A 72,089-nucleotide genomic window follows, 5' to 3' on the forward strand; every position below is an offset into this window, starting at 1 on the left:
CAAAAATAACTACTTAAGGAAAGATTAGCACAAAATTTCCAAGGTCATTACAGTTGCACTTGAGATCATTCAGACATTTCTACAAACACTTAGAATACATAATACAACATACATGACGTATGTTAAAATACACGCATTTGGACAATTCCTTTTGCCAAGGAGTTGACACACATACATCTAGCATCAATACACGACAAATTATCATGGCAATCACATGTTCATATTTTATACACATACAGTACTTTATACATACACATAGAATACACAAATCTCAATGTAACACATGCATATCAGGAACGCAAAATAAACATAACATTTGGCATGTGAAATCTCATCCATAGTAAGAATAAACCATTCACTGTCATTGAAAGCCTTGAAAACCATAACTTATACGATTAAAGTCCACACCTTAAACCAGAAATAGAGCACCGAACTGATTCAGACGATATGTCTTCGTCAACGGCGACAAGATAACCTAAGGCAAGAATAGAAATGAGCTACAACACACATAAACTATTCTAAGCTCTAAAACAGATTAGGGTTAGGTTAACTTACCCAAAGAAGGAACTTAGAATCGCCGGAATAACGATTCAAAAGTGAAGGTTTAAGGATAAAGAAGAACAGAAAAGAATCTAAGATGATTCACCAACTTCTCTCTCACTTTCTCTCTCTTTTCCTTTCTCTTTCCAAGCTAGGGTTAGGAAATTCGTATGGAAAAGAGAGCTAGGGTTTAAGGACTATAAATAGGCCTAATATTGATGAAAATAACCCCAGGGCCAAGGTATACTTAGGGTATAACCAAAACCAGCCTCTCACGATCCAACGAAGCACTTCTTGTGGGCCTATTACCACGAAAGGTCAGACTTAAGCTCACTGACCATGGATCTAGGTCAAGCTGAGTTTTCGTACCGACCGGCTCTTCAGATCAGTTGTGACGGACCACACATAATTCAACGGTCACTGAATCTCGATCAGGTCCACAAGCACAAGGACATACCTAGGCCACCTTCCCTGATCAGAGGGTGAAATTGGGTCAGAATCCAACGGTCAGATTGCTTAAAATCATCGCGCAAGCGACACGACTCAGATTTCATAAAATTACATTTACTTTCCAACCGTTCTCACACTCTTCACTCCGAACTCAATCAAATCGACCCAAAACATCACCTGGACTTGATTTTTGAGGTGATGACCAAGTCCAATATGGTGACCGCAACAGCCTAAGATCATCGCTATCGGACTTCCGACGTGTGGTCCAGGTCCGATCCAAAACTTCCAAAAATTTCCAAGAACAACTGGATATAGCGATGGATCCCAGATTTCAGAGTAACATAGCGCTAACTAATCTACAAGTTTTGAGTCATGTAGATACAATTTAAAGTGATTGATGCAGATTTCACAAGCAATCGAGTATAGCGCTAATTACCCCAAAAATAACTACTTAAGGAAAGATTAGTACAAAATTTCCAAGGTCATTACAGTTGCACTTGAGATCATTCAGACATTTCTACAAACACTTAGAATACATAATACAACATACATGACGTATGTTGAAATACACGCATTTGGACAATTTCTTTTGCCAAGGAGTTGACACACATACATCTAGCATCAATACACGACAAATTATCATGGCAATCACATGTTCATATTTTATACACATACGGTACTTTATACATACACATAGAATACACAAATCTCAATGTAACACATGCATATCAGGAACGCAAAATAAACATAACATTTGGCATGTGAAATCTCATCCATAGTAAGAATAAACCATTCACTGGCATTGAAAGCCTTGAAAACCATAACCTATACGATTAAAGTCCGCACCTTAAACCAGAAATAGAGCACCGAACTGATTCAGACGATATGTCTTCGTCAACGGCGACAAGATAACCTAAGGCAAGAATAGAAATGAGCTACAACACACATAAACTATTCTAAGCTCTAAAACAGATTAGGGTTAGGTTAACTTACCCAAAGAAGGAACTTAGAATCGCCGGAATAACGATTCAAAAGTGAAGGTTTAAGGATAAAGAAGAACAAGAAAGAATCTAAGATGACTCACCAACTTCTCTCTCACTTTCTCTCTCTTTTCCTCTCTCTTTCTTAGCGAGGGTTACGAAATTCATATGGAAAAGAGAGTTAGGGTTTTAAGGTCTATATATAGGCCTAACATTGATGAAAATAACCCCAAGGCCAAGGTATACTTAGGTTATAACCAAAACAGGCTTCTCTCGATCCAACGGAGCACTTTCGGTGGGCCTTTTTCCACGAGAGGTCGGACTTAAGCTCACTGACCATGGATCTAGGTCAAGCTGAGTTTTCGTACCGATCGGATCTTCAGATCAGCCGTGGTGGACCACACTCAATTCAACGGTCACCGAAACTCGATCAAGACCTCAAGCACAAGGACATGCCTGGGCCATCTTTCCTGATCAGAGGGTGAAATTGGGTCAGAATCCAATGGTCAGATTGCTTAAAATCGTCGCGTAAGTGACACGACTCAGATTTCATAAAATCTTATTTAATTTCTCACCGTTCTCACACTCTTCACTCTGGACTCAATAAATCGACCCAGAACATCATCTGGATTTGATTTTTGAGGTGATGGCCAAGTTCAACATGGTGACCAAAACAGCCTAAGATCATCGCTATCGGACTTACGACGCGCGGTCCATGTCTGATCCAAAGTTTCTAAAAATTCCCAAGAGCAACTGGATTTAGCGATGAATCCCAGATTTCAGAGTAACATAACGCTAACTATTCTACAGATTTTAAGTCATGCAGATCCAATTTAAAGTGATTGATGCAAATTTCACAAACAACCGAGTTTAGCGCTATTTACCCCAATAAGCTTCTAAGGAAAATAGAGGTAGTACTCGGGTTTTGGCACAAAATTTTTCGGGTCATTACAGAAGCCGTCAGGGATGTTACAGCCACTACCGATTTCTGAGGGGAAGTGGGAGCACATATCCATAGATTTCATTATGGGATTGCCACGGATACGTAATAATCATGATGCAGTTTGGGTCATCATCGACCGGTTAACTAAGTCCGCACATTTTCTTCCTGTATGTGCTACCTATCCCCTAAAAGAATTATGTAAATTATATATTAAAGAAATAGTTAGACTACACAAAGTGCCTGTATCTATCGTATCTGATCGGGATTCCAGGTTTACGTCTCATTTTTGGAGAAGTTTACAGAAGGCACTGGGAACCACTCTTGATTTCAGCACCGCTTTTCATTCTCAGACTGACGGGCAGACTGAATGAGTGAATCAGATCCTTGAAGACATGCTCCGATCTTGCGTGCTTAATTTCAAAGGGAGTTGGGATGATCATTTACCATTGATTGAGTTTTGCTTATAATAATAGCTACCAGACAAGTATCGGCATGGCGCCATATGAGGCTTTGTACGGGAGGCCTTGTAGATCTCCAAATTGTTGGACAGAAGTTGGAGAATGTAGTTTGCTTGGACCAGAGATTGTGCAAGAGACAATGGAGAAGATTTTTATCATTAGAAACCGTTTGCGCGCAGCCCAAAGTCATCAAAAGAGTTATGCAGAAAATCGTAGAAGAGATCTAATGTTTGCAGTTGGAGATCACATCTTCTTAAAGATTTCTCCTATGATGGGCGTCATGAGTTTCAATAAAAAGGGAAAGTTGCCTCCAAGGCATATAGGTCCGTTTGAGATTCTAGAGAGGGTTGGTGTTATCGCATATAGGCTTGCTTTATTGCCTCAGTTGTCTGGTATTCATGATGTCTTCCATGTATCGATGTTAAGGAAATATGAGCGGGACGTTTCTCATGTTATAGACTGCCAACCATTAGAGATCCGAGAAGACGCTTCATACATCGAATACCCAGTACGTATTCTTGACCGGAAAGACCAAGTGCTTCGATCCAGAGTTATACTGTTAGTCAAGGTTCAGTGGAGTCACCATACTGAGGAAGAGGCTTCTTGGGAATGAGAGGCCGAGATCTAAGAGAAATACCCTCACTAATTCGCATTATAGGTATGTAAATTTCGAGGACAAAAATTCTTTTAAGGAGCGTAGAATGTAATAACCCAAATAAATCTTGACCATCAAATTTTAAACATTAATCAACGTACCCAATTTGTCCAATATAACCGTCAATCTACAAGATCAACTAGTTCAATCTCAACCATTGATTTGGACATATCCGATTCAACTGTTCATTAACTAAAAAATCCATCCAACAATACAACCATCAAACCATCCATATGCTAAAATCATTAGAATACTTGTCCATCCATCTACCATCCATCTAAACTGACCGTCCATCTCACCACTAATCCATAGGTACATAATGAAGTCCATTCCCCGTTCTCATATAGCCATACATTTATCCATCCATCTACCCATACATCCATCCGTCCATCTATTATACCTTGATCCATCCATCCATCTACATCATCCATATACCATCAAATACATCACAGCCACACACATGCACCAAACACATCATGCACATCCATCCATCTATCCATACATCCATCTGTCCATCTATTATACATTGATCCATCCATCCATGTACATCAACCATTTATGCACCATTGAGTACATCATAACCACACACATGCATTAAACACATCACATACATAATTCTCATGCACACACAAGTGGCCCATGCATGCATCATAAACTATACACTATGCACACTCATTGTAACCACACCTCACATATATGGACTAAACACATGTGGCACATGCATGTGCCACACACGTGACATGCATGCAATGCATGGCACCTTACACTACATTAATGGTGCACGTTGTTTAAATCTAAAGAAAAAAAAAACGTGACCAGATGAGATGAAAACCGAAGCAACAACCGTTGCTTTCTCCCCACGTGTGTAATAGCTAGTGAAATGAATCACTATAAATAGGATAAGAGGAATTGTTATGGGAGGTGGTAGGTTGTGAAACGTTAGGTGAGGTGAGGAAGTAAGGAGAGAGAGAGAGAGAGAGAGAGAGAGAGAGAGAGAGAGAGAGAGAGAGAGAGAGAGAGAGTATTGCTAGACATTCACGTTGAAAAGAGAGGGAGAGAGAGAAGAGAGAAAAAGGAAGAAAGAAAAGAGGAGAGAAAAAGGAAGAGAGAGGAAGAAAAGAAAAGAAAAAGAAAAAGAAAGAAAATACTTTTTAAGAAAGAGGTGAGTTTCTCTCACTTGATATTTTTTCTTTATTTATTTTTCTTATAATAAATTCCACTTGGTTTCCTTTTGTTTTTTATTATTATGCAAATAATTCAATAATTGTGCATTTTTTTCTTATTGATTTATTTATTTGATTCAAAGTTTGTTGTGTTTATTTAACATTATTTTTTTGTAGTTCTCTTTATTTTAATTAGAAAGCTATGAATCAACTTTAAATTTAGATTATTGTTTACCCATGCATTAATAATTCTTTTATTATTATTTTTATTTTTGTAATTTTAAGAAAATCAGAATTTAGAGCATCTTTTTAAAAACTTCATGTTCAATATACTTTTCCAGACTATTGGATCGGATTTGATGGACTGCATTGCATAAATATATTTTCACATAGAACTTTAAATCATGTACGAACAATCTACAACGATTAGAAACAATTTGCCCTTAGAAATATTTTGCTCATGAAATATTAAAATTATAAATCCTTCTAACAGTTTTTGGAACATCAGAAAATAGGTGGGGCGATCAAGTCCCATGGGTTGAAAATCCCTAAAGTGTAAATAGGTGGGGCAATCAAGACCCTTGGGTTTAAAGTCCCAGAAACCCAACTGGTACCTTTTGGAACCTCTACTGTACCCTTTGAGTGGGTAAGCATGTCAGGATTGCAAAAGGTTCCCACTGCCAGTTTCGGTAGGGTAGTAGTTTGACTAGCTAACGTACAAATGGGTCCCTCATCGAGTGCCCTTTAAATGAGTGAGCATGTCATGCAAGAGGTTCTCATTGCCAGGCTAGGTGTTGTATCGGCGCGGGTGTTAGCCAACCGGTGTAAACTGGCCCTGGTGTTAAAAAGAATAAACCGCACATATTATTATGGGGTATAATATATGTTGATTTCATTCATTCATTTTTCTTTAAATTGACACTGAAACATTTTATTTATTAAATCTCCTCATTTGTTGTTTTGCCCAACTATGTATTGTATTTTTATACAATTTTATTCATATTACATGAGATTATTTTAAAACTTGTGTTGAGATTACTCACTAGGCTTCGCAACTTACCCTGTTGGGATTTTAAAATTTCAGGATCGAGATCTCATGGCGGAGCTTAAAGAGATTTTCTTTTATTTATTTTTATTTCTTTACCATTTCTAGATAAGTGTAATGAACATTTATTATGACAACATTACAATGACATGTGTTTGATGGTAATCTTGAATAGTCAGAACATGGACATGGACATTTTATTCTTCTTTAAATAAATGTTCGATTATTAAAATTTTGAATTGTTATATTTTATCAATGAGATCATTTTATCAATATACATGTGGATTATGAAGTGTAAACAAACAAAACATAAGTCATGCTTTCGGGTACGGAATCGGGGTCGGATATACCCAGGTGCCGGATTTCAGGGCGTGACAAGGTTCTTCCGCACTCTAAGAGAGGGGAACTCACCGACGAACTACCTGGTAAGGCTAGGAAGTGGTGGGATCTCAAACTAGATATAGTACCGTAGGCCCGAATTCCCATGGGTAGTTTATGGGATGATTACGCTGGACAACGCGAGGATGGTGTAATGACCATATTTTATTTAAAATCAAAATTTAAATTTTATTTTTTGTAATTTGAATGAAGGAGAAGAGAGATAGGTGGGGTTGGTTGCAAATTGCAACCTCTCTCCCTATCTCTCGTGGGGTCCTCTTTTTAAGACAAGGAGTTTGGATTAATCAAAATCTCTTCTTAAGATGGTCATTTCCTCAAGGCCTCTATCAAGAGAGAACTAGAGGAAATCCTAGAGAAAAATCTATGAGAACGAGAATGAGAGAGAGGAGGAAACCCTAAAGCTTGATCTATTGAGGTTGGTACTTATTGCTTACTTATTTTATTGTGTTAATTATTGTTAAATATTATAACATTAATGTCACGCCTCAAATTCGTAACATGGGAAGTACCACTTCCCAAGTCCCGAACTCAGGTCGGAGAACTTCCTCGCCACTTACCGAACTTGGTGAATGATTAGCGAACTTACCGAACACGAAACCCAGCTCATGATAAAGATTTTTATTTTTTTTTTGAATGGTTAATCTGTTTAGGCTGTTACATATTTTTTTCATGGTATCAACACATATCAAAGAGACAAACCTATTCGACATGTCACACATAATATGGTGCACTAGCTCAACAGTAATGAAGGAAACAATAACAAACTCCAACAGCTCTTGTATGCATCAAGAAAAAGTATAAGTCATACCTATGAACAAACCACAACTCGTGAGTCTACTGCGTGCCGGGAGTAAAATACGTTTTATCAGGGCGCTCTTGTAAAGACATCCAAAACAAACATAGACATGTTATCAACCAGTCATGTTATCATTGGTGAGTAGGTTATCAATTAATCATGTCGTATAACTACACAAGTTATCATAACATAACATCAATAATAGTCATGTCACTCAACAAGCGACCATGAATCATTAAAATAGCTAATCATCATGAACAAGATAATCAAATTTCATTTTCTACTATATAGCATTGATGGAAGGGCAAGGGTAGAACTGGCATGTGGAGTCGAGATGATAGTACGGGTTATCACAAGCTATAGTGTCCATCACAAGGGACTTCTATCCAAACCAGTCCCATACCTAAATTTGCATAGCAAGACTCAATGTGGAAAACTCCTGATCTCAGCTTGGTCGCGTATCCAACTAAAATCATGGCCATAGCGAAGGTTCACATAATGATTTAGTTGTGCACCACTAGCCCAAGCGGATAGTGAATGAATGTATGAATAAGTCAGATGCTGAGTACGTAACTCCTACTCAGTAAGTGCACATATAACCACCACAATGCTTTTGATGTGGGACAAGGTTCTGTCCCATTGTATGCATAGTAGCCTGCCAACCATTGGTAGCTCACCCGGGCCCTTAAGCCCCGCCCACCCACGTGTGCAATAGTGACGGGGCGTCACAATATCAGTATCGTACATCTTTGAGATATCATTGAGATTTAGTTCAATGATGTCAGCCATAATAAGGCTATGCAGTGCAAGGCCTACGTCGCCGATGCCATATGCAAGATGCAACGTAAGCATGCCAGTCCTTATCAAGATCCACATATCAGTACAGTTCCTCTCTAGATATCACCAGGGTCCAGTACACTTTACACCAGATTGCCACCCCAACTGGATGCGCAACTATGAAAGTGGAAAAAACCTCACTACCCGCCTGCCCAGTAGTCTACCAATATCTACCTGGCTCGTCGATAGCGAACTCATTTCTGAGCTGGTCAAATTTAGCCTAGCTTTACCCCCTACCCTCGGGCGGATAAGGCAACACCCTCTTCCAATCGACCATGACACAGTGGGAGATGTGACCTACTGGTATTTGGCACTCGGGCGCTTATGTATCCACTTGGTCTCGATGTTGGAGCATCCTCCTGGTACCATAAGTGTTTAGGGACTTTCATCCAGGGACATCTATGGCACCCCATGTCTAGAACCAAAATATTTTCAGCGTCCAATCCTGCCATCCATGATATGCCTATTGAGGCTACGCCCCTAATGTCGATAGAGCATGCAGTAATCATAACACAAATACGAGATGCATGAGTCACACTATCTAGTCATGCAGCAATCCTGCATGTACTACGTGCTCAAGTGGGGCAACTCCATTTCTCAGGTAGTCCCAAAATTAACTAGCCCAATGGCACATGCTATGATTAATCACTCCTCATAACAAGCATGCAAATGATGCATACGGGCATGCATCATGATGTTATACTAAACATATTCTCAGTGTGTCCTACTAGACTAGGTACACTAGCATGACTATCAGATATAAACAATAATCAGCCTAAACATAAGAATAGCCAATATGACGTGAGGGTCCATATATTAAAGTGTCTTCAATAGCACACTGAAGCCCTATACCTCTTGTGAATGCTTAATAAATGGCCACTAGGGCTCCTATAACACGCACATACATAAGGTGCATAGGTTATAGTGGTACACAAGTTCTAGCATGTATCATCATTATCATAGACATCATTCCACATCAAATTTATCCTCATAACATGTGTCATGCAATCATGTGCATAGACTACATAGCATATAGGGATTCACATACATCATCAATATCATGGCCATTGTCTAATACTATCATTATACATGCCCTAGGCATTAGTTGTCTATCATGCATAAGGTTATCCTTACGTCCACCAACATTATTTATTTATCATTATCCATGCATCAAGTAAAATATGGCTTTTTTATCCACATTATCATCATGACAATCAATATGTGCATTATTATCACATTGATATCAAGCATGGTGGTCAACTAGCATGTTTTGTCATCATGCATGTATATATATATATAAAATATCATCATCATTACCATGAGGATCATTTTCACTTCATGATTAACATAAACAATGTCATAAGTGTTATAAATAATTACTTATCCATCATTAATGTATATGCTCTAATTCACCATCTATTAAATCATATCGATCATTTCAACCAACAACTCACAATCATCATTATCATGTTACCATACATGTATCATCATCTCACGCATCACTAGGTTTCTCCTACCTGCTGTGACTTCTACACTGGACTTGAACTACATGTAAGGCATGGGGTCGTATAGGTCAAGTGTGAGTCCCACTTGGTAAATCCATAGGCTAACCCAATGGCATAAATGTCCAACCACAATGCTTTCAATGGTGTGGATCTAGTTCCACAACTAAGTGGGCCCCACATATTCCACCAACTAGAAACAATGCACAATCTCAAACATAAAGGATAACATGCTAACATCTTTCATGTCATATATCATATTGGGCCTACTAGCCACATACATAAAAAACCAAGAAAAAGTCCAATTATCCAGTTTATGCATTGTAAAATAGGTTTCTCTAAGCGTGATCCACTTGACTAAAGGTAGTATGAAAGACATGCCACCCCAGTAGGCAATGTGCCTACCCAATAGGCTCAAGGAAGGTTACCATTGTGGGTTTCTCTTAGTGCTGGGCCCGCTTGGGCCTTAGTACTGCATCATTTAGATAGGCCCAAGGCCACCTATGTCTTAAGAGAACATTTAGACAACAAGATCTGTCCACTTAATATTTTACAAGTTGTACAACACCCATTTACAAAACATGCCAGGTGGACCTCATTACATAAAAGGTAAGGCCCATACAAGATAACTCATACTAAATGGCCCACTTAAGGTTTTTAAGCCCAACAATATCGAAGAGTTATTTTTTAAAGTTTAGATACTATATTAAATGCTTTAGGAAGGTCGTGGACTCCACTGACGTGCCCCCATCAAACAGATTTTTGTGCAATGTTGGTTTCTGGCCATATTCAATTTAGATTTATGATCATATGGGACCCATATCTAGTGAAAGGAAAGATCCATCTGGTAGCTCTATGTATGGGCTTTAAATGGTATAAGGCAATCCTCATTGGTTTAGTGTATACAATTTACGGTGATGTCCCAAATGTGGGTACTTGGAGGAAATGTACAGGAAACACAATGCAGAATTAGTTTTGTCCCGACTTTGAGTATGTCCCAAGATTACAAGGGACCACCTTTCAATGTTCTATCAAGTGCCCTTCGTAGTACTATATATATGCCTTAAAAAGTATAAGTTGTGACCAAGTGGTTGTGTACACATAATATTTAGTATAAGGCCAAACATAGGTACTTTAATTTTCTGGACATAATTTTCTGCGCAACCATGCCTGACCACATTTTGGGATCCACTCCCTGATCATGTGGGGTCTGATTTAGCCTGAGTAAAATATTATTTATATATTCATTGGTATAGGTTAAAGGTTCCAAGTGGTGGCCTACTCATATCTCCAATGTGTGGTCCACTACAGAGGCCCAAAGTTGGTACAAGACAAATAATCAGATGATATTTTTAACAATGGGGTCTATCACAACTTAGGGCTTAATTTTCAAACACTTGGGATCATTCCTAACAAAAAGGTGAGACCTCCCAACTCATTTATATAAGGATTAAACATCCCCTAAAGTGGGACTCCTAACTACAGAGTGTGAGGCCCACTACAAGGTGTCAAAGAGACCTACATGTAATACAGTCAAGTACTTGGAAAATTTCAGCAAACAGAAAATGCAAAGAAAATAAAATAGATCCAATGGCAAGTGGGGCCCGCATGCTAGCAAACCATAAATAAGAGACATACAAAAATATACATCGATTTTCAAATTGGATAAACTAATAAAATGCATAAATCACAAGTGATCCCACACCCAAGTGGGTCAATAAGGGGATGAGTGTTATGTACAACATATATCCAACATACACATCTAGTAGCACATGAAATATATTGATCAAATCTCTATGATAAGATTCTTTGTTAGAAAATCCAAACCAATGGATGGTTTAGTAATACATTATTTAGGCTGTATATAGGTTTTCAACCATACAGAGCCTTGGATCCATCTGGACCATATAAAACAATTTAAGATTTATCTTTACTGAAGTATCTGTCAGTTCAGAATTTTTTAAATTTTATCATGAAAGAATCTGATCATAGGGAACGTACATATGATTATTTACTATCTTAAGTAAGTTAAGAACAAATATCAAATGCATTTGACTATTGGAATTACGGATATCGACCACACAAGAATGGTCATAACAAGCCCCAAAATACATTTTTCGTATAAGGCCAAGATCTCAGCTATTCGAACTCCGATTGAGGCTTATTATATACCATTAGAAAACTGGTTAGATTTTCTATGAATCCAATGGGACGTATATTTTTAATACATTCATTAAAAGAGTTAAAAATGGGTCCGTTTTAGGCTCAGAATCCTGCATGTGCTACTGGATAGCATGCAAGTAAACTTGATGTTACGGATGATTGGACCGTTAAATAGCTACGAAATTTGGTCCAAAGTTAGTTCATACTATGTTTCATATTATTACCAAGTTTCAACTCTGGTCTTATCGTGGTCGATTTTATATGATTTTTAGAACTTGCTGTCCAAATACAAAAAAAAGGATTACATGTGAAGGTGTGAATATGATGTTCATCATGGTGGACCATACTGAGATCGACTACTTTGCTGACCACCATAGCCATAAATACATGCACCCGAGAACTCCACACTACTGGGGCCCACACATATCAAGAAAATAAAAAGAAGAAGAAAGAGGAGGATGAGGATGATGGGAGGAGGGGTGTAGACTCACCTCAATGGATGGATGGTTGGATGATGATGTGTGGTCCACTCCCTCTTTCATTAATGGTGTGCCACACCTTAGCCCCACTCTCTCTCACTCTCTCTCAAAATCTTAGAATATTTCTAAGTATAGGAAAAGAATAAATGCAAGAGAGCTTCTACTCTTATATAGGGAATTGGGGATTGAGGTGGTAAGATGATGTGGCAAGTTTATGAGATCTTATTGGTGCTAAAAGTGAGGTGGAAGGTGATGTATGGTATGGGTAGTGGATGGATGAGGTGGATGGTGCTAAGCATGCATTGGCTAAGGTGGAAGAAATCTAGACACACATTGGCTAATGGATGGATAAAGGTTATGGGTTGTAGGTGATACATGGTGGATGATGAAGTAGAGTGTTGTAATTGGTTGTTTGAAGTGATGTGGCACAAAATAAGATATGCATTGGATGCATGTATAGGATGAGGTGGACATGAGCCATAATTAGTTTCTAAGGCATGGGGAGAGAACTAATGATGAGTTTTGGGATAGAATCCAATTTTGTCTTATAGTGCTTGTCTTACATGTGCTAGCTTCTTATTTTGTCATATAGCAATTGTCCTATTTGTTGGTAATTTTCATATTATAAAAGTGGGCTTTAGGCCCACATGGGCTTAAGTCCAATGGGCCTAGCATAATAAAGGTTGCTTGTGTTACTATATATATAATTTGGGCCTTACATTCAATGGGTCATATCTCACTAATGGAACATCGGATTGATACATGGTTTTCACCATTGTAATCGCAATGACGACGCAGTCCACATGATAGAGGTCTTAAGATCATTTAGAACAAATCACTTGGGTGAGTTTTCTAGGTGTACTAGGGTGCAGTGTATGGTCTATCAACAGTGCGAGTTGGGACACATGTGCACACGAGCGATATTGTAAAATACCGGTGCGGGATCCCACTTGTGCATGATGTGGAATTATTATGTGATTGTTTTGAATTAGTATGATCTAAAGCCTGAGGTCTTGCATATCATATTTAATTTTCATGTCCTACATCATCTCTAGTTTAGAAGACTCATTGTGCTTGAATTGGATTGACTCGATATGTACTAGCTTTGACTGATCCTTAGATTCGAGGTCGTGTTTTACTAAATGGTCCTAGTGTCTTGAGCTTTAACTCACCCTGTAAGGTTACATTAGTGTTTGACATACAAGTGTGATTGGATGTATGGGAACCCCACATGCTCCAATAAGTGTTAACTATTGATTTTTTATTTCTAACCATTAAAATGTTTTGATCGTGCTTGATGGGACATCCAATGGTTGAGATTTGTTGATCCATCTCTTAAACTAGCATGGGATTATGTCAAGGGTGGTAGCCACAAAGAGTGGAGGGATTGGGTCAATTTAGGCATGTTGATAAGGCGTGTTTACTAACTTTTATTTATGTATTTTCATTTTATATGTAGTGGGGCATATACTGAAGTCCACCCCCCCCCCCCCCCCCCCTCCTCCTCTTCATCACATGTGTGGGTCCACCTAGTGGATGGTTCTTAGGCATCCATTCCTCAGCCCTACTTTGGGCTTGTGCTCGCTTCTCCACTCTCTACTCATTGGGATAGAATAGGGAGAGACCAACGTTGGAGGATTGACGATGACAGAAACATCACATGATCAAAGGGACAACTTAGAGCTAAGATCTCCACCATTGGTTTGTTTATATCTTAAAGATTTAATTGGATCTACATGGGGATACTAGAAAAGTTAAAATGTGGAGTTTTTTTTAGAAGTTTGCACTTGTGTCTTTCCAAAATTGTTGTAAAGTAGCGTCCATCCTTGCTTCAAATGGGTGTTATATAACATGTAAAATATTTAGTGGAGAGATCTTGCGGTCCAAATATTCTCTTAACACAAAGGTGGCCTTGGGCCCATCTAAATGATGCAACGTAAAGGCCCAAGCGAGCCTAACACTAAGAGAAACCGTTGGAGGAATGAGAAACCCACAATGGTAATGTAATGACCCTGAAAATTTTGTGTTAATCTTTCCTTAGCAGTTGTTTTGGGGGTAATTAGCGCTATACTTGATTGCTTGTGAAATTTGCATCAATCACTTTAAATTGTATCTGCATGACTCAAAACCTGTAGAATAGTTAGCGCTATGTTACTTTGAAATCTGGGATCCATCACTAAATCCAGTTGTTCTTGGGAATTTTTGGAAGATCTGGATCGGACCTGGACCGCGCATCGAAAGTCCGATAGCGATGATCTTATGCTGTTGTGGTCACCATGTTGGGCTTGACCATCACCTCAAAAATCAAGTCCATGTGATGTTCTGGGTCGATTTGATTGAGTCTGGAGTGAAGAGTGTGAGAACGGTTGGAAATTTATTAAGCTTTTATGAAATCTAAGTCGTGTTGCTTGCGGAATGATTGTAAGCAATCTGACCGTTGGATTCTGACCCAATTTCACCCTCTAATCAAGGAAGGTGGCCCAGGCATGTCCTTATGGTTGTGGACCTGATCGAGATTCTATGACCATTGAATTGAGTGTGGTCCGCCACGGCTGATCTGAAGATCCGGTCGGTACGAAAACTCAGCTTGACTTAGATCCATGGTCAGTGAGCTTAAGTCCGACCTTTCGTGGTTATAGGCCCACCGGAAGTGCTTTGTTGGATCGCGAGAGGCCGGTTTTGGTCATACCCTAAGTATACCTTGGCCCTGGGGTTATTTTCATCAATGTTAGGCCTATTTATAGACCTTAAAACCCTAGCACTCTTTTCCATACGAATTTCCTAACCCTAGCTAAGAAAGAGAGTGGAAGAGAGAGAGAAAGTGAGAGAGAAGTTAGTGAATCATCTTAGATTCTTTCCTGTTCTTCTTCATCCTTGAACCTTCACTTTTAAATCGTTATTCCGGCGATTCTGAGTTCATCTTTGGGTAAGTTAACCTAACCCTAATCTGTGTTAGAGTTTAGAATAGTATTTGTGTGGTTGTAGCTCATTCCTATTCTTGTCTTAGGTTATCCTGTCGCCGTTGACGAAGACATATCGTCTGAAATCAGTTCGGTGTTCTTTTCTGGATTAAGGTGCGGACTTTAATCATATAGGTTATGGTTTTCAAGGCTTTCAATGCCAGTGAATGGTTTATTCTTGCTATGGATGAGTTTTCACATGCCAAATGTTATGTTTATTCTGCGTTCCTGATATGCATGTGTTATATTGAGATTTGTGTATTCCATGTGTATGTATAAAGTACCGTATGCGTATAAAATATGAACATGTGATTGCCATGATTATTTGTCGTGTACTTATGCTAATTATATGTGCGGCAACTCCTTGGCAAAAGGAATTGTCTAAATGTGTGTATTTCAACATATGTCATGTATGTTGTATTGTGTATTCTAAGTGTTTGTAGAAATGCCTGAATGAACTAAAGTGTGATATATTAACCTAATTGCGGGTGTCGAGAAGCGATTCTCAACACTCCTTCCTACTGTTGTGTATGATTTCCTACATGTAAGCCTTATTCCTTGTTGTTTAAGTTCAAGCTTTACTTATGCTTACATTAATGTTAAGTTGATATTCTTCAAATGCTTGTGTACTACATGATTTGAGTTGTTGTTCCATTACTATTCTATATTGTAGATACAAATATCTGTTGTAGTGTAATGTGTGTGGGACTATGCATTAGTCCAGGAAATCGGTAATCGGCCTTAAGTTCATGGCTGAGATTGCTTTCGCCACGAAGGACGTGATTAGACGAACCTGAGTCGTATTAGAGTTGTCGGCAATGGTTTGGCCACGCAGAGTGTTTACGCACTCTATGTCGTTCAACCCAACGTGCGCTCGTGCTAGTAGAGTTCGTCAAGTAACCCAATTGTCCGATGTATGTTCACCATGTATGGACGCTCCTGTTTGAATCTAGGGTACCAAACTTACCAATGAAATCCTATTAACCATGGTACCTTGATCCGCTAAGACTCATGAGCCGGACATGGTGGTATGGGACATCGTGGTCGAGCTGTCGGCCTACGCTGGGGTGACGAGCCTCCCCGTAGTGACCAGTGAGCATCCAAACTCGTGAGCCGATTATGGTGGTATGGGACACTATATTCATGCTGTCAGCCTACATTGATTGGTGACGAGCCCTTTGTAGTGACCTCGAGCATACCTGGATACCGCATTGAGGTGACGAGCCTTAGTGTCATAACGAAGGTATGATGGGCGTGCATTGATTGGTGACGAGCCCTTTGCTATGACCTACAACCATATGATCGTATGAGATGTTTAGGACTGACGACCCTAGAATGGATCACTGTTTGGATGGTGATATGAGGAAGGTACCTTAGCTTCCCAATTCTGCTGTATGAAAAGGACTAATAACAACTTGGCAATCATGTTCATGCACCGCATTTGCATGTGCTTTGTAGACGTGGCGCACTTTGAGGCGATGTCATGCGTAACGTCATCCTTACATTAACAAGAGTACTTAGGACATGTTTAATTGTTCTGCTTTATCATTACTGCTTGATTGAACTGATAACATGTTAACATTTGCTTTATTATTCCACTGAGTTGATCACTCACTCCCACGTTCTAGGGCGGTGTTAAACACCCACCAGACTCTGTCTTAGATGTTGATGTTGCAGATGTTGATGCGACTTCTGAGGCAGATCGGGAGATGGATGACGATGAGGCTGCTTTCTCTTTTATACGGTTTTCAGACGGGTTCTAGTGGGCCTTGTTCTGATGCGCGGGATGCTGGGATTTCTTTTGGGGAACTAAATGATGTAATTTGATACTTATAATTTTGATAGCAACACTTGTATTACGACCTGGTATGTGTATGTATTTCAAGGATTCGCACATGTACACCTATATTTCTTTAAGTCTTCCGCTTGCTTTCTTCACTTATCCCCGAATTATATTTGCACTTTGGCTTAATCTATTCCATGTTTTACGTACTAATATAGACAACATACATCCATCATCAAATATGTTGCATAAGTGATGTTTTGGAACTCGGGAGCTGAGTTATGCTCGACCCCCGAATTTTAGGGCGTTACAAGTTGGTATCAGAGCATGTTTGGATTAAACCGGACCTGGGTTATGGTCACACACCGCACGCTGTCGCCACTTTAGTGTATTTCGGTGCGAGTTTATCGTAGATTGTGTGTTGTTTTCCGTAGCTTCTATCGGCGAACGTTTATTGAAATCGATCGCCAAGATCGAGTCTGTGCTCTCTCCTGATCACACACAGCGACCCGAAACCTTTCCTAGACCACCTATTAATGAGTCTAGATGGTCTATCTTCCCATTTCAACCCTTTATTTGTCAAGAAATCTCTGTTTGTATCAGATTTCTGCCCGAATGGCCTGATAGGCGTCGAACCAAGCAAAGGGGCCAATCGGGGCATTTCCAGTGGGGCCCAGGGGGGGACCCACATCATTTGGAGCATGGGGGACCAGGAGGACCTCGCCCAAATGGTGAGGCATCACGGATGGTCCAGAGACCGGCGATGCCATAGCCGGCTCGGTGAGGCATCGCCGATCAGCGGGCCAGGCCGGGCGGGCCGGCTCGGGCCGACATTTGTTTGGCCTAGTGTGGCCAACCCTTCCACGATTCGTTGGTTAAAACACCTTCTAAGCCCTACTTCCTTCACAATCCTCCCTCCCAAGCTCTCCTTTTCTTGAAATCCTTCTCAAAACTTCTCCAAATCCCTTCTAAATCTTCTTCTTCCTCCATTTTCGTGCAAACCCTATCCACCCATCTCAAAACCTCACCTCCCTTTGCTGTTTATCTTTTCTTTCCTTCTCATTTGGGCTCTTACATCCTCTTTTGGGATCTCAAGTGTGTAGGAGCTTCCCATCTATCCTATTTCTCTCTTTCTCTCATTTCTCATGGCCCTCTTTGAGTTTATCACATCCATCTTTTTCATTTCCTCCCTTCTTTCTTTGATGGGGAAGAAGAGAGCGCCCGTGGATGAAGCCGGGCCTAGTGGCCCAACCCGTGCACGGAGGCCGAGAGTTGCCACCGCTAGCACGTCCGCCACTCGTGAATTCCAGACCAAGCGGGACCTCGATCCTCGAGCTCCCATTGGTAGAACTTTATTGGCGAAGCTATCGCATGGAGTCTATGAAGGCCGTAGAGTCCTTTTTGAGGCTCATGTTGATCCGCGGCTGTATGGCAAGTTTCTGTTGTTGGAGCGCCTGGAAGGGGCTGGTTGGTGCCCCTTATTTGAGGGTGAGTATCGCACGAATGCAAGTACTGTTCGAGCTTTTTATGTCAATATTCGTGATCCTTCGCTGGAGCCTCTACAGTTCAAGATTCCATGTGGTAGTGGTCGGAAAGCTACGGTCAACGTCGCTTTGATATCCCGACTCCTGAATGTGCCACTTGGTGAGGTGCATGCCAGCGAGAAGAATTTGAACAGTATGCGTGAGAGGGATCATCGCACCCGATTCCTGTGTGGTCGTCTGGTCGAATGGCAGCCGAATAGGAGTTTTCTGGCTACCAACATGACGGATGACTTCCGTTTGCTTCACCACATGTGTACGTTCAATGTATATCCAAGGTGAAGCAACCGCAGCGAGTGTACGCGCCTGATGGTAGATTTCCTGTATCAGGTGGGGCAAAGAGCGAAGTTGTGTGTACCGACGTACATCTTACGCCAGATTATTCTCATCGCTCGTTCGACTAGGAGGACCGAATCGCTTCCTTTCGGCCACCTCATTTGTAAGCTTGCACATGAGTTTGGCTATAGGCTTGGAGCAAAGAAGTCGGTTCCTGTTCGTCATCTTAACCTGATGACCCTTAAGCAGATGGAGGTTGGTCCTCGTCGGCAGGCCTCAGAGAGTGAGGATGAGTCAGAGAGCGATGATGAAGAGAGTTATGCTGAAGGTGGTGTTGAGATTGAGGAAGAAACAGAGCAGGACGAGGAAGAGGTTGAGGCACAGGATACGAGTGAGAGCTCTCCTCCTGTGGCACCAGAGCAGAGCACAGACCAGACTGTCAGGGATGCCCGTATTGCTTGGCTTGAAGAAGGGCAGGTTGTTCTACGCTAGGATATTATGAATCTTCGAGGCCTTGTGAAGCATAAGTTTAAGAAGGTGACTCGAACTTTGAAGTCTATCCTGTGTTGCTTGCAGGATAACGGTGCCCCGCCTCCATCTCCTGATTCCGATGAGTAGTTATCATTGTGGTCATCCTTTGCTTTGTTTGTTGTTTCTTTCTGTGTGTAGCCATTGTTGGCTTTGTAGTTGGAGTTGTTTGTAGTTGTTTGTTGTTGTTTGAAGTGTTAGATGTTGTAGTTCACATGCTTTCCTAGTCGTGATTCATGTAATGCTGCACTACTTGTATTGCGACAATTTTAATTAATGGAATGCATGTTGTTTATCTTTGAAGTTGTGCTGTGAATGTTGTGTAGATGGATTATGTGGTCGTAGAATCTGACAGGTTACATTCTCTGTTGAATGTAGGGATGCCTCTTAAGGGTTCGAAGACTTCTGCCCGTCTCTCCTTGGTTGAGTCGCTTGATGGGGTTCCTCCCTTGAGCGATAGTCAGACGGATCCACAGGCGGGCCCGTCTCATGCCGGTGTTGGGCCGACACCTATGCCTCCTCCAGTCACGCCTTCGGTTCCTGAGCCGAGCTGTGCATCTTCGTCTGCTTCGCATACTGATAGGTTTGAGCAGATGATGCTGTTGATGCAGCAGCGGCACCAGCAGCAGGAGTTCCTCTCTTCCATGGCTGGCATCTTTGCTCAGTCAGTGAGGGCGACTCCACCTGCTTCACCTATGCCTCCATCTGGGAGCGCCAGTGCCAGCGGTACTTTTGAGCGATTCTAGCGCTTACGACCTCCTACTTTTGAGGGTTCTCATAGACCCGAGGAGGTCGAGTATTGGATCGATCGCATCTCTAAGATGCTGAAACCGTTGTACTGCTCTGAGGTTGAGTAGGTTGAGCTTGCCTCCTTCATGTTTGAGAAGGAGGCCAGTCTATGGTGGGACTGTTCTTCGCACTGTCGAGGAAGGATTTGAGTGGTCGTGGCAGGCGTTTGAGGCACGCTTCTACGAGAAATATTTTTCGGTTACGTACTGACATGAGAAGGAGAGTGAGTTCCTTCGCCTCCGCCAGGGAGGGCTGTCAGTGATGGAGTATGAGAACCGATTCACTGAGCTAGGTCGGTATGTGCCTTTCATTCTGGGCAATCAGCCGATGAGGAAGCGGTGCTTTTCTGAGGGATTGAGACCTAAGATCCGATCGAAGATTTACTGTACCAGCATTTCTTCTTATGCGGAGTTGGTGAGCATGTCCTTGCGAGCAGAGCAGGACGAGGATAGGTCATCCCGTATGCGAGCACTGATGGTTTCTAGGCCGCGACCGGACTTTCAGGGTGCACCTTTTCTCGGTAAGAGGCCGCGAGCAGATTCTCCTCCTAGGCATTCAGAGCCGCCCGCTCAGCAGATGCGAGTTGATCTTCGCTGCTCCTATTGTGAGAAGATAGGGCATTTGGACCATTTTTGCTTTTCACGTATGCGGGCTAGTGGATTTACTCTACCGTAGAGGATTAGTCGTCCGATGCCTTAGGTTATTTCTCCTCCACCTCTTCATTCAGCGCCAGCTCATCCATCTTTCAGACCCGCAGTACCTAGCTTCAGGCCACCTCAGCGGCCCATAGTTCCTCCGCCAAATCGTCAACAGCAGGCTCGAGTTCATGTGCTCTCAGCTGAAGCGCCTATGTCTGACTTGGTGCCGAGATCCTTCGAGGTGACAACGCACATTGAAGGTATTCCCGTTTCTATGTTGGGGGATACAGGGTCCACTACTTCTCTTATATCTTATGCGGCAGTTAGGTGTTTAGGTTTGAGAACTGTTCCTATGCAAGGAGTGACACTTACTACCGCTACGGGGATTTCCTCTGTTATGAGCAAGCGTTGTATGGATTGTTTGGTCGATCTAGGAAGTGGATCGATCCATGTTGATTTCTTTGTCACACCTCTTTATCATTACGATGTTATTATGGGTATGGATTGGCTCACGAGGATGCGAGCTGAGATTGATTGTGAAGCAAGATCAGTGACGATCCATGGACCTGAGGGTGAGACAGTTACTTTCCCAGTTCAGGTCAGTTACCCTCTTCATCTTGATTATTATACTCTCGGTTGGAGAGTATGGCCGAATCGGCATTAGTTAGCATGCCGATAGTTCTGGAGTTTGAAGATGTGTTTGAGGCGATTCCTAGATTACCTCCTCAGCGTGAGATTGATTTTGCTATCGATCTCATGCCTAGTGCGGCGCCCATTTCTTTACCCACCTATCGTATGCCTCCGAGTGAAATGGAGGAGTTGAGGAAGTAGATAGATGGTTTGCTGAATTTGGGTTTTATTCAGCCTAGTGTGTCTCCTTGGAGAGCACCTGTTTTGTTTGTGAAGAAGAAGGATGGTTCCTTGCGATTATGTATTGATTATCGCAGGTTGAATTTGGTAACTGTGAAGAATAAGTACCATTTGCCTAGGATTGATGATCCGTTTGATCAATTGAAGGGGGCACGGTACTTTTCAAAGGTTGATCTGCAGTCAGGGTATCATCAGTTACGTGTCAAGGATGGGGACGTGCAGAAGACCGCTTTTAGGACTAGCTTAGGTCACTATGAGTTCCTTGTGATGTCGTTCGGTCTGACGAACGCACCGGCCGGGTTCATGGATCTGATGAACAGGGTGTTTCAGCCATTCTTGTTCCGATTCGTCATTGTTTTTATTGATGACATCTTGATATATTCGGTGAGCCGGGAAGAGCACAAGGAGCACTTAAGAGCGGTTTTTGATACTCTTAGGAAGAATCAGCTTTTTGCGCAGTTCAAGAAGTGTGATTTCTGGAAAGAGGAAGTCAAGTTCCTAGGACATGTGGTATCTAAGGAAGGGATAGCTGTCGATCTTGCCAAGGTAGCTGCAGTGCAGGACTGGAAGCAGCCTGGTTCAGTTACTGAGGTAAGGAGTTTTCTGGGTCTTGCAGGCTATTATCGACGCTTCATTCAAGACTTCTCAAAGATTGCCAGACCGTTGTCGCAGCTGACATAGAAGGATTTGAAGTTTGCTTCGAATGAGAAGGCGGAGTTAGCTTTTCAAGAGCTGAAGGACAAGTTGACGTCCGCCCCTGTGCTAGTATTGCCAGAGCAAGGGGTTAAGTATATTATATATACTGACGCCTCTCGCGTTGGTCTGGGTTGTGTCCTTATGCAGAAGGACGGGATGATTGCTTATGCTTCGCTGCAGTTGAGGAAATACGAAGAGAATTACCCTATGCACGACCTGGAGTTAGCAGCTGTCATTTTCGCATTAAAGCTCTGGAGACATTACCTCTATGGTGAGGAGTTCGAGCTCTTTTACGACCACAAGAGCCTTAAGTATATTTTCACGCAGCGTGATTTGATTATGAGGCAACGCCGATGGATGGAAACATTGAAGGACTTTAAGTTCGATGTTTCTTACCATCCGGGCAAGGCGAACCTTATAGCAGATGCGTTGAGTCGCAAGAAGGCTATTGAGTTTGTGACTCCGCTGATGATAGCAGAGTGGGATATGTTGGAGTTTGTGTGAGATTTTGAGCAGAAGCTTACTGTGGTTGAGCCGTATGAGGTTATCGCACACATTCGTGTACAGCCCCTTATCGACGAGAAGATCGTTGCAGCTCAGGCAGATGATGAGCTTTTGGTGAAGATGAGGAAGCGGGTTGGTACAGATGAGAACTCCGACTGGAGTATTAGTTCTGATGGGGGCATACGATTTCGTGGCCGGTTATGTGTTCCTGACATCCCTGACTTGAGACGGGAGGTTCTCGAGTTAGCCCATAGTTCTAAGCTTGCGATGCATCCAGGTAGCACGAAGATGTATCAGGATATGAGAAGATCTTATTGGTGGGACAATATGAAGGTTCATATTGCTAAGTTTGTATCTCGTTGTCTCACGTGCCAGCAGGTCAAGGCAGAGCAGCGCCGACCTCCAGGGTTGCTGCAGCCCATGCCCATAGTAGAATGGAAGTGGGACTTCATCTCTATGGATTTTATTTCTGGGTTGTCGAGAACGAGGAAGGGATGTGACTCTATTTGGGTGATAGTCGACCGATTGACGAAGTCGGCTCACTTTTTACCTATCAGAGTCACTAACTCTGCAGACAAGTTGGCTAGGTTGTATATCAAGGAGATAGTACGTTTGCATGGAGTTCCCTTGGAGATTGTGTCTAATAGAGACGCGTTTCACATCTTTCTTCTGGACTCGTATTCAGGAAGCGATGGGTATGAAACTGAAGTTCAGCCCCGCATTTCATCCGCAAACAGATGGGCAGACGGAACGCGTGAATCAGGTCCTGGAAGACATGTTGCGAGCTTGTGTTTTGGATTTCAAGGACAGTTGGGATAATTGTCTTCAGTATACAGAGTTCGCCGATAATAACAGTTTCCAGGCGAGTATCGGCATGGCTCCCTATGAGGCGTTGTATGGTCACTCGTGCAGAGCACCACATTGCTGGGCAGAAGTTGGAGAGCGTAGTTTGCTTGGCCTGGAATTGGTGCAGGTGACTTCAGAGAAAGTTGACATCATTCGACGTCGACTCCTGACAGCCCAGAGTAGGCAAAAGAGTTATGCTGATATGAGGCGTCGACCGCTTGAGTTTGAGGTTAGAGACCATGTTTTTCTGAAGGTCTCTCCTATGAAGGGAGTTCTACGGTTCAGTAAGAAGGGGAAGCTGACGCCGAGATTTATTAGTCCATTTCAAGTTCTGGATCGAGTGGGAGCGGTAGCATACCGCCTTGCTTTGCCCACGCCTCTTGCGGGCGTGTATAACGTATTTCATGTTTCTATGCTGAAGAAATACGTTCCTGATCTTTCGCATATTATCAGTTGGGAGCAGGTGCAGTTGAGTGAAGATGCCACTTATGTACTGCGACCGACGCGTATTCTCGACAGGAAGGAGCAGGTATTGCGTAGAAAAGTTATCCCTCTTGTGAAGGTGCTATGGACGCATCATAGTGAGGAAGAGGCTACTTGGGAATCTAAAGCTGAGGTCAGAAAGAGCTACCCTCAGATCCTTGAGGAATATGAGAAGGTATGAATTTCGAGGGCGAAATTTTCTTCAAGGGGGGTAGATTGTAATGACCCTGAAAATTTTGTGCTAATCTTTCCTTAGTAGTTATTTTTGGGATAATTAGCGTTATACTTGATTGCTTGTGAAATTTACATCAATCACTTTAAATTGTATCTGCATGACTCAAAACCTGTAGAATAGTTAGTGCTATGTTACTCTAAAATCTGGGATCCATCGCTAAATCCAGTTGTTCTTGGAAATTTTTGGAAGATCTGGATCGGACCTGGACCGCGCGTCGAAAGTCCGATAGCGATGATCTTAGGTTGTTGCGGTCACCATGTTGGGCTTGACCATCACCTCGAAAATCAAGTCCATGTGATGTTCTGGGTCGATTTGATTGAGTCTGGAGTGAAGAGTGTGAGAACGGTTGGAAATTTATTAAGCTTTTATGAAATCTGAGTCGTGTCGCTTACGCAACGATTTTAAGCAATCTGACCGTTGGATTCTGACACAATTTCACCCTCTGATCAGGGAAGGTAGCCCAGGCATGTCCTTGTGCTTGTGGACCTGACCGAGATTCTGTGACTGTTGAATTGAGTGTGGTCCGCCACGGCTGATCTGAAGATTTGGTCGGTACGAAAACTTAGCTTGACCTAGATCCATAGTCAGTGAGCTTAAGTCCGACCTTTCGTAATTATAGGCCCACCGGAAGTGCTTCGTTGGATCGCGAGAAGCCGGTTTTGGTTATACCCTAAGTATACCTTGGCCCTGGGGTTATTTTCATCAATGTTAGGCCTATTTATAGACCTTAAAACCCTAGCTCTCTTTTCCATACGAATTTCCTAACCCTAGCTAAGAAAGAGAGTGGAAGAGAGAGAGAAAGTGAGAGAGAAGTTAGTGAATCATCTTAGATTCTTTCCTGTTCTTCTTCATCCTTGAACCTTCACTTTTGAATCGTTATTCCGGTGATTCTGAGTTCATCTTTGGGTAAGTTAACCTAACCCTAATCTGTGTTAGAGCTTAGAATAGTATTTGTGTGGTTGTAGCTCATTCCTATTCTTGTCTTAGGTTATCCTGCCGCTGTTGATGAAGACATATCGTCTGAAATCAGTTCGGTGTTCTTTTCTGGATTAAGGTGTGGACTTTAATCGTATAGGTTATGGTTTTCAAGGCTTTCAATGCCAGTGAATGGTTTATTCCTACTATGGATGAGTTTTCACATGCCAAATGTTATGTTTATTCTGCGTTCCTGATATGCATGTGTCATATTGAGATTTGTGTATTCCATGTGTATATATAAAGTACCGTATGCGTATAAAATATGAACATGTGATTGCCATAATTATTTGTCGTGTACTTATGCTAATTATATGTGCGGTAACTCCTTGGCAAAAGGGAATTGTCCAAATGTGTGTATTTCAACATTCGTCATGTATGTTGTATTATGTATTCTAAGTGTTTGTAGAAATGCCTGAATGAACTATAGTGTGATATATTAACCTAATTGCGGGTGTCGAGGAGCGATTCTCAACACTCCTACTGTTGTGTATGATTTCTTACATGTAAGCCTTATTCCTTGTTGTTTAAGTTCAAGCTTTACTTATGCTTACATTAATGTTAAGTTGATATTCTTCAAATGCTTGTGTACTACATGATTTGAGTTATTGTTCCATTACTATTCTAAATTGTAGATACGAATATCTGTTATAATTGAATGTGTTTGGGACTATAAAATAGTCCAGGAAATCGGTAATCAGCCTTAAGTTCGTGGCTGAGATTGCTTTCGCCACAAAGGACGTGATTAGACGAACCCGAGTCGTATTAGAGTTGTCGGCAGTGGTTTGGCCATGCGGAGTGTGTGCGCACTCTATGTCGTTCAACCCAACGTGCGCTCATGCTAGTCGAGTTCGTCAAGTAACCCAATTGTCTAATGTATGTTCACCATGTATGGACATTACTGCTTAAATCTAGGGTACTGAACTTACCAATGAAATCCTATTAACCATGGTACCTTGATCCGCTAAAACTCATGAGCTGGACATGGTGGTATGGGACACCATGGTCGAGCTGTCGGCCTACGCTGGGGTGACGAGCCTCCCCGTAGTGACCAGTGAGCAACCAAACTCGTGAGCCGATTATGGTGGTATGGGACACTATATTCATGCTGTCGGCCTACATTGATTGGTGACGAGCCCTTTGTAGTGACCTCGAGCATACCTGGATACCGCATTGAGGTGACGAGCCTTAGTGTCGTAACGAAGGTATGATGGGCGTGCATTGATTGGTGACGAGCCCTTTGCTACGACCTACAACCATATGATCGTATGAGATGTCTAGGACCAACGATCCTACAATGGATCACTGTTTGGATGGTGATATGAGGAAGGTATCTTAGCTTCTCAATCCTACTGTATGAAAAGGACTAATAACAACTTGGTAATCATCTTCATGCACCGCATTTGCATGTGCTTTGTAGACGTGGCGCACTTTGAGACGATGTCATGCGTAACGTAAGATGAAGACGCTGAGGGTGTACGTGTGAGGGCATGCATCATTTTGCATACATCCTTGCATTAACAAGAGTACTTAGGATATAATTACTTATCCTGCTTTATCATTACTGCTTGATTGAATTGATAACATGTTAACCTTTGCTTTATTATTCCACCGAGTTGATCACTCACTCCCACGTTCGGGTGGTGTTAAACACCCACCGGACTCTGTCTTAGGTGCTGATGTTGCAAATGTTAATGCGACTTCCAGATCGGGAGATGGATGATGATTAGGCTGCTTTCTCTTTTATGCGGTTTTCAGACGGGTTCTTGAGCCTTGTTCCGATGCGCGGGATGATGGGATTTCTTTTGGGGAACTAAATGATGTAATTTGATACTTATAATTTTGATAGCAATACTTGTATTACGACCTGGTATGTGTATGTATTTAAGGATTCGCACATGTACACATATATTTCTTTAAGTCTTCCGCTTGCTTTCTTCACTTATCCCGAATTATATTTGCACTTTAGCTTAATCTATTCCATGTTTTATGCACTATTACAGCACAACATACATCCATCATCAAATATGTTGCATAAGTGATGTTTTGGAACTCGGGAGCCGAGTTATGCTCGACCCCGAATTTCAAGGCGTAAAGGTAACCTTCCTTGAGCCTATTGGGCAAGCCCATTGCCTCGGCGATGTGCCTTTCATGCTACCACTAGTCAACTGGATGACACTTAGAGAGGCCTATTTTATAATGCATAAATTGGATAATTGAACTTTTTCTTGGTTTGTTGTGTATGTGGCTAGTAGGCCCAATATGATATATGACATGAAAGATGTTAACATGTTGTCCTTTGTGTTTGAGGTTGTGCATTGTTTCTAGTTGGTGGAATGTGTGGAGCCCACTTAGTTGTGGAATTAGATCCACACCATTGAAAGCATTATGGTTGGACATTTATGCCGCTTGGGTTGGCCTATTGGTTCACTAAGTGGGACTCACACTTGACCTATATGACCCCATGCCTTGCACGTAGTTTAAGTTCAGTGTGGAAGTCACACTAGGTAGGAGGCACCTAGTGATGGGTGAGATGATGAAACATGTATGGTAACATGATAATGATGATTGTGAGTTGTTGGTTGAAATGATGGATATGATTTATTGAATGGTGAATTATAACATATGCATTGATGATGAACGAGTAATTATTTATAACACTTATGACATTGTTTATATTAATCATAAAGTGAAAATGATCCTCATGATAATGATGATGATATTATATATTTATATGCATGATAACAAAACATGCTACTTGACCACCATGCTTGATATCCAAGTGATAATAATGCACGTATTGATTGTCGTGATGATAATGTGGATAAGAAAATCATATTTTACTTGATGTGTGGATAATGATAAATAAATGATGTTGGTGGACGTAAGGATAACCTTATGCATGATAGACAACTAATGCCTAGGGCATGTATAATGATAGTATTAGACAATGGCCATGATATTGATGATGCATGTGAATCCCTATATGCTATGTACTCTATGCACATGATTGCATGATACATGTTATGAGGATAAATTTGATGTTAAATGATATCTATGATAATGAGATACATGTTAGAACTTGTGTACTATCATAACCTATGCACCTTGTGTATGTGCATGTTATAGGAGCCTTGGTAGCCATTTGTTAAGTATTCACAAGAGGTATAGGGCCTTAGTGTGCTATTGAAGACACTTAAATTGTAATGACCCGAAAAATTTTGTGTCAAGACCCGAGTACTACCTCTATTTTCCTTAGAAGCTTATTGGGGTAAATAGTGCTAAACTCAATTGTTTGTGAAATTTGCATCAATCACTTTAAATTGGATCTGCAGGACTCAAAATCTGTAGAATAGTTAGCGCTATGTTACTCTGAAATCTGGGATTCATCGCTAAATCCAGTTGCTCTTGGGAATTTTTAGAAACTTTGTATCGGACCTGGACCGCGCATTGTAAGTCCGATAGCGATGATCTTAGGCTGTTTTGGTCACCATGTTAGACTTAGCCATCACCTCAAAAATCAAGTCCAGATGATGTTCTGGGTCGATTTGATTGAGTCCAGAGTGAAGAGTGTGAGAACGGTGAGAAATTAAATAAGATTTTATGAAATCTGAGTCGTGTCGCTTGCGCGACGATTTTAAGCAATCTGACCGTTGGATTCTGACCCAATTTCACCCTCTGATCAGGAAAGATGGCCCAGGCATGTCCTTGTGCTTGAGGTCCTGATCGAGTTTCGGTGACCGTTGAATTGAGTGTGGTCCGCCACGGCTGATCTGAAAATTCGATCGGTACGAAAACTCAGCTTGACCTAGATCCATGGTCAGTGAGCTTAAGTCGGACCTCTCGTGAAAAAAGGCCCACCGTAAGTGCTCCGTTGGATCGAGAGAAGCCTGTTTTGGTTATAACCTAAGTATACCTTGGCCCTGGGGTTATTTTCATCAATGTTAGGCCTATATATAGACCTTAAAACCCTAATTCTCTTTTCCATACGAATTTCCTAACCCTAGCTAAGAAAGAGAGGAAAAGAGAGAAAGTGAGAGAGAAGTTAGTGAATCATCTTAGATTCTTTCCTGTTCTTCTTCATCCTTAAACCTTCACTTTTGAATCGTTATTCCGGCGATTCTAAGTTCCTTCTTTAGGTAAGTTAACCTAACCCTAATCTATTTTAGAGCTTAGAATAGTTTATGTGTGTTGTAGCCCATTTCTATTCTTGCCTTAGGTTATCTTGTCGCCGTTGACGAAGACATATCGTCTGAATCAGTTCGGTGCTCTATTTCTGGTTTAAGGTGCGGACTTTAATCGTATAGGTTATGGTTTTCAAGGCTTTCAATGCCAGTGAATGGTTTATTCTTGCTATGGATGAGATTTCACATGCCAAACGTTATTTTTATTTTGCGTTCCTAATATGCATGTGTTACATTGAGATTTGTGTATTCTGTGTATGTATAAAGTATCGTATGCGTATAAAATATGAACCTGTGATTGCCATGATTATTTGTCGTGTATTTATGCTAGATGTATGTGTGTCAACTCCTTGGCAAAAGGAATTGTCCAAATGCGTGTATTTCAACATACGTCATGTATGTTGTATTATGTATTCTAAGTGTTTGTAGAAATGTCTGAATGATCTATAGGGTGACATATTAACCTAATTGCGGGCGTTGAGAAACGATTCTCAACACTTCTAATTAATGTGTATGTTTTACCACATGCTAGTCATATTCCTTGTTGTTTAAGTTCAAGTATTACTTATGTGAAAATCCATGTTAAGTTGACATTCTTCAAATGCTTACATACCACATGATTTGAGTTGTTGTTCCATTACTATTCTATATTGTTGATATCAATATCTGTTGTAGTGGAATGTGTTTGGGACTATGAATAGTCCATGAAATCGGTAATCGGCCTTGATATTGTGGCTGAGGCTGCTTTCACCACATAAGATGTGATTTGACGAACCTGAGTCGTATTAGAGTTGTCGGCAGTGGTTTGGCCATGCGGAGTGTTTACGCACTCTATATCGTTCAATCCAACGTGCGCTCGTGCTAGTCGAGTTCGTCAAGTAACCCGATTGTCTGATGTATGTTCACCATGTATGGACACTATTGTTTGAATCTAGGGTACTAAACTTACCGATGAAATCCTATTAACCATTGTACCTTGATCCGCTAAGACTCATGAGCCGAACATGGTGGTATGGGACACAGTGGTCTAGTTGTCGGCCTACGCTGGGGAAACGAGTCTCCCCGTAGTGACCAATGAGCAACCAAACTCGTGAGCCGATTATGGTGGTATGTGACACTATATTCGTGCTGTCGGCCTACATTGATTGGTGACGAGACCTTTGTAGTGACCTCAAGCATGCCTGGATACCGCATTGAGGTGACGAGCCTTATTATGGTAACGAAGGTATGATAGGCGTGCATTGATTGGTGATGAGCCCTTTGCAATGACCTAAAACCATATGATCGTATGAGATATCTAGGACTGACGACCCTAGACTGGATCACTGTTTGGATGGTGATATGAGGAAGGTACCTCAGCTTCCCAATCCTACTGTATGAAAAGGACTAATAACAACTTGGTAATCATGTTCATGCACCACATTTGCATGTGCCTAGAAGAGGTGGCGCACTTTGAGGCGATGTCATGCATAACGTAAGATGAAGACGCTAAGGGTGTACGCGCGAGGGCACACATCATTCTACATACATCCTTACATTAACAAGAGTACTTAGGACATGTTTGATTGTTCTGCTTTATCATTACTGCTTGATTGAACTGATAACATGTTAACCTTTGCTTTATTATTCCACTGAGTTGATCACTCACTCCCACGTTCTAGAGCGGTGTTAAACACCCACCAGACTCTGTCTTAGTTGCAGATGTTGATGAGACCTCTGAGGCAGAGCAGTAGATCGAGGATGATAAGGCTGCATTTTCTTTCATACAGTTTTCAGGCGGGTTCTAGTGAACCTTGTTCTGATGCGTGGGCTTCTGGGATTTCTTTTGGGATTAAATGTTGTAATTTGATACTTGTAATTTTGATAGCAACACTTGTAATACGACCTGGTATGTATATGTATTTCAGGGATTTGCACATGTATACATATATTTCTTTAAGTCTTCTGCTTGCATTCTTCACTTATCCCTGAATTATATTTGCAATTTGGCTTAATCTATTCCATGTTTTATGCACTCATACAGACAACATACATCCATCATTCAATATGTTGCATAAGTGATGTTTTGAAACTCGGGAGCTGAGTTATGCTCGACCCCCGAATTTCAGGGCATTACAAGTTCGTATCAGAGCATGAATTGGATTAAATCGGACCTGGGTTATGGTCACACACCGTACGCTGTCACCACTTCAGTGTATCTGGGTGCGAGTTTATCATAGATTGTGTGTTTGTGTTCCGTTGCTTCTATCGGCGAAAGTTTACTGAAAACGATCACCGAGATCGAGTCTGTGCTCTCTCCTGATCACACACAGCGACCCGAAATCTCTTCTAGACCATCTATTAATGAGTCTAGATGATTTATCATCCCATTTCAACCCTTCAATTGTCAACAAATCTGTGTTTGTATCAGATTTCTGCCCGAATGGCCCGATAGGCGTTGAATCATGCAAAGGGGCCGATCGGGGCATTTTCGGAGGGGCCCAAGGGGGAGACCCACCTCATTTAGAGCTTAGGGGCCAGGAGGACCTCACCCAAACGGTGAGCCATCGCCGAACGAATCAGAGACCGACGATGTCCTCGCCGATCAGCGGGTCAGGCCGGGCGGACCGGCTTGGGCCGACTAGTTTTTAGCCTAGTGTGGCATACTCTTCCACGGTTTACTGATTTAAACCCCTCCTAAACCCTACTTCCTTCACAATCCACCCTCCCAAGCTCTCCTTTCCTTCAAGTTCCTCTCAAAACTTCACCAAATCTTCTTCTTCTTTCATTTTCGTGCACACCCAACCAACCCATCTCAAAACCTCACCCCCCATTGCTGTTTACATTTCCTTTTCTTCTCATTTGGGCTCTCAAATCCTCCTTTGGGATCTCAAGTGTGTGGAAGCTTCGCCATTCTTCTTATTTCTCTCTTTCTCTCATTTCTCATGGCCCTCTTTGAGTTTATCACAGCCATATTTTTCATCTTCATCCTTCTTTCTTTGATGGGGAAGAAGAGAGCGCCCGTGGATGAAGCCGGGCCTAGCCGCCCAACCCATGCACGGAGGCCGAGAGGTGCCGCCGCGAGCACGACCGCCGCCTGTGAGTTTCAGACCAAGCGGGACCTTGATCCTCAAGCTCTCATTGGAAGAACCTTGTTGGCGGAGCTATCGCATGGAGTCTATGAAGGCCGTAGGGTCCTTTTTGAGGCTCATGTTGATCTGCAGCTGTTTGGCGAGTTTCTGTTGTTAGAGCATCTGGAAGGGGCTGGTTAGTGTCCCTTGTTTGAGGGTGAGTATTGCACGAATGCAAGTACTGTTCGAGCTTTTTATGTCAACATTCATGATCCTTCGCTAGAGCCTCTGCAGTTCAAGATTCCTTGTGGTAGCGGTCGGAAGGCCACGGTCAACGTCGCTTTGATATCCCGACTCCTGAATGTGCCACTTGGTGAGGTGCATGCCAGTGAGAAGAATTTGAACAGTATGCGCGAGAGGGATCGTCGCACCCTATTCTTGTGTGGTCGTCTGGTTAAATGGCAGCCTAATTGAAGTCTTCTAGCTACCTACATGACGGACGACTTCCCCTTACTTCACCACATGTGTACGTTCAATGTATATCCAAGGTGGAGCAACCGCAGCGAGTGTACGGGCCTGATGGTAGATTTTCTATATCAGGTGGGGCAAGGATCAAAGTTATGTGTACCGACGTACATCTTACGTCAAATTATCCTTATCGTTCGTTCGACTAGGAGGACCGAATTGCTTCCATTTAGCCGACTTATTTGTAAGCTTGCACATGAGTTTGGCTATAGGCTTGGAGCAGAGAAGCCGGTTCTTATTCGTCACATTAATCTGATGACCCTTAAGCAGATGGAGATTGGTCCTCGTCGACAGGCCTCAGAGAGTGAGGATGAGTCAGAGAGTGATGAGGATGAGAGTTATGCCGAAGGTGGGGCTGAGATTGAAGAAGAAACAGAGCAGGACGAGGAAGAGGTAGAGGCACAGGATACGAGTGAGAGCTCTCCTCCTGTGGCACCAGAGTAGAGCGCAGGTCGGGCTGCTAGGGATGCCCGTATTGCTCGGCTTGAGGAAGGGCAGGCTGTTCTACGCCAGGATATTATGGATCTTCGAGGCCTTGTGAAGCATAAGTTTAAGAAGGTGACTCGAACTCTAAAGTCTATCCTGTGTTGCTTGTAGGATAAGGGTGCCCCGCCTCCATCTCCTGATTTCGATGAGTAGTTGTCATTGTAATCATCCTTTGCTTTGTTTTGTCGTTTCTTTCTGTGTGTAGCCGTTGTTGGCTTTTGTAGTTGGAAGTTGTTTGTTGTTGTTTGAAGTTTTAGATGTTGTAGTTCACATTCTTTTCCTGTCGTGATTCATGTAATGCTGCACTACTTGTATTGCGACAAATTTTGTTAAATGGAATGCATATTGTTTATCTTTGAAGTTATGCTGTGAATGCTGTGTGGATGGATTATGTGGATGTAGAATCTTACAAGTTGCATCCTCTGTTGAATGTAGGGCATACCTCCTAAGGGTTCGAAGACTTCGGCCCGTCTCTCCTTGGTTGAGTCGCTTGTCGGGGTTCCTCCCCTGAACGATAGCCAGACGGATCCACAGTCGGGCTCGTCTCGTTCTGGTGTTGGGTCTACACCGGAGATTCCACCTATGGCTCCTCCAGTCACGCCTTCGGTTCCTGAGCCGAGCCGTGCATCTTCGTCTGCTCTGCCTTCTGATAGGTTTGAGCAGATGATGCTGTTGATGCAGCAGCAACAGATTCAGCACCAGCAGCTATAGCAGTAGTTTCTATCTTCCATGGCTGGCATCTTTGCTTAGTCAGTGGGGGCGACTCCACCTGCTTCACTTATGCCCCCATCTGGGAGTGCTAGTGCAAGCGGCACTTTTGAGTGATTCCAGCACTTACGACCTCCCACATTTGTAGGTTCTCACAGACACGAGGAGGCCGAGTATTGATTGATCGCATCTTTAAGATGCTAAGACCGCTGCACTGCTCTGAGGTTGAGCAGGTCGAGCTTGCCTCCTTCATGTTTGAGAAGGAGGCCAGTCTATGGTAAGACAGTGTTCTTCGCACTATCGAGGAAGGATTTGAGTGGTCGTGGCAGGAGTTTAAGGCACGCTTCCACGAGAAGTATTTCCCGGTTACGTACCGACATGAGAAGGAGAGTGAGTTCCTTCGCCTCCGCCAGGGAGGGCTGTCGGTGACTAAATATGAGAACCGGTTCACTGAGCTAGGTCGGTATGTTCCTTTGATTCTGGACGATCAGCCGATGAGGATGCAGCGCTTTTCTGAGGGATTGAGGCCTGAGATCTGATCGAAGATATGTTGTGCTGGCATTTCTTCCTATGTGGAGTTGGTGAGCATGTCCTTGCGAGCAGAGCAGGATGAGGACAAGTCGTCCCATATGCGAGCACCTATGGTTCGTAGGCCGCAACCTGACTTTCAGGGTGCACCTTTTCTCGGCAAGAGGCCGCGGGTAAATTCTCCTCCTAGGTGTTCAGCGCCACCCGCTCAGCAAATGCGAGCTGATCTTCGTTGTTCGTATTGTGGGAAGATGAGGCATTTGGATAGTTTTAACTTTTCATGTATGCGAGCCAGTGGTTTTACTCTACCGTAGAGGATTAGCCGTCCGATGCCTCAGGTTATTTCACCTCCACCTTTTCGTTCAGCGCCAGCTCATTCGTACTTCAGACCTTCAATACCTAGCTTCAGGCCACCTTAGCGTTCCATGGTTCCTCCGCCGAATCGTCAGCAGCAGGCTCGAGTTCATGCGCTCTCAGCTAAAGCGCCTATGTCTGACTTGGTGTCGAGATCCTTCGAGGTTACAGCGCACATTGAAGGTAGTCTCGTTTCTATATTGGTGGATACAGGGTCCACTACTTCTCTTATATCATATGCGGCAGTTAGGCGTTTGAGTTTGAGCACTGTTTCTATGAAAGGAGTGACACTCACTACCGCTATGGGGATTTCCTCTGCTATGGGCAAGCGTTGTATGGATTGTTTGGTTGATCTAGGAAGTGGATCGATTCGTGTTGATTTCTTTGTCGCACCTTTTTTTCATTACGATGTTATTATGGGTATGGATTGGCTCACGAGGATGTGAGCAGAGTTGATTGTGAAGCAAGGTCGGTGACAATCCATGGACCTGAGGGCGAGACAGTTACTTTCCCAGTTAAGGTCAGTTACTATTTTCGTCTTGATTATTATACTTCTCTATTAGAGAGTATGGCTGAATCGGTGTTTGAAAGCACGCCTGTAGTTCGGGAGTTTAAAGATGTGTTTAAGTCGATTCCTTGATTACCTCCTATATGCGAGATTGATTTTACTATCGATCTCATGCCTAGTGCGGCGCCCATTTCTTTGCCCCCTTATCGTATACCTCCGAGTGAAATGGAGGAATTGAGGAAGCAGATAGATGATTTGTTGAATTTGGGCTTTATTCGGCCTAGTGTGTCTCCTTGGGGAGCACTTGTCTTGTTTATGAAGAAGAAAGATGGTTCCTTGCGATTATGTATTAATTATCGCAGGTTGAATCTGGTAACTGTGAAGAATAAGTACCCTTTGCCCAGGAATGATGATCTGTTTGATCAGTTGAAGGGGGCACGGTACTTTTCGAAGGTTGATCTACAGTCAGGGTATCACCAGTTGCGCATCAAGAATGAGGACGTACAGAAGACCGCTTTCAGGACTAGCTTCGGTCACTATGAGTTCCTTGTGATGTCATTCGGTCTTACGAACGCACCGGCCGTGTTCCTGAATCTGATGAACAGGGTGTTTCGGCCATTCTTATTCCGATTCGTCATTGTTTTTATCGATGACATCTTGATATATTCTGCGAGTTGGGAAGAGCACGAGGAGCACTTAAGAGCGGTTTTGGATACTCTTAGGAAAAATCAGCTTTTTGCACGGTTCAAGAAGTGTGATTTCTGGAAAGAGGAAGTCAAGTTCCTAGGACATGTGGTGTCTAAGGAAGGGATAGTTGTCGATCTTGCTAAAGTAGCTGCAGTGCAGGATTGGAAGCAGCCTGGTTCAGTTACTGAGGTAAGGAGCTTTCTGGGTCTTGCAGGCTATTATCGACGCTTCATACAAGACTTCTCGAAGATTGCCAGACCGTTGTCTCAGTTGACACGGAAAGATTTGAAGTTTGCTTGGAATGTGAGGGCGGAGGAGGCTTTTCAAGAGCTGAAGGACAAGTTAACGTCCGCCCCTGTGCTAGTATTGCCAGAGCAGGGGGTTAAGTATATTATATATACTGACGCCTCTCGCGTTGGTCTAGGTTATGTCCTTATGCAGAAGGACAGGGTGATTGCTTATGCTTCGAGACAGTTGAGGAAACATGAAGAGAATTACCCTACACACGACCTGGAATTAGCAGCTGTTATTTTCGCATTAAAGCTCTGAAGACATTACCTCTATGGAGAGGAGTTCGTGCTCTTTTGCGACCATAAGAGCCTTAAGTATATTTTCACGCAGCGTGACTTGAATATGAGGCAGTGCCGATGGATGGAAACATTGAAAGACTTTAAGTTCGATGTTTCTTACCATCCGGGCAAGGTGAACCTTGTGGCAGACGTGTTGAGTCGCAAGAAGGCTATAGAGTTTGCAGCTCCACTGATGATAGCAGAATGGGATATGTTGGAGTTTGTGTGAGACTTTGAGTAGAAACTTACGGTGGAAGAGCCGTATATGGTTATCGCACACATTCGTGTACAGCCCCTTATCGACGAGAAGATCGTTGCAGCTCAGGCAGATGATGAGCCTTTGGCGAAGATGAGAAAGTGGGTTGGTATAGATGAGAACTCTGACTGGAGTGTTAGTTCTGATGGGGGCCTACGATTTCGTGGACGGTTATGTGTTCCTGACATCCCTGACTTGAGACGGGAGGTTCTCGAGTTAGCCCATAATTCTAAGCTTGCGATGCATCCAGGTAGTACGAAGATGTATCAGGGTATGAGAAGATCTTATTGGTGGGACAACATGAAGGTCCATATTACTGAGTTTGTCTCTCGTTGTCTCACGTGCCAGCAGGTCAAGGCAGAGCATTGCCGACCTCCTGGGTTGCTTCAGCCCATGCCCATAGCAGAATGGAAGTGGGACTTCATCTCTATGGACTTTATTTCTGGGTTGCCGAGAACGAGGAAGGGATATGACTCTATTTGGGTGATCGTCCACCGATTGACGAAGTCGACTCACTTCTTACCGATCAGAGTCATAAACTCTGCAGATGAGTTAGCTAGGCTGTATATCAAGGAGATTGTACGTCTGCATGGAGTTCTCTTGGAGATTGTGTCTGACAGAGACAAGCGTTTCACATCTATCTTCTGGACTCATATTCAGGAAGCGATGGGTGTGAAATTGAAGTTCAGCACCACGTTTCATCCGCTGACAGATGGGCAGACGGAACGCATGAATCAGATCCTGAAAGACATGTTGCGAGCTTGTGTTTTGGATTTCAAGGACAGTTGGGATGATTTTCTCCAGTATGCAGAGTTCGCATATAATAACAGTTTCCAGGCGAGTATCGGCATGGCTCCCTATGAGGCGTTGTATGGTCACCCGTGCAAAGCACCGCATTACTGGGCAGAAGTTGGCGAGCGTAGTTTGATTGGTCCGGAGTTGGTGCAGGCGACTTCAGAGAAAGTTGACATTATTCGACATCGACTTCTGACAGCCCAGAGTAGGCAGAAGAGTTACACTGATACCAGGCGGTGACCGCTTGAGTTTGAGGTTGGAGACCATGTATTTCTTAAGGTCTCTCCTATGAAGGGAGTTCTGCGGTTCGATAAGAAGGGAAAGCTTACGCCAAGATTTATTGGTCTATTTCAAGTTCTGGATCGAGTGGGAGCGGTAACATACCACCTTGCTTTGCCCACACCTCTTGCGAGCGTGCATAACGTATTTCATGTTTCTATGCTGAAGAAGTACGTTCCTGATCCTTCACATATTATCAATTGGGAGCAGGTGCAGTTGAGCAAGGATGCCACATATGTACTGCGACCGACGCGTATTCTAGACAGGAAGGAGCAGGTATTGCGTAGCAAGATCATCCCTCTTGTGAAGGTGCTATGGACGCATCATGGTGAAGAAGAGGCTACTTGGGAATCTGAAGCTGAGGTTAGAAAGAGCTACCCTCAGATCCTTGAGGAATATGAGAAGGTATGAATTTCGAGGATGAAATTTTCTTTAAGGGGGGTAGATTGTAATGACCCGAAAAATTTTGTGCCAAGACCCGAGTACTACCTCTATTTCCTTAGAAGCTTATTGGGGTAAATAGCGCTAAACTCAATTGTTTGTGAAATTTGCATCAATCACTTTAAATTGGATCTGCAGGACTCAAAATCTGCAGAATAGTTAGCGCTATGTTACTCTGAAATCTGGGATTCATCGCTAAATACATTTGCTCTTGGAAATTTTTAGAAACTTTGGATCGGACCTGGACCGCGCGTCGTAAGTCCGATAGTGATGATCTTAGACTGTTTTGGTCACCATGTTGGACTTAGCCATCACCTCAAAAATCAAGTCCAGATGATGTTCTGGGTCGATTTGATTGAGTCCAGAGTGAAGAGTGTGAGAACATTGAGAAATTAAATAAGATTTTATGAAATCTGAGTCGTGTCACTTACACGACGATTTTAAGCAATCTGACCATTGGATTCTGACCCAATTTCACCCTCTAATCAGGAAAGATGGCCTAGGCATGTCCTTGTGCTTAAGGTCCTGATCAAGTTTCGGTGACCGTTGAATTGAGTGTGATCCGCCACGGCTGATCTGAAGATCCGATCGATACGAAAACTCAGCTTGACATAGATTCATGGTCAGTGAGCTTAAGTCCGACCTCTCGTAGAAAAAGGCCCACCGGAAGTGCTCCGTTGGATCGAAAGAAGCCTGTTTTGGTTATAACCTAAGTATACCTTGGCCCTGGGGTTATTTTCATCAATGTTAGGCCTATATATAGACCTTAAAACCCTAACTCTCTTTTCCATACGAATTTCCTAACCCTAGCTAAGAAAGTGAGAGGAAAAGAGCGAGAAAGTGAGAGAGAAGTTGGTGAATCATCTTAGATTCTTTCATGTTCTTCTTCATCCTTAAACCTTCACTTTTGAATCGTTATTCCGACGATTCTAAGTTCCTTCTTTGGGTAAGTTAACCTAACCCTAATCTGTTTTAGAGCTTAGAATAGTTTATGTGTGTTGTAACTCATTTCTATTCTTGCTTTAGGTTATCTTGTCGCCGTTGACGAAGACATATCGTCTGAATCAGTTCGGTGCTCTATTTCTGGTTTAAGGTGCGGACTTTAATCGTATAGGTTATGGTTTTCAAGGCTTTCAATACCAGTGAATGGTTTATTCTTACTGTGGATGAGATTTCACATGCCAAACGTTTTGTTTATTTTGTGTTCCTAATATGCATGTGTTACATTGAGATTTGTGTATTCTATGTGTATGTATAAAGTATCGTATGCGTATAAAATATGAACCTGTGATTGCCATGATTATTTGTCGTGTATTTATGCTAGATTTATGTTTACCATGTATGGACGCTATTGTTTGAATCTAGGGTACCAAACTTACCGATGAAATCCTATTAACCATTGTACCTTGATCCGCTAAGACTCATGAGCCGGACATGGTGGTATGGGACACCGTGGTCGAGCTGTCGGCCTATGCTGGGGTGAAGAACCTCCCCGTAGTGACCAATGAGCAACCAAACTCGTGAGCCGATTATGGTGGTATGGGACACTATATTCGTGCTGTCGGCCTATATTGATTGGTGACGAGCCCTTTGTAGTGACCTCAAGCATGCCTAGATACCGCATTGAGGTGATGAGCCTTATTGTGGTAACGAAGGTATGATAGGCGTGCATTGATTGGTGATGAGCCCTTTGCAACGACCTAAAACCATATGATCGTATGAGATGTCTAGGACTGACGACCCTAGAATGGATCACTGTTTGGATGGTGATATGAGGAAGGTACCTTAGCTTCCCAATCCTGCTGTATGAAAAGGACTAATAACAACTTGGTAATCATGTTCATGCACCGCATTTGCATATGCCTAGAAGAGGTGGCGCACTTTGAGGCGATGTCATGCATAACGTAAGATGAAGACGCTGAAGGTGTACGCACGAGGGCACACATCATTCTACATACATCCTTGCATTAACAAGAATACTTAGGATATGTTTGATTGTTCTGCTTTATCATTACTGGTTGATTGAACTGATAACATGTTAACCTTTGCTTTATTGTTCCACTGAGTTGATCACTCACTCCCACATTCTGGAGCGGTGTTAAACACCCACCAGATTCTGTCTTAGTTACAGATGTTGATGAGACCTTTGAGGCAGAACAGGAGATCGAGGATGATGAGGCTGCATTTTTTTCATGCAGTTTTCAGGCGAGTTCTAGTGAGCCTTGTTCTGATGCGTGGGCTTCTGGAATTTTTTTTGGGATTAAATGATGTAATTTGATACTTATAATTTTGATAGCAACACTTGTAATACGATCTGGTATGTATATGTATTTCAGGGATTTGCACATGTACACATATATTTCTTTAAGTCTTCCGCTTGCGTCATTCACTTATCCCTGAATTATATTTGCAATTTGGCTTAATCTATTCCATGTTTTGTGCATTCATACAAACAACATACATCCATCATTCAATATGTTACATAAGTGATGTTTTGAAACTCGGGAGCTAAGTTATGCTCGACCCCCGAATTTCAGGGCGTTACATAAATATATGGACCCTCACGTCACACTGGCTATTCTTATGTTTAGGCTAATTATTATTTATATCTGATAATCATGCTAGTGTGCTAAGTCTAATAGGACACACTAAGAATATGCTTAGTATAGCATCATGATACATGCCTATACGCATCATATGTACTCTTGATATGCAGAGTGACTGATCATAGCATATGTCATCGGGAAGATTATTTATGGGACTCCCTGAGAAACGGAGTTGCCCCACATGAGCACGCGATACGCGTAGGATTGCTGCATGACTAGAAAGTGTGACGCATACATCTCGCATTTGTGTGACATTATTACTGTACCTCCTAAAGACATCAGGGTCGTAGCCTCTGCAAGCATAGCGTGGATGGTAGGATTAGATACCGAAAATATTTGATGTAACACAAGGGCACCATAGATGTCCTAGGGTGAAGTCGCTAAACCCTTATAGTACCAGAAGATACTCCAACGTCAAGACCGAGTGGATACATGAGCGCATGAGAGCCGAATACCAGTAGGTCGCATCTCCCACTATGTTGTGGTCGGTTGAAAGGGGGTGTGGCCTTGCCCGACCGAGTGAGGGGGAATGACTAGGCTAAGTCTGATCCAGCTTGAGGAATGGGTCCGCTATCGACGAGTCGAGCCCGATATTGGCAGGCGGATATTGAGATCTCTTCCACTTACCCAGTTGTGCGGTTAGATGGGGCGGCAAGCTAGTGTTGAGTGTACTAGACCTCGGTGATATTCCAGAGATGAACTATACTGATATGTGGATCTTGATGAGGACTGGCATGCTTAAATTGCATCTTACATATGACATCGGCCACATAGGCCTTACACCGCATAACCTTAGTATGGCTGACAGCATTGTACCTGACCCTGGTGATATCCCAGATATGTACGCACTACCAAAAAATGAGCAAAGGCTACGGACCAAGTTATTTGCTACGGATATAAACTGTAGCTATATTACTATAGTTTTAATCCGTAGCTAAAGTCATTATAAATTAACGGTCCGATAAAGGCTCTATGGGGCCCACCACAATATATGTGTTCTATCTAAGCTGTCCATTTATTTTGACATATCATTTTAGGTCATGAAACCAAAAAATTCATGTAGATCGAAGGCTCAAGTGGACCACATGGTAGGAAACAATGGAGATTAAATCACATGTGATTCCTATGATGTGGTCCACTTGGACCTTCAATATAACTCTTTTTGGTATTATGAAATAAAGGTAAGTATTAAAATGTATGGACGGCATGGATAAACCACATACATCATGGTGGGCCCCACGTAGCCCCAAACAGGACCGTTCAATACCCAATTCCTGCCTAAAATGGGCGCGCACTCAAAACAAAGCCACACCACACATAGTAACACTAACTATCTCAGTCATGGAGCAATCCGTGGTTTTATTCCTCTCTCTCTCTCTCTCTCTCTCTCTCTCTCTCTCTCTCTCTCTCTCTCTCTCTCTCCGTCCCGATCTCCTTTCCCTTCCTGTCATTCTCCTCCATCTCTCTCCAATGCATCTCTAACATCTCTTTTATCTCCCTCACAATATCTTTTTGCTCAGACCTCCATTGCAGCAGCCATGAAGCTCCTACCCGAAGCAAACACACACCATTCGAAAGCCCCTTTTCATATTTTTTAGGCATCTCTTAAAATCAAAGAAATCTGAGGCTCCTCTCCATAGGTTTGATCTCTTCCACTCTTTGTATCTATTTTTCTCTCTTTTAGATTTCATGCATGTTAACTATTTGATGAAATGGCTCAAGATCCAATCCTGAGCCTGACCTATAACCCCCAAATGGATAAAAATGCTCTAATCAATCACTAGGATCTGATTGGTGGAATTTTTGGCATATGGTCAATACATGGCAACACACCATAGATGAATGTTCTGGATCACATGCATATGTGCCATGTTTGCTGAGATTGAGTGCTTGATAACTAACTTGGATGTCAGCATTAAATGCATTCTCTTTGTTATATATGGTGGGTAGAATTTTTTATTTATTTATTTTGGTTGTATATCACTTACGGGCCTTCCTTACAACTGATAGAGCATGTTTTATTGACACTGATTTTGTTTTAGGAACTGCATGCTTCATATGTATAATTTTGTTTGTTTATGCTGCAGAAAAGCAATGTTATTGACTTTGGTGTGATTTCAAAATAGACATCTGTAGTTCCTGTTCTCTTGATTTTGTTCCTTTTTTTTCTTGGTGCCTGTTCGCTTGGCCTCTGCATCAGCGATGAGGGGGTCACTTGACGCCTTCGATCTCTTTGTTTCTTTCTTCTACTTAATGAAACCGTTATCTAAAAAAAAAGGATGACCTTGCAGGAAAAAGTGATTGTGCCAGAATTCGTAAGCTAGACTATCAAAATCATGGGATCCACTTTAGATGGGTCATGAATAAAGATTATGCTGCGCCAATGTCCTACTTGTTGACCAGTAGACATCCAATGAACGGTTAATTTAAAAAATATTCTTCTCTCCTAACCTAATGAACAACTGTCAATTTAATCAGGGGAGGTAGTTTTGCACACCATGGTCTAATTGATGAGTAAGTGGCTCACCATGGATTAGACTTGTGGATTCAATTTTTTTTTAATTTTTTTTTTTTTTTGGCTGAGCTAGGGTTCAGGTCAATGCCTGAATGGTTTCTCAGTGAAGGCCTACCTTGTTCCAGACCGATTTCTGTCTTCTCTTTCTAGTTGAATAGACTAGAAGACATGTTTTAATCTAAGAATTAGCTGCTCTAATTTCTCAAGCACTAGCTGTTTCTGTCTTCTCTTTCTAGTTGAATAGACTAGTAGACTGCTGTAAATTACTTCCACAGTCCATTTTCTAGTTGTTTCTAATTTATAGTTGGGTTTGGCTTCCTATTTAGCTCTAAGGTCTTTTATGGTCGGTTTTCAGCTTTTCTGAATTAGATATTTTATATGATTATAGGTCCTGTTGCTGGTGACATGTTCCACTGGCAAGCAACAATTATGGGACCAACAGATAGCCCCTTTGCAGGTGGTGTATTTTTGGTAACCATTCGCTTCCCACCATCTTTTCAGCTTTTATGTATGTTGTACCTTCATTTACCTCTAATTGTTATCTACCAGGGATCCAATATTAATCATATGGGACCAAAAGGCTATGATTATGATGATGGTGACAATGATTGAATTTACATTTGGATTTTCATGTAACTAAGGTTTGCATGATTGCATTCTCTGTCTTTGAATATGAAAATTGTAAGCCATCAAGGTGGATTGCAAGTTCTCTTAGCCCATTTGGGTGAGGTTCTTCAAAACCTTCAGGGTAGCTTGGGTAATGCAATTAGAAAGATTGATGCATTCTTTGAGGTTAGGCTTGGGTAACTATCCTTTTTCTTTATTCCGATCTATATATTTAATTTGTTCTTTATATTCTTTGAATTTGTAGCTATGGTTCGACCAAGTGTGGTCTAAGGCAACTCTAAGCATTTGAAGGAGTGCAAGCGATCCAAGGTTGGAGTACATACAGTGTCGCTAGGCATGGTATTAATAGATTTGCTTCTAAGGTAACTTTGGTGGCATTTCCAAATGCCCTAATGCCTATAGCTTTCCTTCTGAAAATTAATGTATTTTTGATGAGTTCTGCAATCATAATAGTGCAACTGTTTATTTCATTTCTATCAATCTTTAAATTTCCTATTAAATATGGACTATGATTTTCTTGAAGTTAGAGCCATGTCTAGTTGATACTTGCTTAAGTTCTAAATTAAGTCTAAATAACTAGCTATGGACTATGATTTTCTTGAAGTTAAAGCCATTGTTCCACGACTGACGGCCTCAAGTTTATGAAGGTGCAATCTTCTCTCCTAACCATCAGAAAGAAAGGAAGATGTAGTCTGATTTATCAACTTATGAAGCCATGGATCAACTTTTCAAGTTCGCACTTCTCTTTTATGGTTTCAGCTAAACCAATTTCCCTGTTAGCTTTACCCAAATATTATACCCAAGTATTATTGGTTAAGAAAAGGAGAAGACCCAAATATTACGGGATTTATGCTTTTTAGGAAGGAATGCTATTTTTATAATTCCTGCTTATGAAATGTTGCTTTTGTTATTTGCTTTTGAAAATTTCTCCACTTGTTTTAGGCTTACCATAATAGCAGGAAAATACCCTGTGCTTGCAGAAATAAGTCTTCTCGTGCTGTGTAGTTGATTTATGCTTGTTTCAAATATAGGTCATGTCTATCATGTGGGCCTTGCAATGAACGTGTGAATTCAGGTTGGTTGTCACTAGCTGAAGGATAACTGGGTTTCTACTTGCCCATGATCTGTATCTGGGTAGCTAAAGCTAATGTGGTTGTCATTAGCTAAAGGATAACTGCGTTACTATCATGGTAGGCTTTTTTTGGTTTGAACTTGCTGGCTATTGTATCTAGTTTTTCATAGATTACATTTAATGGGCATTCTTGTCTGCAGTGGGCGACACTCGCAAACATGCTATCTGGATAGTTGCACCTTTTCTTCTGTATTTTGAATCCATGGTTTTTTTTTTATTGTTTGGAATCTGGACTATAGCAATCTGGCTTCTAAATCATATTATTTAACTCATGTTTTTGTTGCATGTATCTGGCCATGAGGTTAGCACCATTAAATTTGTTTGTATGTTTCTGGCCATGAGGTTAGCATCATTACTTTTGTTCATTGGGAAAGCTTTTGATACATTGTCTTTGTTTTTTTTTTTTCATGAACGACACATTTTATTAAGATGAAAGAGGCACAACCATAACAATGGGAAGACTCTCCCTAACAAGGGAAGGGCACTTAGCATGGCTATTGCCCCAGGAAATAAAATATGCATAGCTCCAACCTTTGTTTCATTTTGCAACTGAATTCACTTCACTCTTGCATTGGGATTAAAAGGTCAATTTTCAGTTTATGGGTAGTGATTCATTTCATTCAAGCTCATTGGCTGCAGTATTTACAAGAATTAAATGCCATTCCCACCTTGTGGTTTAATATTCACTATATTTTTAACCTTTAAAAAATTTTCAACACATTTTTTTTTTTCATTTCAGGTGATCTTGATGAATGGTATCAGTAGCCATGCTCTGAAGGAGCTATGTTCTGATAAAAGTTCCGATGACAAGATACCCCATCTTAATATTATCCCGAGGTTTGCAATTATCAGGAAAGATTGTTCCTTCATGGCAATTGGAGGCCCATGGAATGCAACTCAGGATGGTGGAGATCCCTTGGTTGATGATTCCTCCTTGGTTCAGTCAGCTCTTAGGTGCTTACTGCTAGTATTTTTGTATCTTCTAATCCATCAAAGAAAAAAAGAACCCATAATAAATTTGTCTTTAGGTTCTTAAATTTCAAAATATACAGATGGTATTTTGTTCACTAAGATCTAGAGTTGATTTCTTTGATAGACATGTGAAATATTTAACCCAACTTGATCTGCGAGATTCCCAGCACTGGAATCGGTTTCTTGAGGTAGTCTTGGCTCCTTTTGTACTTTCCTAGTTCATGTTTTTGTGTTGCATGTCTATTGTGTAGTTGTGATTTTTGTTTAATGGAAGTTTCAAATAAAAATTTATGATTAATCATTAGAGGAATGATGATCTAATCTAATGCTAACTTAGTTAGAAGTTAGGGATGAACAGATCATCTCAGGTATTAGTGATTTAGTGTACTTTTTTCTTGAGTTTATTTTAGTGCACTAGCAGTCAATCTAGGTTTTATATGGTTCTGATTGATTGCCATCTCCAGACTCTAGTTCCAACGGTACATTACAAGGTCCACAATGAATTCCCAACACCAATTTTTGTAAATCATAGAAAATAGTTATGGAATCAGCAATTATTCACAAATTTCTAGGAAATTAAACCTAATTTTTGCACTAGAATCAAATTTACGGCAACTCAACCAAAATTTCCAGCAATTTTGTGCAAACTCCAAGCACTAAAACATGATCTTTAGTTATGAGAAACTTTCTTAGCGATAACTGTAATTTCCAGAATCTACAGTAAATTCTAGCAATGAATATCAAAATTACTCTTCTGGTCTCAAAAAGGAAAATGATGTAATTTCTCTCTGATTCTCTAATCGGATGGTAAAAGCCTTTATATAGTAAATTGAACCTTAAATTGCCGTTGAATCCTAGCCATTGGCTGTAATACATCTCAACCCTTATAACAGATGTGAAATGATAGTCTAAGTAAATCTGTCTGCAATCCTATGTGACATAGACCCTTTATTGTTTCAAGCCCCAATTTGTGTGTGATATAATCATGAAGAAGCCTGACCCCAACGACAGTAGAATGGAACATGTTGTCAATGCACAAGACTGATCTTGAAGACAACAGAATGGAACACGTGCATTATAATCATTCTAATGTGTATTATCCCATCAGAATGACATTGGTTCGCACCACACTCTCTATTGGAGCATGTTGTCAATGTGGAATGATACTAAATGTTGTTGGGATACTATCTGCTCACTCCCTTCATCCACCCAAAAGACATTATATGGCTTTAGAATATTTGTACTAGTAGCTTCTTCACATTTGTTCCAAAACAAAGTTGTCATGAATTGACAACTTGTGCTATCCATAATATCCATTTCATGTCTCTTCTCACACTATGAATTAGATGTGGAAAGTACTTCCTCCTGACTATTTCTTTTGGGTAAGGTGGATTAACTCCTTTGAATCATGAGTCTCTCTCCTAGCCATATGAGTTGACCTCTTCCACTTCTTTTCTTCACCATCACCCCCTTATTCTTTCTCAATAACATTAATTTTCATGTTTGACATATTTTTATTGCAGCAACACTTTAGTGCTAATGATTAGTTTTGAGGTTTTGACTATTGCTTTTTACAGTGGGCTGATTTTGTTACAAACAAGTAATTTTTAGGTTACTATTTTTTCTTACTCTGTTTTTTTAAAAAAAAAAATAAATTATTATTATTTTTCTTTTTACATGTAAATGATTGCAGTAAACTATGAAAGCATATCTCTAATATGTTTTGTGTGGATGTGTCATAAAGTCAGGCTTCTAAAAGTAGTCATGTTGGGTGTCTTGTATCTGTTTTTGACCTGGCAGACATGTCAGTTTCCAATTTACGTAGTTTTTCTTTAAATTAATAAAAGCTTATGTTGTAATATGATTTCATGTATATGGTTGAATTTTTATTTGTTTTAATAAAACAACTAGTTACCTCAACTTGCCTAGGGTCTTGGTTTTGTGTACTGAGGAATTCTTCAAGTGTTTGATTTGTTGGTTTATTTATCTTTTGGCTTTGCTGCATCCAACATTTATTCTTTTAGCCCTGGTGTGAGAATCTGCGACATCCTTGTTCTGGTTGAGACAAACACTTTCAAAGCATGCTTGGGTTCTGCATTCCCTCTAGTGATAATTCCCATTTTTAGGCAGGAAATGATGAAGAGGTAGCTGATCTGCAAGGCAAGCATGACAAGGAGACAACTGATGGCATAAAAAAAATGGAGGAACCCACAGATGAAGTAAAGAGTGAAGATAAAACAGCTGAGACAAATGAGCAATGATCAAGTGGCTAAGTCAGAGAAGTCTGATGCTGCCGCAAAGGAGTCAGTTGTTGATAAAGAACTATTACAGGTGCGTAACTGAACTACATCTCTACTTATCTAATCAAACATCAAGCTCAAAAAACATTTCCAGCAATTTCGAGATGGGCTTTTTAAACTTGGAACAGGCATTTAGATTCTTCAACAGGAACCCTTCGAATGGGTCCTTTTGTCACTTGTAAGTTTATCATAAGCATGTTATATAACTGCAGTTGCAATAAGCTCACTGACTTGGCAGGTTGAAGATCTGAGGTTGATCATTCACAACTTGGGGAAGTTCCTCTCCCACAGGGATGTCAAGGTAGTGAGGCTTCTTATATGCCTTAGCATATTTCCAACTTTTCCTTTTAATTAGTGATCCATACTTTATGTTGTCTTCTTCCCTTTCACTCTGTTGCTTCTGCCATGGTTTTGTAGTAATTGCATCTCTTTTCTACTTTTGAATAGGAAAACAGTGCTTTAAAAGAATTTTTTGACAAAATAAATGTTCAATCGGAGATTGTTTTGAATGAATGATTGTAATTGAATGAGACCATGTGATTGTAATTGAATGAATGATTATGCATGAGACCATGTGATTGTAATTGAATTAATGATTATGTAGGTGGTAATTGAATAAATGAATGATTAAAAAAAAAATTAGTGTAGGCCATCACTACGGATATTAACCGTAGCTGTTAAACTAACAACCGTAGCTGTTATAAAATTCGGCATATTGCTACGGATCCAATACTACTTTTAGCTACCAATAATATCCGTAGTTGTAGGTTCTTTTGGCTACAGAAATATTTACTACGAATTATATCCGTAGCTATTGTATATTATAGCTACGGATTAAATCTGTAGCCATAGGTTTTAGACCTATTGGCTCGGCACCTACGACTACGGTCGTGCTACGGATTTAATCCGTAGCCATGGGTCTATGGCTATAGATTAAATCCGTAGCCTTTGCCCATTTTTCTGGTAGTGACGGTAATGATATTGTGATGCCCCGTCATTGTTGCACACGTGGGCGAGCGCACATTGACGGACGCTGATGTGGGTGAGGCCTAAGGGCCTGGGTGAGCTACCAGTGATTAGCAGGCTACTGTGCATACAGTGGGGTGGAACCTTGTCCCCATATCAGAAGCGTTGTGGTGGTTATATGTCGACTTACTGACTAGGAGTTGCATACTCAGCATCTGACTCATTCATTCAAGCATTCACTATCCACTTGAGCTTGTGGTGCGCAACTAAATCATTATGTGAACCTTCACTATGGCCATGATTTCGGTTGGGTACGCAACCAACCTGAGATCAAGAATTTACCACATTGAGTCTAGCTATCCAAATTTAGGAATGATACTGGTTTGGATAAAAGTTCCTTCTGATAGACACCATAGCTTGCGATACCACGTACTATCATCCCGACTCCACACGCCAGCTCTGTCATTACCCTTCCATCGTATGTTATATGGTAGAAAATGGAATTTGATTATCTTGTTCATGATGATTATCTATTTTAATGATTCATGTCACTTGTTGAATGACATGCCTATTATTGATGTTATGTTCATGATAACCTGTGTAGTTGTATGACATGATTGATTGGTGACCTACTCACCTATGACAACATGACTGATTGATAACATACATGTGGTTGTTTTGGATGTCTTTACAAGAGCACCCTGATAAGACGTATTTTACTCCTGGCCCACAGTAGATTCACGAGCTATGGTTTGCTCATACGTATGACTTACACTTTTTCAGGATGCATATAAGAGCTGCTGGAGTTTGCTATTGTTTACTTTATTCTTGTTGAGTTGGTGCACCATATTATGTGCACCATACCATGTACTAAATGTGTAACTGCCTAAATAAATTAACCATTAAAAAAAAAATCACACTGAAAATTCTCCTTATAGGACCCCAGGATCGGAATCAGGCATATGGGTGTTGGGAGCCAAGAATGGGATACTAAGGAAGCTGTCAGCACTGGATTTAGCGATCGAAAATTTTATGAGCTCGGTTTCTGAGTTTGGGGCATGACAGGAGTTAGTATCAGAGCAATAATTCTAGGGCAACCTATGTGTACTCTAATGTTTAAAAACTAGGAACACTAAGTTATCCCAGTATGTAAAACACCTGACTATAAATGTAGAACTCTCGTCCCTTGATTATTATTCTTACTTGTTTAATATTCAATTGAGGTATTCCTGGTTGTTGTGTCATGTATAGATGCTATGAATTAATTGTGATTATACACCGATCTTTGGAATTCAGTTGTTCATTTGTTTAGCACGATTGAATGTGACCTTAGTTAGAAATTTTGAGGATGAAATTTTTTGTAAGGTAGGTAAAATGTGGGATCCTAGTCTTTTGCAATATCGCTCATATGTACATGTGTCCCAACTCACACTGTTGATAGACTATACACTGCACCCTAGTGCACCTAGAAAACTCACCCAAGTGATTTATTCTGGATGATCTTGAGACCTTTATCATGTGGACCGCGTCGTCATTGCGATCGCAATGGTGAAAACCGCACATCAATCCGATGCTCTGTTAGTGAGATATGACCCATCGAATGTAAGGCCCAAATGATGTATCCAGTAACACAAGCAACCTTTATTATCCTAGGCCCATTGGACTTAAGTCCACTTTTAAAACATGGAAATTACCAACAAATAGAATAATTGCTACATGACAAAATAAGAAGCTAGCACATATAATACAAGCACTATAAGACAAAATTGGATTCTATCCCAAAACTCATCATTAACTCTCCCCATGCCTTAGAAACTAATCATGGTTCATGTCCACCTCATCCTATACATGCATCCAATGCATTTCTTGATTTGTGTCACATCACTTCAAATAACCAATTACAACACTACACTTCATCATCCACTATGCATCACCTATAACCTATGACCTTATCCATATTAGCCAATGCATGTCTAGATTTCTTCCACCTTGGTCAATGTATGCTTAACACCATCCACCTCATCTATCCACTACCCATGCCATACATCACATTCCACCTCACTTTTAGCACCAATAAGATCTCATAAACTTGCAACATCATCTTGTCACCTCAACTCCCAATTCCCTATATAATAGTAGGAGCTCTCTTGCACTTATTCTTTTCCTATACTTAGAAAAATTCTGAGATTTTTAAAGAGAGTGAGAGAGAGTGGGGCCAAGGTGTGGCCCATAATTAATCAAAGAGGGAGTGGACCACACATTATCATCCAAACATCCATCCATTAAGGTGAGTCTACACCCCACCTTCCGTCTTCCTCATCCTCCTCTTTCTTCCTCTTTTTATTGTCTTAATATGTGAGGACCCCATTGGTGTGGAGTTCTTGTGTGCATGTATTTATGGCTATGGTGGTCAGCAAGGTCGTCCACCATGATAAACATTATATCCATACCCTTCACATGTAATCCCATTTTTGTATCTGGACATCAATTTGTAAAATTTGTATAAAATCAACTATACTAAGATCGGAGTTAAAACATGAAAATAATATTAATCACAATATAAGTTAACTTTGGACCAAATTTCGTAGCAATCCAACGGTCCAATCATCTGTAACATCAAGTTTACTTACCTGCTGTCTAGCAACACACGTAGGATCCTGATTAGCCTAAAACGGACCCATTTTTAACTCTTTTAATGAATGTATTAAAAATATATATTCTATTGGATTCGTAGAAAATCGAACCCAATAGTATATAATAAGCAACAATCGGAGTTCGGACGGCTGAAATCTTGGCCTTATACAAAAGATATATTTGGAAACTTGTTATAACCATTCTTTTATGGGCCATATCCATAATTTCAACGGTCAAATGTATTTGATGTTTACTCTTAACTTACATAAGATAGTTATTGATCATATGTATGGTCCTCATGGTAAGATTCTTTTATGATAGAATTTAGGAAATTCTGAACCGACAGATACTTCCATAAGGATAAATCTTAAATTGTATGGCCTAGATAGATCCAAGGCTCTGTATGGTTGGAAACCTATATACAGCCTAAATGATGTATTACTAAACCATCCATTAGATCGGATTTTCCAACAGAGAATCTTATCATAGAGATTTGATCAATATATTTCATGTGCTACGAGATGTGTATGTTGGATATATGTTGTACATAACATTCATCCTCCTATTAACCCACTTGGGTGTGGGATCACTTGTGATTTATGCATTTTATTAGTTCATCAAATCTGGAAACCCATGTACATTTTTGTGTGTCTCTTATCTATGGTTTGCTAGCTTGTGGGCCCCGCTTGTCATTGGATCTATTTCATTTCCTTTGCACTTTCTGTTTGCTGAAATTTTCTAAGCATTTGACTGTATTGCATGTAGACCTCTTTGACACCTTGTAGGGGGCCCCACACTCTGTAGTTAAGGGTCCCACTTTGAGGGATGTTTAATCCATATATAAGTGAGCTGGGATGTCCCACCTTTTTGTCATGACTGATCCCTAAGTGTTTGGAAATTAGGCCCTAAGTTGTAACAGACCCCATTTTTGAAAATTGTCTGATTATTTGTGTTTTATACCAACTTTGGGCCTCTGTAGTGGACCACACACTGGAGATATGAGTAGGCCACCACTTGGAACATTTAATCTATACCAATGAATAGATAAATAATATTTTACTCGGACTAAATCAGTCCCCACATGATCAGGAAGTGGATCCCAATATGGGGCAAGGCATGGTTGTGCAGAAAATTAAAATACCTATGTTTGGCCTTATACCAAATATTATGTGTACACAACTTCGGTCCCAAATTATAATTTTTGAAGTACATATATAGTACAACCAAGCGCACCTGATGGGACACTGAAAGGTGGTCCCCTGTGATCATGGGACGTACTCAAGATTGGGCCAAAGCTAATTTTGCACTATATTTCCTGCACAATTTCTCCAAGTACCCATGTTTAGGCCATCATCGTAAATTGTACTCACCCAACTAATGAGGCGTCCCTTATAATTTGTAAAGCCCATACATAGAGCTACCAAGTAGTTATTTTCTTTCACCATATGTAGGCCCCATGTAATCATAAATCTGACTCTAAATTTGCCCAGAACCAACCTTGTGCCAAAAGTCCATTTTACATAGAATTCATGTGGGGCCATGTCGATAGGGTCCACCACCTTCCCAAAGCATTTAATGTAGCATCTAAACTCTGAAAATTAACTCTCATATATTGTTGGGTTTAAAAACCTTAAGTGGCTCATCTAGTATGGGTTATCTTGTATGGCCTTACCTTTCATGTAATGAGGACCACATACTGTGTTCTGTAAATGGGTGTTATATAACGTGTAAAATATTTAGTGGAGAGATCCTGCTGTCTAAATATTCTGTTAACACATAGGTGACCTTGGGCCCATCTAAATGATGCAACCCTAAGGCCCAAGCAGGCCCAACACTAAGAGAAATCGTTGGGGGAATGAGAAACCCACAATGGCAACCTTCCTTGAGCCTGTTAGGTGGGCCCATTGCCTACTGGAGCAGCGTGCCTTTCATGCTACCTCTAGTCAAGTGGACCACACTTAGAGAAACGTATCTTACAATGCATAATGGATAATTGGGCTTTTCTTGGTTTGTTGTGTAAGTGGCTAGTAGGCCCAATATGATATATGACACAAAAGATGTTGCATGTTATCCTTTATGTTTGAGATTGTGCATTATTTCTATTTGGTAGAATGTGTGAGGCCCACTTAGTTGTGAAATTAGATCCACACCATTGAAAGTGTTGTGGTTGGACATTTATGCCCTTGGGTTGGCATATTGGTTCACCAAGTGGGACTCACACTTGACCTATACGACCCCATGCCTTGCATGTAGTTCAAGTCCAGTGTGGAAGTCACTTTAGGTAGGAAGCACCTAATGATGGGTGAGATGATGATACATGTATGGTAACATGATAGTGATGATTGTGAGTTGTCGGTTGAAATGATAGATATGATTTAATGAATGGTGAATTGTGGCATATGCATTGATGATGGATGAGTAATTATTTGTATTACTTATGACATTTCTTATGTTAACCATGAAGTGAAAATGATCCTCATGATAATGATGATGATATTATATATTTATATGCATGATAACAAAACATGCTACTTGACCACCATGCTTGATATCCAAGTGATAATAATGCACGTATTGATTGTCGTGATGATAATGTGGATAAGAAAATCATATTTTGCTTGATGTGTGGATAATGATAAATAAATGATGTTGGTGGACGTAAGGATAATCTTATGCATGATAGACAACTAATGCCTAGGGCATGTATAATGATAGTATTGGACAATGGCCATGATAATGATGATCCATGTGAATCCCTATATGCTTAGAACTTGTGTACCACCATAACCTATGCACCTTATTTACGTGTGTGTTATAGGAGCCCTGGTGGCCATTTGTTAAGTATTCACAAGAGGTATAGGGCTTTAGTGTGCTATTGAAGACACTTAAATATATGGACCCTTACGTCATATTGGCTATTCTTGTGTTTAGGCCAATTATTATTTATATCTGATAGTCATGATAGTGTACCTAGTCTAGTAGGACACACTGAGAATATGCTTAGTATAACATCATGATACATGCCCATACGCATCATATGTATGCATGATATGCAAAGTGACTGATCATAGCATATGTCAATGGGCAGATTGTTTATGGGACTCCCTGAGAAACGAAGTTGCCCCACATGAGCACGCAGTACGGGCAGGATTGCTACATGACTAGATAGTGTGATGCATGCATCTCGCATTTATATGACATGATTACTATACGCCCTAGCAACATAAGGGCCGTAGCCTCCGCATGCATAGCGTGGATGACAGGATTGGATACCGAAAATACTTGATGTAGCATGGAGGCGCAATAGATGTCCCAGGGTGAAAGTCCCCAAACCCTTATGGTACAAGAACATACTCCAACATCGAGATCGAGTGGATACATGAGCGCATGAGGGCCGGATACTAGTCGATCGTATCTCCCACTATGTCGTGGTAGGTTGGAAGGGGATGTGTCCTTACCCGCCCGAGTGAGGGGGCAATGACTAGGCTGAGTCTGACCCAGCTTAAGAAATGGGTCCGCTATCGACGTGTCGGGCCCGATATTGGTAGCCGGACAGTGAGGTCTCTTCCACTTATCCAGTTGTGCTCTTAAATGGGGCGGCAAGCTGGTGTTGAGTGTACTAGACCCCGGTGATATTCCAGAGATGAATTTTACTGATATGTGGATCTTAATGAGGACTACCATGCTTATATTGTATCTTGCATATGACATCGGCTACGTAGGCCTTGCATCACATAGACTTAGTATGGCTGACAGCATTGTACTAGACTCTGGTGATATCCTAGAGATGTATAGTACTAATATTGTGATGCCCTGTCACTGTTGCATACGTGGGTGGGCACACGTGGAAGGACGCTGATGTAGGCAGGACTAAGGGCTTGGGCGACCTACCGGTGGTTGGCAGGCTACTGTGCATATAATGGTGCAGAACCTTGTCTCACATCGGAGGCATTGTGGTGGTTATATGTGGACTTACTGAGTAGGAGTTGCGTACTCAGCATCTGAATCATTCATTCATTCATTCACTATCCACTCGGGCTGGTGGTGCGCAACTAAATCATTATGTGAACCTTTTCTATGGCCATGATTTCAGTTAGGTACGCGACCAACCTGAGATCAAGAGTACCACATTGAGTCTAGCTATCCAAATTTAGGAATGGGACTGGTTTAAGTAGAAGTCCCTTATGATAGACACCACATCTTGCAATACCATGTACTATCATCCCGACTCCACACGCCAGCTCTACCATTGCCCTTCCAATGTATGTCATATCGTAAAAAATGAAATTTAATTATCTTGTTCATGATGATTGGCTATTTTAATTATTCATGGTCTCTTGTTGAGTGACATGCCTATTATTGATGTCATGTTCATGATAACCTGTGTAGTTTTACGACATGATTAATTGATGACCTACTTACCTTTGGTAACATGACTGGTTGATAACATGCCTATGGTTGTTTTGGATGTCTTTACGGAAGCATCGTGATAAGACGTGTTTTACTCCTGATATGCAGTAGACTCACGAGCTGTGGTTTGCTCTTACATATGACTTACACTTTTTCAGGATGCATACAAGAGCTGTTAGAGTTTGCTATTGTTTCCTTTATTCTTGTTGAGGTGGTGCACCATATTATGTGTGACATGTCGAACAAGTTCGTCTCTTCGATATGTGTTGATACCATGTACAAAGTGTGTAACCACCTAAACAGAATAACCGTTCAAAAAAAATTCACACCGAAAATCCTCCTTATAGGACCCCAGGATTGGAATCTTGCATATGAGTGTCCGGATCTGAGAATGGGATACTACAAAGGCCGTCAGCGCTGGATTTAGCGATCAAAAATTTTGCGAGACTGGTTTATGAGTTTGGGGCGTGACAACCGAGATCCCACATTCTACCCACCTTACAAAAAACTTCATCCTCAAAATTTCTAACTAAAGTCACATTCAATCGTGTTAAACAAATGAACAATTGAATCCCAAAGATCGTTGTATAATCAGAATTAATTCATAGCATCTAGACAAGGCACAACAACTAAGAATGCCTCAATTGAACATCAAACACGTAAGAATAATAATCAAGGGATGAGAGTTCTACATTTATACTTATGTGTTCTATGTATTGCGATAACAAAGTGTTCCCAGGTTTTCAAACATCGGAGTACACACAGGTTGCCCTAGGATTATTACTCTTATAGCAGGTTTGTCACGCCCCAAATTCGGAACCTATGAAGTACCACTTCTGTAACGCCCTAAAATTCGGGGGTTGAGCATAACTCAGCTCTTGAGTTCCAAAACATCACTTATGCAACATATTTAATGATGGATGTATGTTGACTGTATTAGTGCATAAAACATGGAATAGATTAAGCCAAAACACAGATATAATTCAGGGATAAGTGAAGAAAGCAAGCAGAAGACTTATAGAAATATATGTGTACAAGTGTAAATCCCTAAAGTACATTCACCAACCAGGTCGTATGAAAGTGTTACCTAACAAAATTACAAGCATCAAGTTACATTATTTAAATTCCCAAAAATGATCCAGAGTCCCGCGCATCAGAACAAGGCTCGCTAGAACCCATCTGAAAACTGCATATAAGAGAAAGCAGCCTCGTCATCATCCATCTCCCGCTCTGCCTCAGAAGTCGCATCCACATCTGCAACATCAGAACCTAAGACAGACTCTGGTGGGTGTTTAACACCGCCCCAGAACTTGAGAGTGAGTGATCAACTCCGTGGAACATTAAGGCACTGGTTAACATGTTATCAGTTCAATCAAGCAGTAATGATAAAGCAGAAGAATTAAACAAGTCCTAAGTACTCTTGTTAATGCAAGGATGTATGCGAAATGATGCGTGCCCTCACGCGTACACCCTCAGCGTCTTCATCTTACGTTACGCATGACATCGCCTCAAAGTGCACCACATCTACAAGCACATGTAAATGCGGTGCATGAATATGATTACCAAGTTGTTATTAGTCCTTTTCATACAGCAGGATTGGGAAGCTAAGATACCTTCCTCATATCACCATCCAAACAGTGATCCATTCTAGGGTCGTCAGTCCTAGACATCTCATACGATCATATGGTTTCAGGTCGTAGCAAAGGGCTCATCACCAATCAATGCACGCCTTTCATACCTTTATTACCGCAGTTCGGCTCGTCACCTCATTGCGGTATCCAGGTATGCTCGAAGTCACTACAAAGGGCTCGTCACCAATCAATGTAGACTGACAGCACGAATATAGTGTCCCATACCACCATAATCGGCTCACGAGTTTGGTTGCTCACTGGTCACTACGGGGAGACTCGTCACCCCAGCGTAGGCTGACAGCTCGACCACGGTGTCCCATACCACCATGTCCGGCTCATGAGTCTTAGGGGATCAAGGTACCATGGTTAATAGGATTTCATTGGTAAGTTCGGTACCCTAGATTCAAGCAGTAGCGTCCAATACATGGTGAACATACATCAGACAATCGGGTTACTTGACGAACTCGACTAGCACGAGCGCACGTTGAGTTGAACGACATAGAGTGCGCAAACACTCCGCGTGGCCAAACCACTGCCGCCAACTCTAATACGGCTCGGGTTCGTCTAATTACATCCTACGTGGCGAAAGCAACCTCAGCCACGATCATGAAGAAGATTACCAATTCCCTGGACTAATGCATAGTCCCAAACACATTACACTACAACAGATATTTGAATTGAATGTAGAACAGTAAAGGAAACAACAACTCAAATCATGGTACATAAGCACTTGAGGAATATCAACTTAACATAAATGTAAGCATATGAAATGCTTAAAATTAAATGACATGGAATGTAACTAGCAAGAAGGAAATCACGCACATCAATAGGAGTGTTGAGAATCACTTCTCAACGCCCGCAATTAGTGTAATGAGTTACACTTTAGATCATTCAGGCATTTCTACAAACACTTAGAATGCATGATACAACATACATGACGTATGTTGAAAAATACAAGCATTTGGACAATTCCTTTTACCAAGGAGTTGTCATACATACATCTAGCATGCATACACGACAAATAATCATGGCAAACACAAGTGCATATTTTATACGTATACGGTACTTTATAAATACACATAGAATACACAAATCTCAATATAGCACATGCATATCAGGAAAGCAACATAAACATAACATTTGGCATGTGAAATCTCATCCATAACAAGAATAAATCATTAACTGGCATTGAAAGCCTTGAAAACCATAACCTATACACTTAAAGTCCGCACCTTAAGCCAGAAAAGAAACACCGAACTGATTTAGACGAGTTGTCTTCGTCAACGGCGATAGAATACCCTAAAGTAAGGATATAAATGAGATACAACAACACCAAGACTAATCTAAGCTCTAACACAGATTAGGGTTAGGTTAACTTACCCCAAGATGAACTCAGAATCGTCAGAATAATGATTCAAAGTGAAGGTTCAAGGATGTAGAAGAATAGGAAAGAATCAAAGATGATTCACCAACTTCTCTCTCACTTTCTCTCTCTTTTCCACTCTCTTTCCAAGCTAGGGTTAGAGAAAATTCGTATGGAAAAGAGAGCTAGGGTTTAAGGACTATAAATATGCCTAACTTTGATGAAAATAACCCCAGGGCCAAGGTATACTTAGGGTATAACCAAAACCTGACTCTCACGATCCAACGAAGCACTTCTGGTGGGCCAAATACCACGAAAGGTCGGACTTAAGCTCATTGACCATGGATCTAGGTCAGGCTGAGTTTTCATACCGACCGGCTCTTCAGATCAGTCGTGGCGGACCACACTCAATTCAACGGTCACGGAATCTCGATCAGGTCCACAAGCACAAGGATATGCCTGAGCCACCTTCCCTGATCAGAGGGTGAAATTGGGTCAGAATCCAACAGTCAGATAGCTTAAAATCATCGTGCAAGCGACACGACTCAGATTTCATAAAAGCTTATTAAATTTCCAACCGTTCTCACACTCTTCACTCCGAACTCAAACAAATCGACCCAGAACATCACATGGACTTGATTTTCGAGGTGATGGTCAAGCCCAACATAGTGACCGCAACAGCCTAAGATCATCACTATCAGACTTTCGACGCAGGGTCCAGGTCCAATCCAGAACTTCCAAAAATTTCTCAGAACAACTGGATTTAGCGATGGATCCCAGATTTCAGAGTAACATAGTGCTAACTAATCTACAAGTTTTAAGTCATGCAGATCGAATTTAAAGTGATTGATGCGAATTTCACAAGCAATCGAGTATGGCGCTAATTACCCCAAAAATAACTACTTAAGGAAAGATTAGCACAAAAATTTCCAAGGTCGTTACAACTTCCCAAGTCCTAAACTCAGGTCGGAGAACTTCCTCGCCACTTACCAGACTTGATGAACAATTAGCGAACTTACCGAACACAAAACCTAGCTCATGGTATAAACGCATATTGGAGAGATGAACCTGTTCGATATGTCACACATAATATGGTGCACCAGCTTAACAGTAATGAAGGAAACAATTGCAAACTCCAACAGCTCTTGTATGCATCATGAAAAGTGTGAGTCATACGTATGAGCAAACCACAGCTCGTGAGTCTACTGCGTGCCGGGAGTAAAACATGTCTTATCAGGGCCCTCCCGTAAAGACTTCTAAAACAACCATAGGCATGCTATCAACCAGCCATCTTATCATAAGTGAGTAGGTTATCAATTAATCATGTCGTACAACTACACAAGTTATCATAAACATAACATCAATAATAAGCATGTCACTTAACAAGCAACCATGAATCATTAAAATAGCTAATCATCATGAACAAGATAATCAAATTCCATTTTCTACTATATGGCATACGATAACGTGTGGAGTCGAGATGATAGTACGTGGGATCACAAGCTGTGGTGTCCATCACATGGGACTTTTATCCAAACCAGTCTCATACCTTAATTTGGATAGGTAGACTCAATGTGGTAAACTCCTGATCTCGAGTTGGTCACATACCTAACCGAAATCAGGGCCATAGCGATGGTTCACATAATAATTTAATTGTTCACCACCAACCCGAGTGGATAGTGAATGAATGAGTCAGATGCTAAGTACACAACTTCTACTCAGCAAGTCCACATATAACCACCACAAGGCTTCTGAAGTGGGACAAGGTTCCGCCCCACTGTATGCACAATAGCTTGCCAGCACAGTAGCCTGCCAACCACTGGTAGCTCGCCGAGGCCCTTTGGCCCGCCCACACCAGCGTCCGCCCACGTGTGCCTGTCCACATGTGCAACAGTGACCAGGCATCATAATATCAATACCGTACATCTCTGGGATATCACCGGGGTCTAGTACAATATTGTTAGCCATACTAAGGCTATGTGGTGCAAAGCCTACGTGACAGATGCCATACGCAAGATGCAACACAAGCATGTCGGTCCTTATCAAGATCCACATATCAGTACAGTTTCTCTCTGGATATCACGGGGGTCTAGTGCACTCTACACTAAATTGCCACCCTAACTGGATGCGCAACCATGCAAGTGGAAAAGACTTCACTACTCACCTGGCCAGTAGTCTGCCAATATCTACTTGGCTCATCGATAGCGAACCTATTTCGGAGTCAGTCAAACTCAGCCTAGCTTTGCCCCCTACCCTCGGGCGGATAAGGCCACACCCTCTTCCAACTGACCATAACATAGTGGGAGATGCGTCTTACTGGTATTTGGAACTTCGGCACTCATGTATCTACTCGGTCTCAACATTGGAGCATCCTCTTGGTACCATAAGGGTTTAGGCACTTTCACCCAGGACTTCTATGGCGCCCCATATCTAGAACCAAAACATTTTCAGTATCCAATCCCGTCATCCACGATATGCCTGTGGAGGCTACGACCCTGATGCCAATAAGGCATACACTAATCATGTCACACAAATACGAGATGCATGAGTCACATTATCTAGTCATGCAGCAATCCTACGCATACCGCACGCTGATGTAGGGCAACTCCGCCTCTCGGGAAGTCCCAAAAACAACCAGCCTAATGGCACATGTTATAATCAATCACTCTGCATATCAAGCATACATATGATACGTATGGGCTTGTATCATGATGTTTGTAACGCCCTGAAATTCGGGGGTCGAGCATAACTCAGCTCCCGAGTTCCAAAACATCACTTATGCAACATATTTAATGATTGATGTATGTTAACTGTATTAGTGCATAAAACATGGAATAGATTAAGCCAAAACACAGATATAATTCAGGGATAGGTGAATAAAGTAAGCAGAAGACTTATAGAAAAATATGTGTACAAGTGTAAATTCCTGAAGTACATATACAAACCAGGTCGTATGAAAGTGTTACTTATCAAAATTATAAGTATCAAGTTACATCATTTAAATTCTCAAAAATAATCCCAGAGTCCCGCGCATCAGAACAAGCTCGCTAGAACCCGTCTGAAAACTGCATATACGAGAAAGCAGCCTCATCATCATCCATCTCCTGCTCTGCTCAGAAGTCGTATCAACATCTGTAACATCAGAACCTAAGACAGAGTCTGGTGGGTGTTTAACACCGCCCCAGAATGTGGGAGTGAGTGATCAACTCAGTGGAACAATAAGGCACTGGTTAACATGTTATCAGTTCAATCAAGCAGTAATGATAAAGCAGAACATTTAAATAAATCCTAAGTACTCTTGTTAATGCAAGGATGTATGCAAAATGATGTGTGCCCTCATGCGTACACCCTCAGCGTCTTCATCTTACGTTACGCATGACACCACCTCAAAGTGCGCCACATCTACAAAGCACATGCAAATGCGGTGCATGGATATGATTACCAAGTTGTTATTAGTCCTTTTCATACAGCAGGATTGGGAAGCTAAGATACCTTCCTTATATCACCATCCAAACAGTAATCCATTCTAGGGTCGTCAATCCTAGACATCTTATACGATCATATATTTGAGGTCGTAGCAAAGGGCTCGTCACCAATCAATGCACGCCTTTCATACCTTTATTACCGCAGTTCGGCTCGTCACCTCATTGCGGTATCCAGGTATGCTCGAGGTCACTACAAAGGGCTCGTCACCAATCAATGTAGGCCGACAGCACGAATATAGTGTCCCATACCACCATAATCGGCTCACAAGATTAGTTGCGCACTGGTCACTACGGGGAGGCTCGTCACCCCAGCGTAGGCCGACAGCTCAACCACGGTGTCCCATACCACCATGTCCGACTCATGAGTCTTAGCGGATCAAGGTACCATGGTTATTAGGATTTCACTGGTAAGTTCGGTACCCTAGATTCAAGCAGTAGCGTCCAATACATGGTGAACATACATCAGACAATCGGGTTACTTGACAAACTCGACTAGCACGAGCGCACATTGGGTTGAGCGACATAGAGTGCGCAAACACTCCGCATGGCCAAACCACTGTCGCCAACTCTAATACGGCTCGGGTTCATCTAATTACGTCCTACGTGGCGAAAGCAACCTCAGCCACGATCTTAAGGCAGATTACCGATTTCCTGGACTAATGCATAGTCCCACACATTACACTACGACAGATATTCATATTAAATGTAAAATAGTAATGGAACAACAACTTAATTCAAGTGGTACTCAAGCATCTGAAGAATATCAACTTAACATAAATGTAAGCATAGCAATGCTTGAAATTAAATAGCATGGAATGTAACTTGCATAAAGGAAATCATGCACATCAATAGGAGTGTTGAGAATCACCTCTCAACGCCCGCAATTAGTGTAATAAGTTACACTTTAGATCATTCATGCATTTCTACAAACACTTAGAATACATGGTACAACATACATGACGTATGTTGAAAAACAAGCACTTGGACAATTCCTTTTACCAAGGAGTTGTCATACACACATCTAGCATGCATACATGACAAATAATCATGGCAAACACAAGTGCATAATTTATACGTATACGGTACTTTATACATACACATAGAATACACAAATCTCAATATAACACATGCATATCAGGAACGCAACATAAATACAACATTTGGCATGTGAAATCTCATCCATAACAAGAATAAATCATTAACTGGCATTGAAAGCCTTGAAAACCATAACCTATACACTTAAAGTCCGCACCTTAAGCAAGGAAAGAACACCGAACTGATTTCAGACGAGATGTCTTCGTCAATGGCGATAGATTACCCTAAAGCGAGGATAGAAATAAGATACAACAACACCAAGACTAATCTAAGCTCTAACACAGATTAGGGTTAGGTTAACTTATCCCAAAATGAACTCAAAACCGTCAGAATAACGATTCAAAGTGAAGGTTCAAAGATGTAGAAGAACAGGAAAGAATCCAAGATGATTCACCAACTTCTCTCTCACTTTCTCTCTCTTTTCCACTCTCTTTCCAAGCTAGGGTTAGAGAAAATTCGTATGGAAAAGAGAGCTAGGGTTTAAGGACTATAAATAGGCCTATATTGATGAAAATAACCCCAGGGACAAGGTATACTTAGGTTATAACCAAAGCATGCCTCTCTCGATCCAACGAAGCACTTCTGGTGGGCCTATAACCACGAAAGGTCGGACTTAAGCTCCTTGACCATGGATCTAGGTCAGGCTGAGTTTTCGTACCGACCGGCTCTTCAGATCAGCCGTGGCGGACCACACTCAATTCAACGGTCACGGAATCTCGATCAGGTCCACAAGCACAAGGACGTGCCTGGGCCACCTTCCCTGATCAGAGGGTAAAATTGGGTCAGAATCCAACGGTCAGATAGCTTAAAATCATCGCGCAAGCGACACGACTCAGATTTCATAAAAGCTTATTAAATTTCTAACCGTTCTCACACTCTTCACTCCGAACTCAAACAAATCGACCCAGAACATCACATGGACTTGATTTTCGAGGTGATGGTCAAGCCCAACTCGGTGACCGCAATAGCCTAAGTTCATCGCCATCGGACTTTCGACGCGCGGTCCAGGTCCAATCTAGAACTTCCAAAAATTCTCCAGAACAACCGGATTTAGCGATGGATCCCAGATTTCAGAGTAACGTAGCGCTAACTAATCTACAAGTTTAGAGCCATGCAGATACAATTTAAAGTGATTGATGAGAATCTCACAAGCAATCGAGTATAGCGCTAATTACCCCAAAAACAACTACTTAAGGAAAGATTAACACAAAAATTTCCAAGGTCGTTACAATGTTATACTAAGCATATTCTCAGTGTGTCCTACTAAACTACGTACACTAGCATGACCATCAGATATAAGCAATAATCGGCCTAAACATAAGAATAGCTAATGTGACGTGAGGGTCCATATATTTAAGTGTCTTCAATAGCACACTGAGGCCCTATAACTCTTGTGAATGCTTAATAAATGGCCACCAGGGCTCCTATAACACACACATACATAAGGTGCATAGGTTATGGTGGTACACAAGTTCTAACATGTATCATCATTATCATAGACATTATTCAACAGCAAATTTATCCTCATAACATGTATCATGCAATCATGTGCATAGAGTACATAACATATAGGGATTCACATGCATCATCAATGTCATGACCATTGTGCAATACTATCATTATACATGCCCTAGGCATTAGTTGTCTATCATGCATAAGGTTATCATTACGTCCACCAACATCATTTATTTATCATTATCCATGCATTAAATAAAATAGGATTTTCTTATCCACGTTATCATCATGACAATCAATATGTGCATTATTATCACTTGGATATCAAGCATGGTGGCCAACTAGCATGTTTTGTCATCTTACATATATATATATATATATATATAATCATCATCATTACCATGGGAATCATTTTCACATCATGATTAACATAAGCAATGCCATAAGTGTTATAAATAATTACTCATCAATCATCAATGCATATATTCTAATTCAACATCCATTAAATCATATCTATCATTTCAACCAATAACTCGCAATCATCATTATCATGTTACCATACATGTATCATCATCTCACCCATCACCAGATACATCGTACCTTGTGTGACTTCCACACTAGACTTGAACTACATGTAAGGCATGGGGTCATATAGGTCAAGTGTGAGTCCCACTTGCTAAACCAATAGGCCAACCCAAGGGCATAAATGTCCAACCACAACGCTTTTAATGGTGTGGATCTAGTTCTACAACTAAGTGGGCACCACACATTCCACCAACTAGAAATAATGTACAATTTCAAACATAAAGGATAACATGCTAACATCTTTCATATCATATATCATATTGGGCCTACTAGGCACATACACAACAAACCAAGAAAAATCTCAATTATCCAATTTATGCATTGTAAAATAGGTTTCTCTAAGCGTGGTCCAATTGACTAGAGGTAGTATGAAAGGCACGCTGCCCCAGTAGGCAACAGACCTGCCCAACAAGCTCAAGGAAGGTTACCATTGTGAGTTTCTCATTCCCCAACGATTTCTCTTAGTGTTATGCCCACTTAGGCCTTAGGATTGCATCATTTAAATGGGCTCAAGGCCACCTATGTCTTAAGAGAACATTTAGACAGCAAGATCTGTCCACTAAATATTTTACAAGTTATACAACACCCATTTACAAAACATAACAGGTGGACCGCATTACATGAAAGGTAAGGCCCATATAAGATAGCCCATACTAGATGGCCCACTTAAGGTTTTTAAACCCAAAAATATATGAGAGTTATTTTTCAAAGTTTAGATGCTGCATTAAATGCTTTGGGAAGGTGTTGGAGCCCACTAACGTGGCCCCACATAAATTTTACATCAAACAGATTTTTGTGCAATGTTGGCTTTCAGATTTATGATCATGTGAGAACCACATCTGGTGAAAGGAAGGATCCATCTGGTAGCTCTCTGTATGGTCTTTAAAAGGTATAAGGCGTTCCTCATTGGTTTGATGTATATAATTTACGGTGATGTCCCGAATATGGGCACTTGGAGGAAATGTGCAGGAAACACAGTGCAGAATTAGTTTTGTCCCAACTTTGAGTATGTCCCAAGATTACAAGGGACCACCTTTAAGTGTTCCATCAAATGCCCTTGGTAGTACTATATATCAACTGGTTGTGTACACATAATATTTGGTATAGGGCTAAATATAGGTACTCAAATTTTCTGCACATAATGTTTTGCGCAACCATGCCTCACCACATTTTGGGATCCACTCCCTGATTATGTGGGGTCTGATTTAGCCCGAGTAAAATATTATTTATCTATTTATTAGTATAGGTTAAAGGTTCCAAGTCATGGCTTACTCATATCTCTAGCGTGTGGTCCACTACAGAGGCCCAAAGCTGGTACAAGACATAAGTAATCAAACAATTTTTAGCAATGGGGTTTGTCACAACTTAGGGCCTAATTTCCAAATACTTAGGGATCATTCCTGATAAAAAAGGTACGACATCCCAACTCCTTTATATAAGGATTAAACATCCCCTAAAGTGGGACCCTTAACTATAGAGTGTGGGGCCCACTACAAGGTGTCAAAGAGACCTACATGTGATACAATCAAGTACTTAGAAAATTTCTGCAAACAGAAAGTGCAAAGGAAATTAAATAGATCCAATGGAAAATGGGGCTCACATGCTAACAAACCATAGATAAGAGACACAAAAATATACATGGGTTTCCAAATTGGATGAACTAATAAAATGCATAAATCACAAGTGATCCCACACCCAAGTGGGTCAATAAGAGGATGAATGTTATGTACAACATATATCCAACATATACATCTAGTAGCACATGAAATATATTGATCAAATCTCTATGATCAAATTCTCTGTTGGAAAATTGATCCAATGAATGGTTTAGTAGTACATCATTTAGGCTGTATATAGGTTTCCAACCATACAAAGCCTTTGATCCATCTAAACCATACAAAATAATTTAAGATTTATCCTTGTGGAAGTATCTGTCGGTTCAGAATTTTTTAAATTTTATCATGAAAGAATCTAATCATAGGGACCATACATATAATTATTTACTATCTCAAGTGAGTTAAGAATAAATATCAAATGCATCTGACTATTGGAATCACGTATATCGACCACATAAGAATGGTCACAACAAGCCCCCAAATACATCTTTCGTATAAGGCCAAGATCTCAGTCGTTCGAACTCCAATTGAGGCTTATTATATGACATTGGAAAGCTGATTTAATTTTCTATGAATCCAATAAAACGTATATTTTTAATACATTCATTAAAAGAGTTAAAAATCGGTCTATTTTAAGCAAATTGGAATCCTGCATGTGCTGCTGGATAGCCGCCAAGTAAACTTGATGTTACAGATGATTAGACATTGGATGGCTGTGAAATTTAGTCCAAAGTTAGTTCATATTATTGTTTATATTATTCTCAAGTTTCAACTCTGATCTTAGCATGGTCGATTTTATATGATTTTTAGAACTTGTTGTCTAGATAGAAAAAAAAAATTAAAAAAATAGGATAACATGTGAAGGGTGTGGATATGATGTTCATTATGGTGGACCATATTGGCATCGGCTACTTTGCTGACCACCATAGCCATAAATACATATAAACAAGAACTCCACACCAGTGGGACCCACACATATCAAGAAAATAAAAAGAAGAAGAAAGAGGAGGATGAGGAGGATGGGAGGAGGGTTATAAACTCACCTCAATAGATGGATGGTTGGATGATGATGTGTGGTCCACTCCCTCTTTGATTAATGGTAGGCCACACCTTGGCCCCACTCTCTCTCACTCTCTCTTAAAATCTCAAAATATTCCTAAGTATGGGAAAAGAATAAGTGCAAGAGAGCTCCTACTCTTATATATGGAATTGGGAGTTAAGGTGGCAAGATGATGTGGCAAGTTTATGAGATCTTATTGGTGCTAAAAGTGAGGTGGAATGTGATGTATGGTATGGGTAGTGGATGGATGAGGTGGATGGTGCTAAGCATGCATTGGTCAAGGTAGAAGAAATCTAGACATGCATTAGCTAATGGATGGATAAGGGTTATAGGTTGTAGGTAATGTATGGTGGACGATGAAGTAAAGTGTTGTAATTGGTTGTTTGAAGTGATGTGGCACAAATCAAGACATGTATTGGATGCATGTATAGGATAAGGTGGACTTGAGCCATGATTAGTTTCTAAGGCATGAGGAGAGAACTAATGATGAGTTTTGTGATAGAATCCAATTTTGTCTTATAGTGATTGTATTATATGTGTTAGCTTCTTATTTTATCATGTATCAATTGTCCTATTTGTTAGTAATTTCCATGTTTTAAAAGTAGGCTTTAGGCCCACTTGGGCTCAAGTCCAATGGGCCTAGCATAATAAAGGTTGCTTGTATTACTGTATATATAATTTGGGCCTTAAATTCGATGGGTCATATCTCACTAACAGAGCATTGGATTGATGTGTGATTTTCACCGTTATGATTTTCACCATTGTGATTGTAACGACGATCCAGTCCACATGATAGAGGTCTCAAGATCATCCGAAACAAATCACTTGGGTGAGTTTTCTAGGTGCACTAGGGTGCAGTGTATAGTCTATCAATAGTGCGAGTTGAGACACGTGTGTACACAAGCGATGTTGTAAAAGACTGGGATCCCACAATTATGATAGATGAATTAGATTAGTCGTTCATCCATCGTACACATCTATGTAATCTAACTAGAAAGATTGAAGTCTTTACGCAATAGCTTGGGCTTTTTGCACAGGGAATTGTTTCCTGCAATATAGATGTGGATAATTTGATCTATACGATTCATCTATTTTTTGAGGTCAAAATATGGATGGATCTCAAGGTCCAGGTTAGTTTAACCATCAAGTGGACCATATTGATCGACTGTATTCTGATTGTCCTTCTTTTAATTATTGATAATTTAAGTTATTTTTATTAAATCTATACAGTGAACGGTTCGAATTAACCATACATTCATTATATTAATGTGTTTGAAAAATCCAATAAAAAGATGCAATCCTCTACGCAAGTGCTTTTGTGACTTAGTGCAGAGAATCTCGTTAGGTTTTATTGATGTGTAAGAATTGATTAATACCGATCATTAGATTTCTAAAGTTAAAATATGTAAGACCCGTATCCTAGACCGTACCGTTCCGTAGGCTTCCGCGGTACTCCCGGTCGAATTCCGGGAACTCTCAACCTGTTACCAGTATTTGCGCGCGGCTCTGAGTCGTGTCCCTTATTCCAGAGTCGGCTCAACCCGAGACTTGTACCAATGCGATCGCACCATCGCCGCGGTTCCGACGCTGCACCTCGCGCAATGAGGCGATGCCCAGGCCAGGAGATGTGGGCCCGCGTTCAATTCCAGGAAAATGCAGCACATTGTAAACACCGAGGGAATATCTACGATATGTCCCATCAATCACATCAATCATAAGTCAAGTACATCCCATCACAAGCCATCACTCATCATTACCTCTCCTTACCCAAAGCCAATGCAACCCATGCTTAGCCCATTCTTTTTTTACAAAAGTCAAAAGAACTCATTCCTTTCCACTCCATCACCACTCCTCTCTCTCTCTCATTTCTCACTCTCCCAAGCAACTCCCAAGGAGAGGAAACGTCCAAGCTCTCCATGAAAAGAGCCATGTGTGGCCCACTCCTTATCATTATATCTCCCATCTCCACTCTTGGATCATCATCTCCACCATTGAAGCACTTTTGGAGCATTAGAAGGCTAGGGAGGAAGAAGAAGGATAGGTGGGTGCTTCTATTTGTTGACTTTGTGATTTAAGGGCCCACATATATGAGACCCATCTTAATGTATTCATGCATAGAGAGGGCCCATAGTGGCAGTGTCCCTCCCCTCTCACGATCGTCTCTCCCTTTCTCTCTCTCTCTCTCTCCATTTTGTGGCCCACCATGATGTTGATCCACATCGTCCACCTATGTAGACCACCGTGAAGTATTTGTTTGATCCACACCGTCCAGACAGTCTGGACGGTGCTGGATTGTTTAAGTGGTGATGTTGTGGGCCACCCTGATGTACCTGTTAGTCCAGACCATCCATCTATATGGACCCCACCTCCTAGCTGATGTGTTGACATCAGTACATGGGGTCTGATCATCCAGATGTGGTGTATGGAGTGGATCCCACTTTAATGTATTTATTTTGCATCCCAGCCATCCAACAACTACTGAACGGTGGGTAACCATTGTTTGATGTATGTGTTACATCTCAACCGCCCATCTAATGGACGTGGACCCCACCATGGCATATGTGGGGCCCACCTTGTATGATATGTTGCATCCACGCCATCCAGATCTGCTGGACGCTGGATGTACATTGGTTGGAATAGCATACCAGTAACGTAACTGCTGGGAGTACGTCAGCAAGCTTGGGTCCCCACCACATGGTATATGTATTAGTCATGCCGTCCATCTGTTTAAGA

General features: G+C 41.2%; 1 protein-coding gene and 1 long non-coding RNA gene across 3 annotated transcripts; both read left to right on the plus strand.

Annotated features, from left to right (window-relative positions):
- The first annotated feature begins 42,902 nt into the window (after positions 1-42,902).
- Positions 42,903-45,122, plus strand: LOC131244487 (uncharacterized). 2 transcript variants are annotated; one of them, XR_009170322.1, is made up of 3 exons: positions 42,903-43,150; positions 44,414-44,496; positions 44,897-45,122. It is a non-coding gene; the product is annotated as an uncharacterized LOC131244487 (long non-coding RNA). The 2 variants fall into 2 exon arrangements; XR_009170321.1 differs by lacking the exon at positions 42,903-43,150 and having other exon boundaries at positions 44,106-44,496.
- Positions 45,123-46,513: 1,391 nt separating this feature from the next.
- On the plus strand, positions 46,514-49,209 carry LOC131244488 (protein SHORT ROOT IN SALT MEDIUM 1-like). Its single transcript, XM_058244058.1, has 4 exons — positions 46,514-46,738; positions 46,881-46,944; positions 48,883-49,087; positions 49,185-49,209. Exons 1-3 carry the CDS (start codon positions 46,533-46,535, stop codon positions 49,015-49,017), a joined length of 405 nt encoding a protein of 134 aa, XP_058100041.1. The 5' UTR covers positions 46,514-46,532; the 3' UTR covers positions 49,018-49,087; positions 49,185-49,209.
- Positions 49,210-72,089: the final 22,880 nt, after the last annotated feature.

This window comes from Magnolia sinica, chromosome 4 (assembly GCF_029962835.1).
Source record: "Magnolia sinica isolate HGM2019 chromosome 4, MsV1, whole genome shotgun sequence".
NCBI classification, from domain to species: domain Eukaryota; kingdom Viridiplantae; phylum Streptophyta; class Magnoliopsida; order Magnoliales; family Magnoliaceae; genus Magnolia; species Magnolia sinica.

Excerpts from the sequence above, each read along its gene's own strand:
- LOC131244488 (XM_058244058.1), top strand. The coding sequence starts at position 46,533 with ATGAATGGTATCAGTAGCCATGCTCTGAAGGAGCTATGTTCTGATAAA. Across the intron at positions 46,739-46,880 it reads TTGGTTCAGTCAGCTCTTAG|ACATGTGAAATATTTAACCC; the intron begins GTGCTTACTGCT and ends TTTCTTTGATAG. Across the intron at positions 46,945-48,882 it reads ACTGGAATCGGTTTCTTGAG|GCAGGAAATGATGAAGAGGT; the intron begins GTAGTCTTGGCT and ends TCCCATTTTTAG.